Consider the following 54,889-nt stretch of genomic DNA (forward strand, 5'->3'; position numbering starts at 1 on the left):
TTCGTGGATGATCAACTACCGTGTTTATGTTTTGTGATAGTTGTTTATGAGTCCCTTGTTTGTACAATTTTATGTTCCCTTTTATTTGATTTTATTTTGTTACATGATTTACATCTTGTAGATTCTTCAAGGAGTATGTAAATTTATGACCTCAACTGTAAGCCTTCTGCAAACACTTCCCCAACCATTCCTTTGAGATGCTCTGCAGAACCTGTCATAAGACACTCCAGACTTTTGTGGAGCAAGTTGGACAACACTCTCAAACCATTTGTTCTAACTCATTCCAAAGCAGTTCAATCAGATTCAGGCTGTGTGACTATGCAGGCCATTCCATGACATTTGCTTCTGAGTTCATCCTCTCCAAATATGTCTTTTACATTTTGGAGGTGTAAGGTTTGAGGTGTGAGGTTTGAGAAAACACCATCCTTCTTCTGAACAAGAAAGTATGCTGAGCAAAACCCATTTTCATTCACTCCTCTATCCTATGTTAGGGGCTGACAATGAGCCTTTAGATAGTTGGGAGATAATGCTGAAAGTAGAACTTGTACCACTGTGTCGCTGTCCTCAGGACCCCACTGTGGGGGGGGCTTTGAAGGACCTGTTAGTGGTTAGGGGTGCTGTTTAGGACCCTGAGGCTGGAGACATTGACCTTGTCGGTTTTGGAAAGTAGAACCAGACCACATTGACCTGGTTCTGCAAGACCAGTCTATTTTGGCTATCCTACTTTCAAGGTCCTGAAATCAGCACTTTTTGTCTCTGCAAACTGCATCAATCACAAGCATAAACCAAACTGGTGGAGAGCTACCCCATGTCCTGGCCCAGGTGTCCCACTGCAAGGAGTGAGCAATGGCAGGCAACAAAAGAGTCAACCTGGCAACGAATATCAAGGGCAAATAGAAGGAAAGTATGAAGTATGTTTTTCACATTATTGGTATTCTAGGTGCTGAGTCTCCAAATGTTTGCAGTCACATGACTAAATGTAAATGCACAATTACCAAAAAATTGCAAGATGTCCCCAAAAACATTTTTAGTCAAATCTTACGGCCATGCAAGCGAAAGAAAGATCAATAGATTGTGAGATGGTTATATCAAATCCTTACGATTCCACAGCCACCCATGGCTGGGAGTTCTACAGAGCAAAATTTTCTGTTCTCTCTGGGTGGGAGGGATGGCATTACTCTGAAGAGTTACTCAGTTACACTGTCCTGTCACTTAGCATGAGCAAATGGGTGGGAATTGCCAGATGATCAAATTGGGGAGAAAATGGAGAAAAGATGTAGGTGAAAATTAACAAAAATAAGACAATTTTCTATTGTTTGTGATTAAAATGAAGTCATAAGAAACTGCAAAACTGCAGACTTCAATCATTCATGACCTAAGTGTTATTTAGCTCATCAAGGAGAGGTGGGAGTGGTGCACTTTGGCTTCTGTGTTATCAAAAAATTGGCTACTCATTCACGAAATAACTGTGAGATCTGAAAACAACAGACTGGAAATGATTATTATTGGTGTCCTGGAACAAAGAGCGGCTGCCATCCCTTATTTCACTGATTTTACTCACAGCTGTTTTGGCTCAGGAAACAGAGAAACACAGTACATAATGCTGCGTTTAGTCATGTATGTGCTAAAACTTGCTGAATGGTGGAACTAAATGGTGACTTTTAGGAACTTAAACGCCCTGATTAAAATGTTGTGGGTTCAAGCCCCAAGCTGCCACTGCTAGACCCTTAAGCAAGCCTCTTAACCCTATACTCTCCAGGGATGCTGTATCATGGCTGACCCCAGCTATATAATAACCTGGGATACAATATCTTAAGAATGAATTTTACTGTACTTGATTTATATGTGATAAATCAAGTTTTCTTCTTCTTCTTCTTCTTCTTCTTCTTCTTCTTCTTCTTCTTCTTTTTCTTCTTCTTCTAAAAGGACAGAAGAGTTTGGTCCTATTTGAAGGTTTCATCGCAGGGAGTTTTTCCTTGCCACTGTTTTCCCTGCTTGTACGTTGGGGATCTAAATATACAGTAGGATGTCCGTAAAGATGTTCTATGACAATGTCTCCCCAAAAATGTTTTTGGGGACATCTTGCAATTTTTTGGTAATTGTGCATTTACATTTAGTCATGTGACTGCAAACATTTGGAGACTCAGCACCTAGAATACCAATAATTGAATAAAATAATATTGAATTGAAGTTAAGAGGTTATGATCACTCATAAACCATAAGCTAATATGAATTTCCATTCAGATTCCATATTACTTGGGAAGGTGGAAGTATACACCAATCATCACTTGTTTATCCAGCCCATCCCTCAGATGATAGAATAGATAGAGATCTACGGAATTTGGATTCCAAGTCAACACCTTGAATTCTTTGTCATGTTCCTCAAACCATTCCTGAACCATTTTTGCAGTGTGACAGGGCGCATTATCCTGCTGAAAGAGGCCACTGCTATTAGGGAATACCGATGCCATGAAGGAGTGTACTTGGTCTGTAGCAATGTTTAGGTAGGTGGTACGTGTCAAAGTAACATCCACATGAATACCAGGACCGAAGGTTTCCCAACAGAACATTGCCCAGAGCATCACACTGCTTGCCTTCTTGCCATAGTTCATCCTGGTGCCATCTCCTCCTCAGTTACATGATGCACATGTACCTGGCCAGCCACATGATGTAAAAGAAGATGTGATTAATCAGGCCAGGTCACCTTCTTCCATTGCTCCATGGTCCAGTTCTGATGCTCACATACTCATTGTAGGTGGTTTTGGCAATGGACGGGGTCAGCATGGACACTCAGACCAGTCTGCGGCTACACAGCCTCATAGACATGTGCCACAAATGTTGCATAAGCAATGACAGGAAAGCAGAGTTGCAACTATAGGCAAAGGGATTCAAGAATGAGTTTCACAAATTTGCCAGTCTGTTATGGGTGAACAGTTTTGAAGATCATAACTTTTGTTTAGACAGGTCTCAAGATGATGTGATGTGAGGCAAATTTGGTGAAGATTGCACAAAATTTGGAGGAAGGGTAGCAAAAATGGCACTCTGATGCAAGCATTTTTGGCATGTTATTGTAACTTTTGACAATGATTTGTGTCAGTGTGCAAGGTCGTTGCTGAGATACAGCCTCACTTCCTGTTTGGCAGCTTCACCATCAGATTTGTTTTCACTTTAAGGGCTCTTTGGACTAGCAACATTTTTTAAAATAATTTTTGTCCAAGTTGGTCTGAAGATTTTGGTGTTGATCGGACAACATTTGTAGGAGAAGTAGCTGAACAAGCTGTTTTTAACAAAATCCAAGATGGCCAACAGGAAGTACACTTGAATTTCAGATGTTGGTGTGCATTCACTTCAGCATATTCCATGGAATTGTAGGAAAAATGAACTGTAAATTGAGCACAAATTCTTCAAATGAAAAAAATGAAAGATGTTACAGTTCTTGACTGCAAGGTGGTGTAGTCATGAAACGTCTTGGGTACATTCAGGATGTGGTCCTGAAGATACTTCTCAAGTTTCGTTGATGATATGTAGATGCATTGCTGAGATACACAATGCATCTACATATCATGCACAATAACAATAACACATAAAAATAGTGTGCCTAGGCACCTTCTGTGCTTGGTCTACTAAATGTGTAATTATGTAAGAAATAAGGGTTACTTGGCAATGGGAAAGAAGATAAAATGTGTGCACATGGATTTATTACAATATGATGCCGCACCGCTGTGTTTGATGTTTGTTTTCTGGCCATGGATGGCTGTGGTATGGTCAGGAGTTGAACTCACACTCCATAATTTTAAGAAATAAGACATAAACATTGTTTATTTATACAATGTGATGCCAGGCTTCTTGTGATTGTAGGATTTATATTTCTAAATGTACTTATTCCAACATATTGTACCTTTTTAAAATATATATATATATATATAAATGTCAGTACCAAACAATTAATGACCATTAGAATAATGTCGGCCCCAAAACAGCCATGGTATTACTCAGGGCACAATCATGGGAACATATATGGATTGTTTCTGTCAGATTGGAGTTAAAAGCAGAGGCACAAATCTGTCTTTTAGAATGGGCTTGTATTCATTAGCGTTCTTGGCACGGTCTACAGAAAGCAAAAAGATTTCTGAATCTAGCACACAAAATTGACTCATATTTGGAGAGGAATAATTTGGCATTCGGGAACAGCTTCTGTCTCACATATTCACATGTTCGTTGTATTATGTTTAAACAAAATAGCTGAATTAATTTAATTTTATCAATTTATTTACACTACTAATTACACCACATAGCAAATGCTAATTGCAGATGCACATTGTGCTGCTCCACTCTCTTATAAAAGCATGCCATTAATGTAACTGTGTCTGCCAAGCATCTCTGGAAAAGGGAAAGAGATTTTGAAAGGCCACCTGCTTGTTCTTGCTGCACTGGAAACTATCATCCCAAAGGCATGTAAAGTTTAACGCTGGGTCAGCCATGGATTTGGAGGCATTGCATAGATGCATTTAGCTCCAGAATCCACATATACACAAAGGTTTTTCTAAGTTATTTAAAGGGAACTTCCAGCCGGAAAGACATTAAACATGTTTATGTCGAAATATTTGTGGTATGTTTCGTGATTATGGTGCAAAATTATTCTTTGGTGCTGTATGTTGGTTACGCCGCACTGAAGTTACTGGGTGATACTGCGTGCGCCGTTACAATGGTGTTTAATAGGAGAAAATAAATCCCAAGCATAATGGATAATGGTATGGTTGTATACAAGAACGGCATTGTATTGTTTTAAGGCGGGCGAGACCAAGTCAACATTGAGTGCAAAAACATCAAATCCCTTTCAAGCCTTTATTTCACAACTATTTGGCTTCATTCGTGCACTAAGCCATTGATTAGGCTGTTTTCTAGAACAAAGAATTACTGCTGTCAACTTTTGTGCATGTGAAAAGTAAAAACACCATCATTACAGTTCTCAGTTTAGACCAAGACCATATTTAGCGAGAACAATGCCTAAATACAATGGCAATAAGTCAGACACAAGTCCACGTCAATATAGAAAACATCTTGTGATTGGACTCGAGTCCAAGAGCTCCACCTACAAACAAAATAGCAAGAGCATCTTTTCTTACTCACAATTTTCTAGTGATGTTCAACATCACATTAATAAGACGTGTCGTGGAGATAATTAGTCCAAACGTTGGATTTTCCAGAGTGCAACGCAGCTGTACGGCAGAGACTCGGCTCGGCTCGGAACGTTGAAGCTTTGGAAGTTTACATAAAGATGAAGCAAGAGCTAAGTCCCATTGGCACCACTGTCAGCAGGCAGTCAAATGGCATTGTGGGTAATACATGGGGAGCGTGTGTGCTGTTATAGGAAAATAATCATTGACCGGGTGTTGTGATGTACCAAATGCAGCAATTTTTCCAAAATGACCAATTTTTCTTTATTAGTCAAAGACACATCATAGTTTTAACTGTTTATATTTCCATTGAATGTTGTTGGACATCTCTGAAACAAATGCATTTTTTTCTCTCTCCCTTATAAATGAGACAAAAGATGGAGATTGGTGATGTTTCAGAGAAACTGTAAAGTCAAAGTCTCGTAGCGGAAAACTTACTGACTGTTACAAAGCGCTGACACTGGAGACTCCTTCCATAAATCTCCTTACAGAAAACTTCGCCATATCAATGATTGTACATATTGTTCTTTGTTAAAGAACAGCATTGAAAATCTACTTATTCCCTGAACGAGCTGTAACTATGGAAACTATAATGCACAGTATTACTGCAAGCGAATTAATATACACCTTAATAGCAATAGATTAATAAGCACATACACACACACGCAAAAGCACTCCAAATACAGTCAAGCCCTCTAGAAAATAAAATAAAACCGACTCCAGATGTACTCTTCTAAAAATCTGCTGTTTGGTGAATTTAAAGATAAAAAAGGCACTGCTCAAAATCTGCATTCGGTAACATCTAAGACGCCATCACTTCTCGCCTTGTAAATAGTTCTGATCTTTCTCATCCCAGCTGTTCAGACCACTCCAACATATTTCTGCCAAGAACAGAAAAAAAAATAAAAACAGTTGTGGCTTGTAAATATCACCAGAGATCATTTTTGCTCCAGGTGTTTAGATCTGTTGAAGTAATTTCCAAGAATCCAAATATATCTTTCCAGAATGCAGATGATGGAAGTTCTAAGCCTGGTCCTTAAGATCTGCTGATCTGGGGAAGCTCGAACATTTGTTGTCTTCAGAGGCCGAACCGCTCCAGCAAGCTGCGTGGCTTCTCTTTGCCAACTGGAGGTCCAATCTGGGGAGGACAATAAACATGATTTGTGGTACAAAATTGTCACATTTACGACATGTTAAAGGAGAAAAAAAAAAGATCAACCCTGAATGACTTGCATATTAACCAACGGCGTCCATTTTCACTTTCTTCATTTAAATATCTTTCCGTGACGTTGCTTTGTACTGTATATAGCTGCATTGGGAATGAGTCCAAAGTTTTCACCAACATCACTACTTCTATGCTGGATTTCTCAATAATATGGTGAGTTCACCAACCAACAAAATGTATTAATCTGTATTAATGTATTCATTTTTAATGTGTTTCAGGGTGGAGTTTTATACAATTTTCATGATACGGTATTAAACCTTTATTAATTTCTATATTAAACAGGAATTTTATGGTTTACACTACAAATACAATTATAAAACCATCAACTAACCATTAAAATTAATGCCATTATTGGTCCTTAATGGTATCCACTGGATATTAATTACTACCAATAGAAAGCAACAAATTACTAGTAGAAACCCACATGGATCATTATGGTTCCACTAAAACCAATACAATTTCCATTATAACCATTAAAACCATTACAAATTCTATGAGGGTTTCTATTGTTTTGGGGGTTTTTTCAAGCAAGGATGATAAGTGCTGCCTGGCCATTATTGAGCAACACTGTAACTGAAACTGTTCTTCCACATCATCGTAAACCATTAATAGAGTGTGTTCTGGATATTTGGACAAACAAACAAACAAAAAAGTTTACATTTTATTTATATAATTTATCGAATCATTTATGTAGTGCTGGTTCTGTATTGTTCCATAACATTTTGTTGCCACTTCTGACCAATGAATGAAAGAGTTTTACGAGAACTAAACACTCATTAGCTGCAGTGTTTTTTGTTCTTGTTGTTGTTGTTGTTGTTTGCCTTTTTTTAAATTCATTTATTTATTCGTAGTGAGAATCTAAACCGAAGCAAATAGCAAACAAACCAAACGCATCAATTTTGCTCTGATTCAGACATAACAAAGAGACAAAGTGTGAAGGTTTGTTCGTTATAGAAGTGCTCTTGTACACCAGGTATACATGTCTTGTTTTCATACTAAAGCTTGTTCTTACTTATAGTTTCAGGGGTGAATTTACAAAATAAACAACCACAAAATTAAGAAAACCAATCTTTTTTTTTCCTCATGTGCTTCTGTTCTGTTAATTGGGACTACAGATCAAAAATAAAGTTACTTCTTTAAATGAAAGAACTCTACATTAATAAAGTAATTGGGCAAATAAATTTCCAACTCATTTAGCCTCTTTATCATAAGCAGCTGTAAGCATTTGGAGATATTGAGACATGTTAGTGTGTTTGTGTGTTATCCAGACAGCTTGTTTCATGAAAGAGTAATATTTTATGGCTCGGCAGTACAAAAAAAAAAAAAACACCAAAAAACAGCGGTCTCTTTCCACTCCCTAGCGTGAATCCTAAAACAACAGGCCAAGTCTGAGGAATACGGGTGGTTACTTGAAAATACTTGGAACGCGTTTCTTTTGTATGTCCCGGGCAGACTAATATGATATTCTCATTTTTAAAAAACAGTGGTTCACATATCTCTACTCGTGTTGATTCCACACGACGGCCCTATTTTCAATGTTATCGCAAACTGACTTTTCTAGTCCACAGAAAAGTTGTTTATTTGTTGTAAGATGCTCATACAGAAATTAGTCATTTAAGTAAGGTGGGATGCCCTGTGTCGCAGGGAGGTGGAGTTACTGTTACCATCCACCATCCCAATATTTTCCAATAACAGCATGGCCTGAAGTGCTTTATTCTTCTGAAAATTATGTTTAGCTCCCATTATGCAAGTCCCTGTGAATGAGCTGTTACTATAGAAATGATAGCTTACACAAGCAAGTGCAATGCCATAAACCAAATAGGTCAAAGCTGTCCAGACAATGAATCAACACCTTTAGAGCAATCCAAATCCTGAATTCAACAGTGTTGTGGTAGAAATCATGTGGTACAGACATCATAAATTCCAAAGAATGAGCACCTGCTGCCTGGGTTGCCTGCATCGTCTGTCCCTGCTGCTTCCGTTTCAGGCTCTGTGTGAGCGTCTACCTTCACGGTCTCGCTACACACGTCGTGGACTTCACTTAACTCGTCGCAGATGCTGCTGTGAATCACAGATTGTGCAACTGATTTCAGAAATAGAGCAGAAACCAACCAACAGCCTAAACAGGGCAGGATTAGGTTAATAACAAAACTCCCATGGTCTTGGTGCCGTTACTTCTTGGTTTTCTCCAGCCCGCTGATTTGGAGGTCTCGAACCTCCAAGATTCGTCTAAGAGATTGGATTTCCTGCTGCTTGTCCTGTAGCTCCCTCTGCAGCCGATAGTTCGTCTCCTCCAGGGTCTCACAGTAGGCCTGTAACAGGTGAGAGCTGTAAAACCCCTACACAATACCTCGAAAATGTCAGGATAAAAGGATCTAACCTTGCTCTCTTCCAGACTATCGAAGGGACCAGGTGGGTCGTCCAAGCACAGAAACCCTCTCACTAAATCACTAGGGAAAAGAGAGAACATATATTGCATTTACATTTATTTGTTTGGCAAGCAAAGGAATCCCTTGAAGCCAAAGGATTCAGTCCTGACATCCAAAGACTCTCCGACTTCAAATTTTTCTCTCAACCTACAACCGAAACACACATTACACCAGTTTTACACAATCCTAACTTGCGCTGCTGACACTGGAGACTCCTTCCAGCAATGTTACATAAACATCTCCTTACAGAAAAGTTTCCCACATCAACACTTACTTGTCTTTTCTGTGTTAATTAACAAGAATTATTAGATTTAAATTGCGTGGAGGATCCACCCTGTAAGTCCCCGTGAATTCTATATTTGTTGCTACAGAAATGATAACGTATGAACATAAACGAAATGAATGTTATAAACATTAAAAATGTGATCAGTGTCACGTTAGCTGAGCTGCTGTCATAGAAAAGTAAGCAATACATTTTAACTTATCAGTGCTGTAGTATAAACAAGCCTTAAGTACCCAATGGAAGGTTTAAACTTACAAACATTATTAGCTAATTCCAGCTAGGTTGTCAAACAGTCAAAGTGTTAGGTACAAAATTTCGAGAACGATACCTTGAATTTAAGAATTGGTATATCCTAAAACTTCTCTACAAAAGCGCTGGTGAATGATCTGACTCACTGTGTATCAGATCCATGGCATTAAGTAAAATTTCGATCTAACAGTGCCCCCCGGAGGAACCACCTGGAAATCTTTATCAACAAAAACGGTGATACTGCATTTGGCATTTTGCATTGAGGTAAATCGCAGGTTTCCAAAGCATTTAGACCATCCCTCCAGGATTTTGATCACAGAAATGAACGCAAAATCAAGCAAACTCCGCAATATTTGGAGGAGCTTGCAATTTTTCTAAATTACCGACGATTTTCTGCAGATTCGGTCCAAGAAGCATCATGTGACATTCATTCAAAGCCCTCTTCGGTTCATGTGCATCGAACATGAGTACAGTGAAAAGGTCTCATTTACCAACAAACATCACTGCAAAAGAGCGTGCAAAACAATTTTGAGCGATTGCGATTTCGCCAATTCAAGTAGTTTTCTGCAAAAAAAAAGCCACAGCAAAATCAATCATTTTGGGCTGCATCAATCACAAAAAAACTCTGCGAAATCCTGTGCGGACTGTTTAGACCAGGGGTGTCCAATCTTATCTGAAACGGGCCAGTGTGGGTGCAGGTTTTCATTCTAACTAAGCAGAAGACACACCTGAGTCTACTGACAGCCAAGCTCAACTGATCAAACAGGTGGAATCTGGTGTGGCTCCGGCTTGATTGGAATGAAAACTTGCACCCACACCGGATAAGATTGGACGGCCCTGATTCAAAGACTGTTCTAAATATGTAATTACATGAATCTCATTGGTTTTAGGAGCTGGAGCTGTGTGTGTTCTTAAGTACCTGTTAGTCATGTCTTTTTGAGCGACCAGATTCTGGAGGAAAGCCTGCAAGCCCACTTGTCTCTCCTCCAGGAACTTCATGTCGTAGTTGTCTTTAAAGCGACGCTTGGGTGGCAGAGAGAGTCTAAATTTGGGAAATATCTCTTTGAGCTGACACACACACACACACACACACACACACACACGCACACAACAAAAAGAGAGGAACTATGTGAGATGGTGACAATGCCTGGATCGCTTTGCTGTCACCTGATTCGAGTCACTTCCTCCCAACCTTGTCATTGAGTCTGGAGAAATCTGTGTAGCGCCGAAAAACCACCCAGCTCTCGTCAGGCGCTCTCCTCACCAAGATCTTGTAGACCTGGAAAAAGCGAAAGAGATAGAATGTCATGGTCAGGATTTTAAGCCATTATTACAGTCATAAAGGACATTTTCCTATCCAACATCACATGTTGGTGACTACTAGACATGTCCATTATTTTCAGGATGGATTCAGCATGGCAAGAATTACTCACACCTGTTTAGTCATGCATACTCCCTCTTCCACATGCGCCGGTTCCCTTACAGTGTTAATACATGAGGAACAAAACACTTCAGGATGTTCTGTTATAAAAGTGTAAGCAACAATGCACATGTTCCCACCCTAACATTGATTATTTTTCTATAACAGCACATCTTAAGACAAGCATGGACAGTTTGTCACTGTCAAAGGGTAAAATTTTATCTGTCTTGTGTCCGAAAAAATTTGTCACAGCTTTATTGTACAATTTATCAAGCGCTGATACTGGAGACTCCTTCCAAATGGACGATTACACACATTTTGTAATCTATTTATGCGAAAGCCATAAAAGTCCCTGAGCACATGTGAAAATGAATCAAAACAGAAACTACTATGAATAGAAACTACTATCTGAGCAGCTGTCATAGAAAATGTATCATGACCTTCTGACCAGTCAGAATTGAGCGCTGTAGTGAAACAGATTTTTTTTTGCAAAATATATGTATATATATATATATATATATATATATATATATATATATATATATATATATATATATATATATATATATATATATATATGTCCAGTGTCAAAGGCTTACCGTAAACTTTGCCCTTTCTTCCATGACTTCATAACCCAGTAAGATCGGTACAGGTGGTCTGTAATGCCGCTTGTCTGTACTGGTTCTCATCCCATTCTCGTTCGTGGCATGATCTGAAAGACTACCCAGAGATGCGGGTCTCCTTAGCGAGTGTGTAGTGTGTCCAACCAGGGAGCTCTCCATAGGATGAACGCTTACCATTTGAAGGAAGAAATCTATAGAAACATGACACACATTCGGTCACATTGATTGGAAGATTCAGGATCTGTGTATATAAAGGATTGCACATAGAACGCTGTAAAGATAGAGGATAGAATGTTAATATAGGATGAAGAAAAGGGGGAAAAAAACATCCAAAGCTTTAAGGAATAACACCACAGCTGTTTAGCATGTTGAACTTACCAGCAGTCAAGGGTGATCAGCTGCAATCAACATTAAATGATTCCTTTAATCAGATTGAGGTTGGTCTGATGACTGTTCCAGCATCCTCTCCCACACTGGACTGGTTTCAGCAAGAGGCGGGGCATCAGTATGACAGCCAGACCTTTGAACCAATCACATTTCGGTAACAGCGACTGCAAGGGCGTGTAGCCACGTGGTCACTAATGCCGGAAGAAATGAAACGCCACTGACAGATTAAACAGGCTACTTGATGATTTTTTTTTTTAAAGCTAACATGTACTGTAATATTGATACGACACAACTGTCAAGTCTTTAATTGTAATTTTAGCACATATAAATATGACTGGCCCATATATATTAACAAATTATCAACATACATTGACGATATTATATATTTATACAAAAATGAAAACACTTTTCCATATCATTTGTGGAGAAATCATATTTGCACCTCATAATTTCACCTTTTTTGCCACAAATTATTGAATGTCCTAAACAATAGTGCTCTATTACTTTGATTATATGCGTTTTCATTCTTTGTTTTGTTTCATTTTAACGCCCGTTTTAATGTTAAATAAAATGCTGCAATTACTCCCCCTGCTGTTGAACCTTGGAATAACATGACCTTTAATATTAAATCGAAAACAACGTAAAAAAAAATAATAATAATCCACACACACCAATTATCCCAAAAATAGAAGAAAAAAAAAGTTTTCACTCTGAATGCTACACAGTAAAGACTGACTTTGATTGATACTGCAAAAACTCATTATATAGTTACTCTGCATATTGTCAAACGCAAAAAGTCAAACAATGAAAATGTAATATGCATTGATTGGAAATATTTATGTACTATTAAAAAATATACATCTGGATTTGAAAACATTAATTCTCAGAAAAGTCGAAGTTGTCATAATTATTAAATTAAGTGTCATAATTATCTAATAATTATTAAAAATTATTAAGTGTCATAATTATTTAATAATTATGACACTGCCTTTTGACAAATATGTTACTATTGTATACTATTTTTAAAAAATCTCAAGCTAATGTTTTAGACTCCCAGAATAAAATGGTAAATAAGACAAATTCTGGGTATAAGTTTTAAATGGTTGGTCATTACTCCTAGGCCATCTAGTTTCGGATTTCATCCTGTCCACATGGGGAATACCAAGAATGATTTTTTTTTTTTTTAATTTTCGTCAATAATTGCTACACATTCTTGGACATGTTTGTTGCATGTTTGGTGAATAGTTGCTTTATTTTGTTCAATTAAATGGTCATACTCCCCTTTCAACCACAGAGGCTAATATAATGCAAAATTTTAAATACAGTAGGCTAATTTACAATATTTGGAGTACAATAAATGCCGTGTGTAATATTCTTTGTATTTCTGGACATTTCCCATCCCCATGTACTAGAAAATATTAGGTACCATTATTTCTGAGGGTTTCCCAGAAGCCCATTATAAACTTATTACATCATGGGAATTCCCAGACCAGACCTACTTGGCCGTAGGACTGGATTTACTGATTTAACTGTTCAACATTATCACATGATGCGAGAGTTCATCAGGTTTTCTTGGTAAAAGCCTGTACAGTACATATTCAGAACTTCATTAATACCCGAAATAATATATAGCTTTGTATAATGTAATCCATTTGTGAATGGAAAATGTTATACTTTTGTATTATAATGTACACCGTTACAAGTCGATAACATGTTTTTGTTCTTTCTTTTATATAAATGATGCTGTTTATATACAATCAGTCTTCTAAACCAAAATAAACAAATGAAAGCTTTTTTTAAATCCTCGCTAGATTTGGCTGTTTCTTAAATAGACAATGCTTGTTAAACCCGGAAGTAACTCCAAGTAAATATTCCGCTCCCAGCACTACGATAGGCTGGTAGTAACCCCGCCTCCTCTTAACTGATTGGACAGTTAAGATGTCGTTTACATCACTGTGGCAACGAAAAAAAAGTGAAAGCGTACGTTAACGGTTAAACAAATAATGAAAAGTTTGTTGTAGAAACGTATATTAGCCTATTACAGTCCTAAATATTTATAAAGTTATGTACACAAATACACATAAAGGTCTAATAAAGCAAAATAAATAAATAAAAATAATTTTAAAAATATCGTTTCATAGAAACACTAGATATATTCACAAACAACATTTTGTTTCTTTCTTTTTTTTAAATATAAAATGATATTCCCATTCACAAAGATATACAACCTAAACAAACGCACAAATATTTAGTTGTATATTTTCTTTTTAAAAGGAAATCGAAACAGTATTTTAATTAAATTTGGTCCTTTTAACAACATTAACAGCAAGAAGAAGCACATCATCATCATCAACAACAACAACAACAATAAAAGCTATAATGATGTACTTTGTTTATTTTTATATATGTATATGATTTTATTCCCATTCATATGGATAATATATACAACAAATGCATATAATGGTTTTGTTATAATAATGGATACATTTCATATAATAATAATAATAATAATAATAATAATAATAATAATAATAATAATAATAATAATAATGCGTTTTAATTGAATTTTTAAAGGAAATGGAAACATTTGTTCTATTCCAATTAAATTTAAAAATGTGCGTTGTTTAAAAATAAAGCTATTTGTAGAATATACTGACTCTACTACTTTTTTAAAAAATATATATATTTATTTAATTAATCATAAGACAAATATAACAACAACAACAACAACAACAACAACAATAATAATAATAATAATAATAATAATAATAATAATAATAATAATAATAATAATTTTTGAACGATTCGGTGTTTTGAACGTATGAACTACTAGCCAATCATATGCAAGGGGGCGGAGTTTTCCGGAATATGGGTAGGGGTTAAAAAAAATAAGAATAACGCAGCAAGCCGTTCGAGACTGTGTGATATTTCGAACGCGTAAATGCGCACCTGCGAAAAATCCTCAAAGATCCGATTTTAGACGATCACACACACATTAGTGTGTGTGGACAGGAGTGTGATCAGGTAACTGTGTGTGTGTAGACGAGTTATTTTGTAGCTGATTGTGTAAAGATAGTGTTGCGGGGTTTTTATTCGGGGGAACAGGGAGGAGAGGGAGGACGACGAGGAGGAGGTGGAGGGTGAGGGTGGTGGTGGCGGCGAGGGCGGCGGCGGCGGAGGCGGCGGAGGAAGAAGAAGAAGAAAAAAAAGTAGAAGTGTTAGGCGGATTCGTCTGAAAGTGTCGGTGAAGTCCTAATCTGTGCTTCGGCTCTCTTCCCTCTCGGAGTGACTCAGTGTTTCTGCCGGAATGCCGTTATCTCTCTGAGCGTTCAGCATGGACCAGGCGGGCTGCGTGAATCTGTGCAGTCTGACCAGCACGCTGCCGGTGATCCCGTACCGCAAACTCACCGACCTGCACTACATCAGCAAAGGCGGCTTCGGCACCGTGTTCCGGGCGCAGCACAGCGACTGGCGCACCACCGTCGCCATTAAGTGCTTAAAGCTGGACTCCCCGGTCGGGGAAAGGTAGGAACTTCCACTTGTGTGTGATTGTTTTTAAATAACGAAAAACTTGTTTTGCTGAAATGTGTCACACTGTGAAGTTATAGTGCTGTCAAAAACATCAAACGTACGCCGACTTTACGATTCTAATCTGTACAACAGTTTCAATCTCTGCGATTTTATTCTTTTAATCTGTACGACTTTACTCTTTTAATCTGTACGATTTTAAGCTTTTAATCTGTACGACTTCAATCTGTACAACAGTTTCAATCTATACAATTTTACGATTTTAATCTATACGACTTTACGATTTTAATCTGCACGACATTACGATTTTAATCTGTATGACTACTATTTTAATCTGTACAATTTCACTGTTGTAATCTGTTTGAGAACTAGCTTTATAAGTATAACTTTACGATTTTAACCTGCACGACTTTACGATTTTAATCTGTATGACTTTACAATTGTAATCTATAGGATGACTATTTTAACCAGTACGAATTTAAGATTTCAATCTGTGCCAAATCTAATCAGTATCAAAGACATGCAACCACAGTTCACAGAAACTTATCATGTGAGCACTGCTATGAAAGTCTTCTAAAATCCACCAATAGGAGGACAGTGTAGGATGATGCTAACCTCATAAGATAGTTAGAAATATGTTAGTGGTGATGATTAAATGTAAACGAAATGCACAGCTATGGAAAAACATCCTTATTACTTCAAGCCGACATTGAAGAATGTTCCCAAAACATCCCATAAGAAGCATGCATAAGAAACTGCTTACAGAGATTTTAACTGCAAATGAATAATCTAATTAGTAATGCTTTGTAACATCGCGTTTGACTATTTGTAGCTTTAAACTGGCTCATACAAGGTTTAAAAGATCTGTGATCCAAATCATGTTCATTACAAATACGTTTTGCGTCATGTATGTGTTAAATGATGTATATTGGTGTCCAGTTCTGGCTAGTGAACGTTATCCTGTAGTGTTGTGATGTTTTCTTCCTTGAGTTCTTGGTCCTGATTGGTCAGAAGGTGTTGATTAATTAATTATATATAAAAGCATCTTTAACAGTTTGGACTGTAATTTAAATCCAAGTACAGGTTCTCAAGTTATTGTTTCCATAGCAACATCATGCTTGTATGGCCTAATAATATAGGAGATGATTACTGAGTAGTTTTGGAAGGAGTCTCTAGTGTCAGCACTTTTTTTAATGCTCAAAGGTACAACTGAAGGAAAACTGAAAGCCTTTTTGGAACATCTGAGATGCTGAGAGAGAGAGAGAGACAGACAGACAGACACCAGAAATGAAACTGAAATGCAGATCAGTGTTGTTGCTATTGTACAATCTGACTGACCAGTTTAGCTGTGACACAGGCAGCAGGGGAATCCCGAAGTCCTTTCATCACATTAAACTTCCTTGCAGAGAAAGGAATTGCTTACTGAAAGAGGCCGAGGTGCTTCACAAGGCCAGGTTCAACCACATCATCCAGATCTTCGGCGTGTGCAACGAGCCCGAGTTCTTCTGCATCATCACCGAATTCATGACCAATGGCTCTCTGGATGAGCTTCTGCATGAGGTACGGACTTCTGCATTGTGTGTGTGACACTGTAAGTTAAGAAGTTCTCGACTCCAGTTCCTGCTCTAACGCTCCTGGGTCCAGATAAAAAGCTGATGAGCTTGAAAGATGTGTGTTCGAGTATTTTAATTAACACAACATGTATACAGGCCTGGAGTGGATCATCCATCTATGTGTTAAAGGTTCTCATTAGTTATTATTCATTCAGTTCTCAGGGGAAAAACTGTTCTGTGTTTTCCCCTCTGCAATATCCTTTATCCTAGTCCATGATGAAGGGTTTGATATTCACATCATGAGCTGTATAACATTGAGCTTGTTAAACCAGAAAAATAATTATTTAGATATCAGTTGCCTAAAGCTGTATTCAAACTGGATTACTTTTTGGGAATATTCATCTGGTAATTATTACCAGAGTATTTCTGGGATGTTTTTTTTCTCTTTTTTTGATCTTTTTTATTGTCCCATTCAAATCCGTCATATCAGTAGCTCTTTACAGACTGTGTTTGCGTGCATCTGGAAAGACCACTTACCAGAAGTCGAATATGAGTGTTAACTCGATAATAGCAACAACTCCATTTTATTTACTGACCACAAAGACCTGTTTTTCTATTGGCTCACAAGATTTATGTTGTTTGCGAATTCACAGGTCAAAGTTCACCTCAATAAAAGTTGAAAGCAAAAGTTACTGCTTCCAGAAGCACACGTGAATTCACAGAGTAAATAGTTTTTTTCACCAGGCAAATTTTAGCTGAGAAAGCATATCATTTGTGTAAATATTGGCACCTCTGTGACTAAACGATTGTGTAGATGTGTTAACAGGCCACTTGATTTCTTAATGTGGATCTAAATGACCGCTCAAGCGAACGAAGGGCTTTGTAATGAGCTCTTGAGTTGGGGAAGTCGCAAATCACTGCCATCGCAGAGGCTGGATTATCACCTGCTTATGAAAAGTGCCTAGGCAAACCTTACTGTTGAACCCAAAATCAAGCCCTTTTAAAAAAAATCAATTAATTATTTAATAAATCCTAGTCTTTATTTGTGCTTAGAAGCTAGACTATGTCATGAGGATGGTATGATATGCAGTATTGTCGTAGTTGAGAACTTCAAGTCTCAGGCTTGTTGTAACAATGTTTATCTCAGTTTTAGCTCATTTTCATTCTCTGTTCTTTCTTTCTCTTTCTGTCTCTTGCTCAGAAAAACATGTATCCAGTGGTGGCTTGGCCTCTCAGGCTGCGCGTTCTGTATGAAATCGCTCTGGGTGTTAATTTTCTCCATAACATGACTCCACCGCTGCTCCATCATGACCTGAAAACGCAGAACATTCTTCTGGACGGCGAGTACCACGTGAAGGTTTGTAAGCTTTGTCTTAACCACAAGCCCGGAGCTCACCAGAAGTTTTACCATTTTCATCACAGCTTCCTCAATTTCACAATTTGCCAGCACAAAGGAACTGGTTTAATAATTGCTGTTTCAGTGGACCATTTCCCTCCTTTATTTATTGACTTGTGCTTGCTGTACTTGGCTGGAATGTGAGTCGATATTGGAGCGCTTTTGTGACTCATGAGTAAGCGTTCCCAAAAACCTCATCATTCCTTCCCAAACCTCTCGGTTCCAGAAAGGTCTTGGCCTGACTGAGGATAATTTCTAATGAATACTTGAAGAGGGAAAGCTATACCCAAAAAAAAAAACGACTACGTGTTTCTTTTTTTAATGAAGGACTTCTTTAAAACTCATTTTAACAGGATTTACTTTTTGGCCAATCTGAAGAACCTGGAACAACTCCTGTCCTATTGCAAGCCGTTAATATGAATAGGCTTTCTTGACTGCATAATCGTGAAGTTCTTCATCTTCCTTACAGATAGCTGACTTTGGTTTGTCAAAATGGCGCCAGCTCTCAATTAGCAAAGGTTCTGGATCGAAGCCGGCTGAGATGGGCGGCACCGTCATATATATGCCTCCTGAAGAGTACGAACCCAACAAGACTCGGAGAACGGATGTCAAACAGGACATGTACAGGTCTGTCTCGTACTGATTTTATGCTCTGGCACATTTATTTTGTTGGTGTGTGTGTGTGTGTGTGTATATAATTATAAATGTAACGTATTCAAATTGACTGGCACCCTGTCCAGGCTCCAGGTTCCTCGTAACCCTGAAGAAGGAGTAAGCGGATGGACGTATTCAAATTGTAGTGCTGTCGAATCCTCTATTCTAATTGGTCAGAAGGCATTTCAAGGCGTTGCGAAGTTTATACGTAGTAATGCACTCGTCTTAATATGTCGTTGTTTCTGTAACCACGACGGGACGTTTATTTAGCATTTTTTTGGAAAGTGTCTCTAGCGTCAGAGCATTGAAACAGTCTGAACTTTTTCCACCATGGGGAAAATCTTCAGGACAGTGGAGTTTACGCTTCACAGTTTCTCTGTAAATTTACAAACACTTTGTTTTATCATCTTAATGACACAGAAGGAGGAGAGGCTGGTGAGAGAACGATCGTAAGTGACCTAACTAAGGAAAATTATTAACTTTGGATTTGATACCACCCTATTTTGGTTTATTGGCGAAGGAAATATTTTTGATTAAGCATTTCCTCATATTCGCTCACTAACAGGAAATATTTTTCACCAGCACTTTGTCTTATTTGTTTATTTATTTTTTTGATTGGGGGAGAGGGAGAGAGAGAGAGAGAGAGAAACAAACGCTTGACATCACTCGTGTATTTATTTTATTTTATTTTTTGACTTTCTGCATTCCCATGTAAACCATGTAATGGTGGTTTGAATAAAAAAAAAAAAAACATCGTAAATTGTTCTGATTTCCCTCCCACTCATCTGTCACCTTGTATCCATTACTGCCTTTAGCCAGTGGGCGTGTCACATTCAGATCTCCGAAGTGAAGACATTCTCATGCTTCGTCACGTTTCCCAGAAATGTGAACCGTGAACAATGTCCCACTAACCATCACACCTGCGCAGACTTCCCCGTTGCTGAGGCCGCATCTTCCGGGAAACTGGTTAGAGTATGAGAATTCAGCTTCAGAACAGAATGAGTGTTACGTTCCTCAGTGATTTGTCCCAGATTAGTCAAAGGGGCCTGTTGAAATCGTTGGGCTTGGAACGAAGTGAGAGTTTTAATTCCTCTAAGGGGATTCCCGAGTGGCAGCTTCTCAGCCGGTTTACCCTGTTGTTCTCTGCTTCCTCTTTCAGTTATGCCATCATCATGTGGGAAGTGCTGTCTCGACGGATACCTTATGAAGGTAATAGAAGTGGAAGTCATGCGCGTGTGTGTGTGAGATTGAAACATGCAGGCTGACAGACAGGTTTTTACCAGATCGATCTCTCTCTCTCTCTCTCTCTCTCTATATATATATGTATGTATGTATGTATGTATGTATGTATGTATGTATGTTAGATAGATAGATAGAAAGAAAGAAAGAAAGAAAGAAAGAACCCACCCTGTCCGGGGTGTACCCCGCCTTGTGCTCGATAGGCTCCAGGTTTCCCTGTGACCCTGAAGGAAGGATAAGCGGTATAGAAGATGGATGTGTGTGTATAATACATACTCGCAGGCCACTTGGAACACATGTACACCTACTCATTCGCGCACTTGTTCGGTCAGTCAGCCATTTCACAGTGCATGTTAAAGTTCACATCAAACATCAGAATGGGCGGAGAGGGATGTGACCTCAGTGACTTTGACTGGAGCAGAAGGGCTGTCCAGAAACTGCTGATTTTCACACAAATAACGGTGTCTATCCACCGAGCTGCAGTTGTGCTGGCAGAAATGCCTCATTGATGAGAGAGATGATTAGGAGAATGGGCAGAAGGGTTCGAGTTAACAGGAAGGATACAGTAACCACTCTTTACAACCATGCTAAGCAGAATAGCATGTCAGAACCCACAGCATGCCACTTTCAGGTGGATGAGCTACAGTACAAAAGCAGAAAACCACGCTGGGATCCACAGGAAATCCGATGCTACCACTGAAGATTGGAAAAAAACTTGGCCTGGTCTTTTGTAACTGTTGTCTTTGCATGAACGAGCAGGGGTACGGGTGTTCTTATTAAAATGGTTTAATAGATAGCCCAAAGAGCAAAGACGTCATGCCTTATTTTAATTCTTGAAAAATCTTAAATTTGTGTTTTGTAGTATTTTGCTCATGAGAGCTCTTATCGAATACAAATCAGACAGCTTAAAGAAAGTAATATCTTATCGGCGTGAACTGTGTGACCGATTCAAGCTTGGCACAGCACTTTAATTCATAATTTTACTTCCTTCTCTGTTTCTCATGTTGTGTTTAATTAAAAAATTTTTTTTTGGGTCAGATGCTACAAACCCCATGCAGATAATGTTCAGCGTCCTGCGTGGCTCTCGGCCCGACACCGGACTGGACAGCCTTCCAGCAGACATCCCCGGCAGAGAGACACTCATCAACCTCATGACGTGCGGCTGGACCGCTAATCCCGACGAGCGCCCCTCTTTCCTCAGTGAGTGGTGAAACTTTCACCTTTTAACCTGTTTAATAGTATAACTAACCTCTCAGTTTGCTAGTCTATGAAGGTTTATCAACTCACCTGAGCACTAGACTTGTACTAAAGCAATTCGCCGATGGTTACGGTTTAATTTATTTTTACCAGAGGCCAAAAAAAAAGGAATTTCCGCCTGTTTTGGAGGTCCCCATGTTCAGCATTTAATTAATCTGTGATGTCAAACGCCGCTCATATAAAAGTTAGACACTCAGTCCTATAAGAATCTGCAGTTTCTCATAAGTATTTATTTATTTTTACCTAGCCTACCAGGTTTAAATGTTATAATTTCATTGTGGCAGTTGTATATGGTGTTTTACTATCAAAAAAAAAGCTGCGGGGGTCTCACACCCTTCCCTTTACCCAGAGTCATGACACTCTATACACAGAAACCCAACAGTGTCCTGACTCATCTTAAACCAGACTTGCAGTGATAAAATATATACATATGTATACATACATGTGATTGTATTTTTCTCATTTGTTTATACTGATTTTTGAAAATGCCCGATCAGTCGATTTCCATTGCGGGGGCTGAATGGAACGCCAGGGTACTGCGAGAAAGAGTTCAAGAACATCATACTTATTATATTTCTGTAGTTAAAGTTGATGTTTGTGGAATGTCCACGAAGTAAGTTAGTTCCTGTTTTCACTTGCATTATAACAACTATAGGCCTATGTTCCCTCAACAGCCTCTTTTTTTTTTTTTTTCTTTTTTTCCCCTTCTTTCTTTACGTTACCAAGAAACCGCAACACACAAACTTCTCTGTCCCTGTGTCTGAAAACTTAGTTAAAGCTTTACTTCGGGCGGTCCCAAAGCGCTGACATTGGAGACTCCTTCCATAAATGTATTTTGCCAGTGATCCATCACAAAGAGTTTAATTAATAGTTGTGTATTGATTGCTGTGGACTTGTTTTTACTCAGTTATTTAACTAACCTGACCCACATTTGACCTGTGCCTGATCTTTGCAGTGTTGTTTCTTAGAGTTGCGACCCGGGTCGCGCTCCATTTTGTAACGGCCACACAGAATTGTGTCTATTTTCGTGTTGCCTTCTCAAGACCCTACTCACTCCAAAGATCTGCTTCCCGTGCAGCGGCCTAGTTTTATAGTTCGTCTTTGGTTCCTCTTTTTTGCTCAGACGCACATTTTGTCAAGCACTTCCTGCCTGTCTTGCAGTGAACAAAGCGGTTATTTCTGGCATTGATTTTGTGTTTTTGGGTGCAACTGGTTCATGTACAGTATATAACTGAGCAATGTGACAAAAAATACCGCGTCACGATACTTGATCTGCATCATGGCGTATTGATTTGCTAACAAAATGGCAACAAAATTGTAGTTTGCATGTGGGGGGGCCCTAATTAACCTATTTATTAAGAATTAACCTAATATAATTTTTTTTCACTTCACAACATTTTACAGTTTAAAGATTCAGTACAAAACGTTCTCAAATCAGCTATTTCCGATCAGATTTTGTAATTGTTAAAAAAAAAAAAAAAAGACATTCCAGTATGTAGAATATCTGAGAAAGTGTACTGTTAACTTATTTATCATGATATTATTATATCATGTATAACATGATGCCTTGGTACTATATACTATGCCTTTTTGCCCGCCAGACTGTCTTATCGAACTGGAGCCCATGCTGCGGAGGTTTGACGAAATCGATGTCCTGGAGGCAGTACTGGAGGTCAAAAGGTCAAAAGTGAGTGTAAAAGAGGAACCTGAAATGGTTACATTTCAGTTTATTCTAAGCATTTTGAGCAGTATGTTTTTCATTTTCGCTTCAAATAACAGACGTGTTGCTATCTATGGTTTAGGCACGATGTGGCTGTGGCGAAATGGGAGATACTTCAAAATGGTCTTTTTCTGCTTTTTGAACTAAACCAGCAGTTACAACAATTGAGAATAAAATCGGCTTGTCGGAAAAGGCAGTTCACTGAAGGGGAAAGGACGTGGGACATGGTAGTGGTTACTTTTCCTACATGATGACTTTTCTAGGTGAACTTCTCAATAGAGCGATTAAAGGGGCATACATTTATTCTTTGGTCAGTAAAAGAAGAATAGGCAAGTCTGGTTTTACCAGGCTGTCATCCGCTGCAGAGCGAGGCAGTCATTTGTGTAGGGTCTAAAAGGTGTATCATTGTTATTAGAAGTGCTTTTTTTAAGTTTTGGCCAATGCCCAAGTGTTTCAAAAGAGGTGCTGTGGCACTCTTAGCTAGAGCGCTGATGTGCATGTAATTAATACATGAATACACCATAACGGTCAAGATCATTTAATCCACTGTAGCTACAAACAAATTCATGCCACAGTACATCCTCACACCACTTCATGTAAGATAATGTAAGCTACGATAATTTTCAAGCATTTCAAGCATGGGCACACACCCTTATGAAGCGACGCAACTTTAGCTAACCTAGCTTTACTCTCCGTGACCGGTAAACAACCCCATGATGGCAGATGCGCACAAATCATTCAATACTCACTGGCTAATGTTCTCTATGTTGAAATATGGCTATCATTAGATAGCTAAGCGAAGAACGTGCATGTAGCCTACAATCACAGAATGTGCCTGTAAGGATAGCCTGTTGGGATATTTTTTGTTACCAATACTGGCACATCTGGATTTGCTATAGTTTCACTTAAACACATTTGAAATTGCTTTTAGTTGGCTCTAAATATAAAACCCCATCTCTCTCTCTCTCTCTCTCTCTCTCTCTCTCTATCTCTCTCTCTCTCTCTCTCTCTCTCTCTCTCATCTCTGCTGTTTTCTTTTTGTAGTTCATGCGACCTATTAGCAGCCCTTCAACAACGACAACGACTACAGCGAATGTGAAAAGAACAGATAAGAGTCTGAAGGAACAGAACACTCCCTGGCCAGTCAGTGTCTTCATATCTTCTTCTCATACCTCTGCTCTGTGACCTGTGAAAACAGCCATTGTGTTGTCCCATGTAATATCCCACATAGAATTTTTATTAACGATTTTGTGATGGCTCTGTGACAGGATACCAGCTCTACATCAGGTTCAGGGTCTTGCTCCTCCCAGGACACGGATATCTCCCAACCAGGCTACCTTACCATCTCCAATCCCTCTCATGGTAATCCTTACACTTGAGTTTTGTGTTCGAATTGTTGCCATAACTACGATGCGTAAAACCCTGTGATGGTTCGAGATGCAATAGAAACAGTTGTGACTGACTTGATCTTCAATGATGTTCTTCCGTGATGTTTTTTAGACATTTTTAGTTAATGCTCTAAATTCTGTTCAGTTTAATGAGCGTTGCTTGGAAGATAAAGATGGCGGCACTGTTGATGAGTCATATGGGGAAGGGGGGAAGCAATTCCCACTTCTTTCATTTACATTGACCTGTTGGTGGGGGAGATTTCCATGTTGGAATTTTGGGAGCTTTCTGACTGCCTTGAATTCTCCAACCGAACCCAAGAGCAAGGCAATTGACCAATGTTTGCTAATATTGGATGGCAATGGCAATGAAATGGCAGTGTGTGTGTGAATTTTCAGACCTCTACCTTTTCACATCTATGTGTGAAAAACCCTGTCGTGAATATAGTATGTAACAATGCCTCCTTTTCTTCTTAGCTGGACCATTGTCATCGGTCATGTCCATACCACTGGATGCTCCAAAACCCTTATTGGATCAGGGCTCTCAGAACAACCTGAATCCTAATTATCAGACGGCCCAGTTCGTCTCGGACTACAGCATCCCCCTAAGACCACACCTGCCTCAAAATGAGAGCAACCTGCCTGTAAACATTCATCCACTCACCCTACAGGCACATCCACAAGGTATGTCGCATTGCTCTACAGCTAATTCCTAAACCAAAAATAAATCCTTTTTTGGTTCATATAATGGTTAACTTCTGTCCAGAAATCATTACCAGACAGAACAAACTTAATCTCTACCTATCTCCAGTCTAACAAAGAGATGCCAAACTTCCTTATCACTCACTTTCACATTGGCAAATAAAGTGAAGAAATGTAAGTTATTTCAAAAATTAAAACGGTCCCTATTTGTAACTGGTGCATAATCTGTAACATTCTCTAGATTTCCCCATGCCGTCGGACATCCAGGGCCCAGCAGCACGATGGATCAGCTCTCGACGGGAGGAGGTTGTGCGCCAGATGACGGAAGCATGTCTAAACCAGAGCCTGGATGCGTTGCTGGCCCGCGAATTGCTTATGCGTGAGGACTACGAGCTGGTGGCCAACCAGCAGACGCGCACCGCCAAAGTTCGCAAGCTTCTGGACACGTGCGAGCGCCACAACGAGGAGTTTTGCCGCGTGGTGGTACGCAAGCTGCAGGAAAACAAGCAGATGGGCCTGCAGCCGTATCCGGACCTTACTTCCCCGACGCCTCCACCGCCCTACAGCGCCGCCAGTGCTCCACCACTGTCCACCTCCAGCAATAACATCCGCAACATCTTCTGAGCTTTTCGCTTCCCTGAGAATTGGACACTTTTGGAATAGACCGCTGAGGGATTTTCCTGCATTGCTGCTTTTTTGTCATGGGGAAAAATTGTATTGGCCTTGCACCGGCGCGATTACGCTCTCCCCTGCTGCGGATGTAGAACTCGTTCATTTCATCCAGATTATACCCAAGCTCTTTCACTTTTTTTTTAGTTGGAGTAGATGGTTCAAGATATGTCATTTGATCAAATGTTTTGTTCCATCGCTGCTTTTGTGTGGTAGGTCCAGTGACTTTGTCCATGTCCTGGTTGAGCAATCCAGATTACACCACCGTATCTTCTCATTTTCAGGCTGAGCTGGTCACTTGGGTTTATCGGACACGAGATGTTCAATCCGTGAAAGTGAACCAGGATCAGACGGTGAAGTCGCCAGCACTGTTTTACCACGGCTTGATGGGAACTTGTCTTCCTGTTTTTATTTTTATGAAAACTATGAAGTTTTCTGGAAGTTCTACACCAGTTGGCTTTGTGATAACCGGATCTCACTTTTGGTATTACATGCTGCCGTCACAACGACGTTTTGGCATCTGTGAGAAAATTGGTGGTTTGTCCTAGGTGCATTTGCAGGGAAATGATTTTTAAGTGAAACATACATACAGACCTGAGGGCCAAAACAATGCTTAGAGATTTTTACTGCTGGATCATACAGCTCTGGATATAACTGACAACTGATTTCTCATCCTTATCGTTGGAGTCAACCAATAACCGAAGCCCCATGCAGTTACACTTTCTAACTTTCTCCTCCATACTGTGCCCAATTTATGATGCACTTTTAAAAAAAAAAAAAAAGAAAGAAAGAAAAGAAATGAAGCGTAGTTAATACATATGCTTGTTGTCCTTCGTTCTTAGCTACAAATACATCCTTGTGTATGCAGCCTCATTAGCCTGCTGAACTTCTTGAAGGTTGATTTATCCATCAACCTGAAATGGCATTCTGTTTTTCCCATGTTGTACAGTTATATTATGACGTAAAGCATGGGGTGGACAAATCATTATTTATTCACTAGCTACCAGGCAAGTGAGTTCTCCAATGTTATGCTTGCCTGGCTAAAAAGCTCAAGTACACCTTGCTGCAGAACCAGAAGTCCAGGAGGTGGACTGCACCTGATCCAACTCCTCCTACTTGGGTGTTTCAGGCTGGATAAATGTTTGTTACATGCTGTACAGCGTCTCGTGGGTTATGTTTAGGCTTCTAGGAGGAGGCGTTGGATTGTTTAGTTCTGCAGTAAGCAACTAATTATAACATAACAATTTAACGTGGCTAATTTTGCGCAACGTGTTTATTGCCCACCTTATTTGTCTTTTTCTGATTTGGTGGATGAGTGAACTAAGGCAAACCCTCATGACCATTATAATTAACAGGCAATTAGTGGTAGGAGATCTGACCAAAAAATACACACATACATACCGTTGAAATGTATCAAACTGAACAGACGAACAGCTAGCAATACAGTTTAAAAACCTTTTTAAAATATTTTTATTTGAAGTCAACAAAATACAAAAAATAATAATTAAAAAATCCGTATTGCCATCAAATCAGATACTTCATAATTTTATTATAAGTATTATTATTATTATTATTTAAAACATTTTTTAAAGATAATTTATCAGATATAACAAATAAATAAAATCACATTTTATATATTTTTTTAAATATAAAAAGATATCACGTTACCTGCGATATCTCAGAAAAGACTACTGTGATCTAATATATCGCAATACCGATATATCGTCATATCGCCCAGCCGTACAGTGAATGGAAAAACTGATCACTTGGAGTTGTAATTCACTTGTCCTGCACTAGTGATGTGTCCACCCTGTAAGCCAACAGCATCGCTACCATCTTCTTCTGAATTCCGCTTGACCTGTGGCTTGCCCGAATCATTATCGTAACGCTGAACCCTTCTAGAGGGAAGATTTATGCTACTGGATTTTGAGTGTTTTATTTTCAATACCCATCATGTCCGTTTGGTGTGACACTGTAGAATGTGTTTGTGTTTACAGCAGCGTTTTTCCTGCTTGGGTTTTTGTCTCCGTGAACTCCACCTGACCTGGCGGGATCTTTTCCCAACTGGTTTTGGCAATTTCGGGTTTCTAGAAAGTTCTTTTTTTTTTGCATCGGGTTGCTTCAAAATGGTCACTATCGACAATTTATTTTTATTGTTGCACTGCAGATGATGGGCTTGCTAAGTCGCTTAGCTTATTTTTGTTGGTTAGTTTACACTTGAAATGAACACTGGGTTTGGATTCCCATCTGCTTCGATGTGCCTGTAGGCAATGGTTCACATTACTATTTAAAGAAGAGTAAGTATTTGATTATTTGCATGGTATTAATAAGTGATGCACTAGACAGTATCATCAGTGTACTTGGGTATTATGTTCACATTAATATTTGCAGAGTATTGTGCCAATTCAGCATAGACGTTGATCATGACGTGGATCAAGGTGTCAAAATATCACAACGTTGTATTATTGTATCCTGTCTGTAGGGTGAATAAAATTTGTTTTGTTTTTTTAAACACAAAAGAGCTGTGCCAAACTGAACATTGCCTTAATGATATAGATGCTAGGCCTAAATGAAGAGGATTATTTTTTGTCATGACAGCATTATTCCTTTATTTTGTTGTATCTCTAAAAGTGCCATCTCTTGCCTTCTTTCTGTAAAACTAAATGCTGTCATGAAAAACCGTGTGCACATTACAAACGATGCCTCACAAATGTAGCAACATACAGGTGTCAGGAATGCGGTCTGTGTACAGTATGTGCTCTAGTATGAACATAATGAGAAACTTCCCGAGACTGTTCTGTGTTTTATTAAAATGTGTAGCTCTCCATTAAAGTTTCATCTGCTTTCTTTTGTCATTCAACTGGAAATACCAGCAAGCGCAAGCTTGCCTAAGGTTTCAGACTTTACCTATGCTGCGCTCACTCTTAATCAGTGTGAAAGCAACAGCACGCAGTGTCCTAGAGATATGACTGTATGATGGACCAAAAAGAGACAAAAATAATATAGAGTCCCTTCCAAAAGTATCGGAAGGGCAAGACGAATTCTTCTGCTTTGGGTTTGAGATCAAAAGATGAATACAAGACGATCGATCATTTATATCAGTTTCATTTCCTGATATTTATATCTAGAAGTGTTAAATAACTTGGAACATGGCACCCAATTTTTAGGCAACAAAAGTATAGGAACAGAATTGAAAGTAAGGAACACTTATTTGGTTGCATATCCGTTGCTTGCAATAACTGCATGAAACCCACTGACGCACAGGCTTGTACTGCAGCTTCTTTCAGTTTTTGATTGTTACAGGGGAGTTCTTCCTTCAGTCTCCTCTTCAAGAGGTGAAAAGCTGTTCAGTTTGGGTTAAGGTCTAGTGATTGACTTGGCCAGTATAAAATCTTGTGGCTCGTCTCTATATTTCTTTGTGAATTCCAATATGGCTTTCTGATTCTTACTGCTGATGAGTGATTTTGCATCTTGTGGTATGGCCTTCGTATTTCTGCTCTTGAAGTTTTCTTCAAATGGTAGATTATGCTACCCTCACCCCTGCCCTGTGAAGGTTGTTGGTGACGATTGTTTTTGGGTTTTTTCTTCACAGTGTTTTCCTCTCAATGTTTGTCATCAACTGCTGCTGTTTTTTCGTGGTTGACCTGATCAATGCCTGGTTGTTAGTATATTCCAAATAGTTGTATTGGCTATGCCCAAAGCTTGTGCAATGGCTGTTAGATTTCCCCTCTTGGCTTCAGAATGGCTCGCTTTTCTCCCATAGACAGCTTTCTGGTCTTCATGTTGGTTTATCCTTTTTAATAACAAAAGCCGTCTTCACAGGTGAAACCCAGAGCTTAAGCCAAGAGTAGACATTCAGAGCTATTAATTGTTTAAATACACCTGGGGAAACATGAAACCAGTATTTTATTTTGGATCACTTGAAAAATGGGTGGATACAATCCAAAGGTGCCATGTTCCCAGTTGTTTAACATGTCTAGATGTAAATATAGATATTTTATTGATCTCAAACCCGAATGTCTTCAGTGCAAAAAAAAAAAAAAGAAAAAAGAAAATAATCCCTGCCGCTCCAGTACTATTGGAGGGCAATGTACATAAATGTATAAAAGTTATAGCGAGAATTACTGTGTGGTACAAAATTTCCAAACAAAGTTTTATTTCATTGTAAGATTGGATGATTACTATCAACTTTTTTTTTTTTTTTTTTTTTTTTAAATCTAAACGGTCATACTTTTTATCCATTCATAGTTACTTTTAATGCCGTGGAATGTCCGCAAAACAAATTGATTCACTTACGTTTTAGCAGCTATAAACAGTCGTTCCCTCACCATCTGTTCATCTTCTATACCAATTTTCCTTCAGGATCGCGGGGAACTTGGAGCCTATCCCACGAGGTATGGGGCACAAGGCGGGGTACACCCCGAATAGGGTGTTCCCTCACCAGCCTCTCTTATTTCTTTCTCTTGAAGTTAGTAAGACAGAAACAAAGATTGTCATGTTACCGAGAAACCACAACACATAAATACTCCCCTGTCCTGAAAACTTTCCCATGGCAGAAAACCGACTCCTTCCATAAACCTCACAGTAACCTTCACTAATCAACAACTGCACAAGCTTCTAAATCCATTTACATGAAGTGTCCGCCAGCCAACTTCTTACTATAGAAATAAGAACATAATCATCATAATCATATCACGGTGTACTTCATGAAATAGTTATACCATTACAGATAATGACATCATATTCCCATGAATACTGGACTAACAATTTAGTCGTAAAAATAGCCCTTCGGAATATGGCAACATTATTTAACATGCCTCATAACCCACACCCCTTAACTGTAGTGTTTAGTAGCTGAGGGGTTATACAAATAAATCTAAATGTTCCGGTAAATATGTTCAATTTAAATTTAAGGTAAACACGGTAAACACTCTCTTCTAACTGCTATTGCTGGACTGAATGAGTTTAGATGAGTTTACAGAAAACGTATTGCATAATCTTAGCATATGATCCACAAGCTTAAAATTGAACCCATTTTGTAGTTACCTAATTATAACGTTCCAAACCCTTCCTATAATAGTGAAATGATCGTTTATAGTTGAGTGTGAGCCCCAACACTATTACAGGAAGACAGTCTCTCTCTCTCTCTCTCTCTCTCTCTCTCTCTCTCTCTCTCTCTCTCTCTCTCTCTCTCTCTCTCTCTCTCTCTCTCTCTCTCTCTCTCTCTCTCTCTCTCTCTCTCTCTCTCTCTCTCTCTCTCTCTCTCTCTCTCTCTCTCTCTCTCTCTCTCTCTCTATGTTTATCTCTCTGCCTCTGTTTGACTCTCCAAGCACAGGCATCCAAAAATAAACAGGGGAACTTAAGGAACTGAGTGTCCTCAGTGTATAAAAACACTTTGCTGTCTGTGATTGCAGCACCATACACGCTCTGGTGCTTAGCTGAGCCTCTGGATTGCTAAAGAAAAAAATCTGCTTTATTCATCTACACAGTTCTACTCTGCATTAGTTAACTCTTTCTACTGTCATTCACCATCGGAGAGTTAGAGGTATGGAAGCCATGGTGTCATTCTTTGACATGTTTTAGCGCAACTTTTCGAATTACTGTATGTTGCACAATCTGCTGGCTCACTTCATGGTTGCTTTCTATTAAAAGCTCATTCTAGCTTGTTTGTTTGCATCAAAATAATACAAGTAGCAACCGTTCTCAGAATTTTTGGTCAAAAGCACTGAATTTAAGCATGTTTTTTAAAAAAATTACAATAATAATAATAATAAAAAAATCTCACACATGTAGAGATTGTGTCTAAAACAATAAATAAATCAATTCATAAATTTTGATTCATAAATGTATTTATTTTATGAACATGCATTGCAGGATGAACCAGTTTTAGACCATATATTTTTAATAAACACACAATAGTTACATCTAATAATAATAATAATAATTATAATACTTTTTTAAAAGTTTCCAACAACTTTTTTTCCAAAAGAAATTGTAGTCTCGAAATCTAAAAGGATTTTTTTGTTTGTTTGTTTGTCACTTGAAACTCCACAGCAAACAAAAATATTGTTTTCAATCTAGAACCATCTTTGTCCTCTATAGAGAACCCTACATAAAACATACAAAATCTTGAATACTTAAATGCTTTTTTGTTGTTGTTGTTTAACAAATAGGCAAAAATATTAATCTAGAACCCTAAAACTGTTCTTTGGTTTGTACACAGCAAACAAATTAGGGAAAACCTTAACACTTCTATGTTGAATGATGTAACAAATAGGAGGAACATATTAATCTAGAACCCTAAAAAAGGGTCTTTCATTTGTCCTTTGGAACCCCAAACCAAACAAAAACCAACATTAAATTAATAACCCTCCTCAGCTTATGTGTGAACCCTTCAAGGTCTAATGTAGAAACCTACTATAAATTGAGGGGGGGGATTAAATCTAGAACCCTACCATAAAAGGGAAAATATTATCTCTAGAACCCTAAACATGCTCTTTGGAATGCGTTTCTGACAGATCCTTGAAACTTCTGTAGAACCTTAGTTTGTGTCTCTGTGGAAACCATGAAGATTATAAGGTAATAATGAGAACCCTACAACTCACCATACATTTTTTTTCCTTCATTTTGTAAAGGGATTTTTGTATCACTATGCAACATAGGGTTTCCTTTTCAGAAGGTTCCAAGTGGAACTGCTTTAGGTAACTAGGAACTAATTGAAGTACCTTCAAAGGAACCCTTTTCTCTAACAGTGAGGTAGGTTTCCTTTCAAAAAAGGTTCCCATGTTCATTTTTAGAAAGTTTCTTACCATTCAAAGAACCACGAGGAACTGGTTTTTTTTTGTTGTTGTTGTTTGTTTGTTTGTTTTGGGGTTTTTTACTTTGAAGATTTTGTGCAAAACAAATTTATAAACCAAAATTTACGGTCTGTACTCTTGTAAATATAGTCCTGATTTCATGTCCTCTCGTTGTTCAGCATGAAACAGAAACTCTTGGACTTTCGCCGAACAATTTGCCCCTCGTTTAGGGCAGACTCGGATCCAGAACTGAAAGCACCGTCGGGTCTGGATGGCCAGACAGAGAGAATGGTGATGAAGAGGGAGATCTCTCTGGTCAATGGCGTATGCCTCATCGTGGGAAACATGATCGGTTCAGGGATCTTTGTGTCACCCAAAGGTGTTCTCCTGCACAGCGGGTCTTATGGCCTGTCGCTGCTCATCTGGGCACTTGGGGGCTTGTTCTCTGTCTTCGGTGCCCTCTGCTATGCCGAGCTTGGCACCACCATTGGCAAATCAGGTGCCAGCTATGCCTACATCCTGGAGGCCTTTGGTGGATTCCTGGCCTTCATCCGCCTCTGGACATCAATACTGCTGGTCGAGCCGGCGAGCCAGGCTGTCATCTCTCTTACGTTTGCTAACTACCTGGTGGAGGCATTGTACCCGACATGCCATCCTCCGTACGATGCTGTGAGAGTCATAGCCGCCGCCTGCATCTGTGAGTCAAAGGTTCTTGTTTTTTCATGTTGTTGGGCATTTTGGTAAACAGTTTTTTCCACCTAATTATGAATATAAACCTGTTGAATTTAAGCTACATTGGCTAAAATAATTAAACTTTCAAGATTTACATTACTTTATTTCACTAAAATAATGCCACAAGATGCTATAGCTACTAGAAATGTTAATGATATCACACTGATCGCTGATGTTAGCTAGCTTTCAGCTTTTGATGCTCCAAGCAAACAAAAGATGAGCTTACGTAGAGGACATAAAGGTATTATAATTCTTGTCACTTTCAAGTTAAGTCAAATCCAGCATAGTACACATGGGTGTGTCATTGAGTCCATATATGGAAATGAAAGCAACTCTGTGTTTTGTCTTTTGTACTATGTACAAGAATATGGGAGTGTCTTTTAAGTAACATTTACGCATACTCTTGAATTTTCACTGATTTTGGTGTCCAGCTAGCTAACATAAGCTAACCTGAAAAAAATTTCTTACAGGATTTTCAGTCATTGTTCATTTGTAGTCATAAATGTTAATAATCTACATTGCTAACTTTAGCCGGCTATGTAGAAATTACTAGGTAGCGATAGCTAGGTAGTCCATCATGAGCTAATCTGACAGGATTTCCAAGAGGGTTTTTTAGTCATATTCACAGATTGTAATGACCTTAATGGATAACTTTAGGCAGCTAGGAAGCATTATCTAAACTAACAATATTTACTGCTAACATAAGCACACCAGCTAACCTCAAAGGATTTTAAGTCATATTAATCAATACTAATAAGCTGTCTAACATGAGCTAACCTCACAGGATTTTTAGACATACATGTTAATAATATTAAATGTTAGCCAGCTGGGTATTTACTGCTAACATAAACCAGCTAACATGGCATTAGTCCACTATCTAACATGAGGATTTCTGAGAGGACTTGTTAGTCATATTCATAGATTGTAATGATCTTAATCCAGATTATTAGCTAATGATGTAAATCTTTTCTGGATGACCAATCTGCTTCAGTCTCTTACTAACCTAACAGGATTAACATAAGAACTATAAGTGTTAATACACCTGTCTGCTAGCTCGAATCTGCTGTCTAGCATGAGCTTTTTCTGACAGGATTTCTGACAGGAACGTTTTAGTCTTATTCATTAATTGTAATATACCCATAATTGTTACAAATTATGAATACGAATGTTCTTATTCTAATTACCAGCCTTACAGACGTTTCAGAGCAGAAATGGGATTTGTCTGCAGTTTGGATGAAACTCTACTGTTCAGAAATTCTTTTCAAATAAAAAGCAGGTCCAGCAAGTTTTAATCTTGGTTCTGATGTGTCACTGTCAGGTGTAAGATTTTATCAGCATGGCATACAAGGAGTAAATGCTGTTAGCCACTGTTACATCCGTGTGATTAATCTTGCGGCAGACCATTTCATGCTTTTGGAGATCCCCTGCTCATCCCCTGGTCACTTCCTAACACTGACCATTATTGTGTACATCACTGTTCTTAAAAAAATCAAATAATTTAAACAGAGAGAGCAACAAACAGGCTTTTTAAACTGAACAGGATTGTAAAAAAAATCAAATTACCATTAGGTAGTTTATTTCTCAGGACTAGTCATTTGGCAAGAGCTGTTCCATTGTGTTTCTGGAAACCAGGCCAATCTATTATCTCAGTCTGAATCTTTTTTTGGGCCTCATGACTGTCTGCGTGTCCTTGACACAACTAGTTAGGAATTTAGGTGAAAGAGTAGCATGTGATGCACTCGTCCCAGGTCTAAGCAAAGTTCACGTGGCTATCTATCTTTCCTAAATGTGGACATTTTCCTTTTGAATGCGTCAACCGCATTTTCAGAGGCTTGGCCCTCACCAGTAACTACAGAGTTTCCGTTCTGATGTGTAAACACAGTCGAAAGCTCACATTCATCCAAACACATGACGTATGTCACTAATGCGAGCCAGGATTTGTTTTTCGGAGAAGTGGTTGCTGAGCAGCCACCCCCGCCACCCCCGCCACCCCTTCCCCGCCAATAAATGCACACACGCAGGAAAGAGAAGAAGAACTGGCATTATGCCAGTATGCTATTATTCCTGAACAAGTACCTCTGAGCAGAAACAGACAACACCCAAAATGATAACTGCAGAGTTGTGGTACTCGATAGAGATTAAATATTAATACTGAGATTACATATTGCGAGTGTTTTTATTATGTTTTCTTTCCACTAGTGAACCCGTGCTTTTTAGAAGGCATTTAGTTGGGTGTGGTTTGAGAAGAAATGGGCCGCTGCTTACATTATGAATGGGGAAAGCTGTATTGCTCAACATGGTGGTTGTATTACGTTCCATTCCTCAGTAAAAAGAGATAATCTTGTTGGTAGCCACAGTAGCCGGAGCAACCTGAGGGGCTGAGTTATTGCAGCCAATAACTACACATCCTTTACACCATTCTTGTCGGATCTTGTGAATCTGCTTCTGGTTTATTAAGTAGATAGGAGCCTGGTTGCCAAGATGGCCACCTAGTAAATGTAAAGGACATTAAGTGTGTGTGAAGATATCGTCAATGATGTCTCGTAAGTCAGCTGTCACATTTTGATTTCTACAAAGTAACCTGTAGAAACAGTTTGAGACAGACTTGGAAGACAGCACTCTGTCCAAACATTTGAATCGAATATGACTCTCCGAATCCCGCCTTTTGGGGTTTTTTTTAACTTTTTGAACATACACAAATTCTTACTTTGAAGGTGATTGATCAGGCAGGACGATGGCTGTACATAATAACACGTGTAGGGATTGGGTAGAGGGCTTGTTTGTAAATTCTGTCCTTCTGGCCTTCATGTAGTTATGTATTTTAATATAATATAAGATAAAAAGATCTTTATAGATCCTAATGGAAATTCTTCGGGGTTTTGTTTTGATTGTATTGTTGTTTTTTTTTGTTTTAAACAAAAAATTTGTGTGGTGCAAAGCTACAGCTGATCCAACATCCTGGTATGAATTTCCTTCCATCCATTTTCTGCACCGCTTAATCTACACAGGGTCATGGGGAGGCTGCAGACTTTCCCAGGGGACTCGGGGCACACCCTGGATGAGGTGCTAACCCATCACAGAGTACAAACGCGCACACATTCACACGCTACAGACCGTTTGGAAATGCCAATCAGCCTACAATGCATGTTTTTTGGACTGGAGGAGGAAACCAGAGCACCCAGAGGAAACCCCCGAAGCATGGGGGGAGAAATGCAAACTCGGTGCATGCAGGGCGGAGGCGGGAATCGAACCCCCAACCCCCGGAGATGCGAGGCAAATGTGCTCCTCTGCCATGAATTTTAAAAATAAAATCATAATAATAATAATAATAATTAAGGGAAAACTGAAGACCTACATCATGATTTTCCCCTTTTTTTCTTCTAGGTTCTTGCTTCACCTGTCCTCTTGACTTCTCTAAGATCTAAACTCAATCTTAAAAGACTCTTCCTTTCCGTCTCAGGTGTGCTGATCTTTATAAACTGTGCCTATGTGAAGTGGGGAACTCTGGTCCAGGATATCTTTACCTACACCAAGATCTTGTCCCTCATCCTCATCATTGCAATCGGTGTTATAAAAATAGTTCAAGGTATGTCATTTGGCTGAAATGCACCAATCACGTTTACACTTGGAACAATTTTGCCAGAGAGAAACTAATATACACAATTTTCCACTTACGCCAAATGTAGTCGATCAGCCAAGACGTGCTTGGTGTCCGATATTCATTTCCTTAGGTCTGAACTGAAGGCTGATATAAATTTTCATTATTTCTTATTTATCTCACCCAAATTTGAGCATGATATTTTCAAAAAATAAGGTTAGGGCGGCTGTATATTTTTGGATTTTGCGTTTCAAAACAGCTAGCTTCAGCTACCTTCCATCAAAATCAAACACTATACGCTTAAAATTTTTTCCACCTTAGTTTATTTGTTTTAAAACCTCTTGAAAAATATTTTACCTTTTGTTTTAAATGGTATCGGTTCAGGATACACCCTCATTTCATTTTTACATTTCAACTTGTTTTACATTTTGAAGTTAGTTAGTTAGTTAATTAAATTGTAAAATAGAGATATATTTTCATTTTTCTTGTGTTTATGAGCCATGGGGGTGCAAACGTTCACCTTTAAATCGGACACATTTGCTTTCAGTTTTAAAACAAACATAATTTACTATATATTCTATATTTCTGTTCAGTTTTGTGTTAATTATTTTTAGCATTTTTCCTCTTTTTTTTAGTAAAAATAATTTTTATGGTCATTTTAAGCTGAAAATGTTAAGAAAGTTCATCCACTCAAATTCTCTTTGAGAACACTCCTGCTTCTCCATCTAGCAGTATACACTTCTCATATTTATTAGGTCAGAATGTGCTGAGGTCCTAAGCAACATGGAATGGTTACCGTTTTGGTAAAAACATTGCGCAGAATTTCTTGAATATTAATGTTTCATTTCACAGGAGAGACACAGAACTTTGAGAATTCATTCAAGGGCTCCTCCATGGAGGCTGGGAGCATTGCACTCGCGCTCTACTCGGCTCTGTTCTCCTACTCCGGCTGGGACACGCTCAACTTTGTCACGGAGGAGATTGTGAATCCAGAGAGGTATTGATTTGATAGAGAATTTTTAATGAAATGTAAACCACTGATTACATTCTGTCATTAATTATGACACCAAAAGTCAATCATTTCATGTGAAAATAACATGTTCGATAGACAAATAGAAATTCATGGTCATGGAACTGATCACGCATAGAAGACTTGAGATTTCAGCAGTCACGTAGCAGCAGTTGAATTTTAGCCGTTCATTGACATTTGAAGTCAGAATTTCCTTATTTTCCATACAGGAATTTACCCCTAGCCATTGCCATCTCCATGCCGGTTGTTTCTATCATCTACCTGCTGACAAATGTGGCATACTACTTGGTGCTGGACATACCTTCCTTCATGGCCAGTGATGCAGTCGCAGTGGTGTGTGCCAGTACAAAACTCTATAATATATACTGTATATGCCTTTTGTGTCATCTCCACTGTAATATGCATCCCTGCAAATAACTCTGACATTGCCTTATTTAAACCAGTTCATGAGGATAGAGAACTTTTCACATTTCACTTTCAAGTTTTTATAATACTTTTCTTTTTGTAGATAAGTTGAATAGTAAAAATAGAGGTAAATGGGCTTTTTCCATCCAGAAACCAGGGGGGGTGTAAGCGTTTGCACTTGACTTGATACAATATTACATTCTCTGATTCCCTAATGATTTCTTTGTTAAAGCGTTCATTAATTCCGATACAAACTCTACTATTGTTGGACAACAAAAAAAAAGATACTGAATAGATGGATCAGATTTAGGAGATTACGTTCTGAATGCAGATCTCTAATTGACCATCTGAAACTCTTTTTTTTTTTTTTTTTCTTTTCCCCCCTCCTTCTACAGACTTTTGGGAACCAGGTACTGGGACCCATTAGCTGGGTCATTCCCATTGCCGTGGCTATGTCCTGTTATGGAGGACTGAATGCCTCTATTATTGCTGCCTCCAGGTGATTGTCTCTGATTGTGCTCATTTGTAATGTGACAATAATTACAGCTACATTCACAAGTACCTTTTGGCCTTTAATTAGAAAATAGTTGTAGATGTGCGTGCTGGTAACGATTATTTACACAGTGAAGACTCTGCATTTTGTTTCCAATTTCAATCAATCCTGCTTTGTGCATCCCAGAAATAACACCTTCAATTTGCATCTCAGTTTCTGAGTGTACTTCTTGTGGCAGGTTGTTCTTCGTGGGGGCGAGAGAGGGCCACCTCCCGATTAGCCTGGCTCTGATTCATTCTGACCGCTACACTCCTGTTCCTGCACTCCTCTTCAATGTAAGACTCGCTCTACACTTTTCTCTGGTTTTACACTGTACGAGTCGTAAAGGTGTTGCAGCATCAGGAGAATTTTTGTCCTGGACAGCATGATTGTTGTACAAGCTCCAACTCCAACTCCAGGATGTCTACTTAGAAACCAAAGCCACAGATTGGACTCCATAATTTTCAGTTTTCTGACTGTCCCAAAACCTGTACTAAACATTGGGTGCCAAATATGTTATGTACAAGTAATGGTGTACTTTACACCATTTAAAAAAAAAATAAAAAAAAATATTTACATACTATTTTGTGTAGGAGTACATGGTACAGAGGAGTTGAAGCTATCCACTGTCTACTAGTTTTCTGAAATATAAATAATTCACTGCAATCATCATATTATTTCTCTCATATCTAAGCAACATTATAACCAAGATACTCCAAAAACATATAGTAAGCACAAAGCCATTTCCTGACTGGTCCATGTGAGGTTAAAATGCTGCAGCAGCTTGAATGTATAAGCCTGACATGGTAAAAAAAATAATAATAATCTGGAGCCCATAAACCACTAAGATTAGATTATAATATATATCAAATGTGTTAAAGATTTTCTGATGAGTTTATCATAACAATATATATGCACAGCACAGATTATGTCCTGCTAATGTCTCATAGTATATGCTAAAGAGGCAATCTTCGTTTATTTTTTTCCCATATGATCCCCATTTTTGGCATGTTAAAGGGTAATGGTCGAAGGGTAAGGTATAGGGCTGAGGCATGTCTGTCAAACTAACTGCTTTAAAGAGGATTTTGTTCAGTGAAAAGACTTGTCACTGCCTGTTCCTCATTGCATAGCTGTTTTGTCACCACAAGGGTGTACAATTTCTGGTCATTTGTAACATGTGGAGCTGCATAACGCCATTTTGGTTTTCCATTTGCTCCCATACATATCAACCCTAAACCTTGTAAATTGAGGTCCTTGTGGACCATCCAACCTAGAGAAACCATTTAATTTAAATATCACCATTTAATTTAAATATCCATCCTTTTGGATTCCTTATTTTTCATGTGGTGGGGCAAATTTGGCATAAAAATTTCATAAAGTCAACTTTTAAAGATTCCGATTTCTAACTGGTGTGTGTTTATGTTTACAGGGTGTGATGGGACTGATCTTTTTATGCGTGGAAGATGTATTCCTGCTAATCAATTACTTCAGCTTCAGCTACTGGCTGTATGTTGGATTATCTGTGGCGGGACTCATCTACCTTCGCTTCACACAGCCAGACAGACACAGACCAGTGAAGGTAACTAATCAGTTGTCTGACTAATGTGTCGGATTTGTCATTTTTTGTTTAAATTTATACCTCTGTCTTTTCTGGCTTCTCTCTTCCAGCTGACATTGCTCATTCCCTTCATCTATTGCTTGTGCAGTCTTTTCTTGGTCATCGTGCCCCTCTATAGTGACACAATCAATTCCCTCATAGGAGTAGCCATTGCATTGTCTGGTGTACCTGTGTACTGCTTCTGCATCTACCTGCCTGAGGAGAAGAGGCCGAAATGGTTCAGTCAGCTCAGTGGTAAGAATCCTGATTCTGTTTATTGTAGATTTGCAGCATTAGTCTGAGAAAAGTATTTGTTTAATTTTAGCATCATAATATGTAAGACGATGATGATGACGAAATCATATGATGGTGATTTAACATTTATGCTTACGTTTATTCGTTCGACTAATAGTTTTAAACTCAAGCACAATGCAGTGTAATTGAGAAAGACAGAGAGTGTCTGTGATCCTTCACAGAGTGAATGAGTGTATAAGTAGTTCTTGAACAGTTTAATGATGAAAAATGCCAGACTCTCTGTTGACCGCTAAAGGTCTGATTTGTAATAGCATTAGGAGCTGGATGATTTCAGTTCTCAGAGTTGTTCACCAACTTGATGACATTTTGCCTCAGTGCCTCCGAAGTAAGCATCTTAAAAGGTAACACTTTGTTAACCACAAAGTTACCTGCAAGGAAATGGTTTGAGATGACCTTCGAAGGTAACAATCATTGCAACGTTGCCAAGATTTTTGCTATATTTGGTCAATTTCCCTGGTAAAGTCCCACAACCAGATTTGCCCAGACTGCTTGCTACCTGAGGCAATGCACAAAATTATGGAATATGCTTGCTGGGCAATGATATATACTTGTGTGCTGCCTTTAAAAATTGGCCAGATTAAAATATATACTGGACTTCTGAATAGTCCATAGCATTGCCACCTTGTTCTCAAGCAACACTGCCTCTTTAAAATTGATGCTTGGTGAAGGTTAATATTTCCTCCACTCCATTCAGTGAAGTCTGGCTAGCTCAGTCAGTAGAGCATAAAACTCTTTTGCATGTATTTTCTCATTTGTAAGTCGTTTTGGATAAAAGCATCTGCTAAATGAATAAATGTAAATGTAAGTCTTCTCAGACCATCTAGATGGAAGTGCTTTCAGTTGAATACTGGCAGTAAGTTTGAGCTTTAAAAAAAAAAACATAACACAAGCAGTGCCAACCATGTTGCAGTTCTCAGTACTCCTGCAACTGTCTATGTGCTCCTGATAGTTTGTTGACCCTGTCTCGTCTTTCTTCCTGCTCTCACGCCATCATCTTCCGTGCCAGCCACCATCACAAAATACACCCAGATCATGTGCTACTGCTGTCTAACTGACCTCGATGTTGAGCCAGAGAAGTTGGCTGAGAACAAGACTCAGTGATCTACAAAAGAACAGCACACAGAGCAAGTTCTCTACTTAAAGACGGCATCGATTTTTGAATGACGTGAACATTGGCAAAATGGTGAACTTAAAAGACGACGGTGTCCAGTGAGAAGCTGTAAAATTTGTACGTATCAATCGTTTGTTTTCATTTATTTGCATACATGCATACACCACATCTTCTTTCAATTTGTACTGTATGTTTGAAGTAATGTACCGAGAATGACATGAAGAGAAAATGCAATGTCTAACTTTATTCTTTAAGATTGTAATGAAGTTATGGTGCACTTTTGATAAATGTTCCTCCAAAATATGTGCTTAGTGTCTCTCATTACTCATGTTTAGTCATCATTTAATGTAACTGTTACTTTTTTTCTTTTTCTTTTTAAATTTAGCACTTGATCATGGAATATGTGGCTGTGAAAAAATTCTGGAGTCCTAAAATTCTGTTAAAAAAAAAACAACAAAACCCAATCTTTATTAATTTTATTATGACTAAAGTCTAAGTCATCCAGGAAGTGTGTAAACCAGAGACCAGTCAGCAGTTTTGAGGGATGCAGGCAAGTTTGAACTGCTCCGCATAAATGAGGAACTTGCAAAAAAAAACTTGCAAAAAAGCAGCAGCCTGAGAACCAAACGAGCCAAAATGTTTAGGCACACAGTGACTCAGCACAAGCTCTTGGGTAACACTAAGATGACACTAAAGACCTCATGTTAAGGCAGGAAACATGCATTGTAAGAATACTCCCAAATGAGGATTGTGAAAACGCTGACCTATCCTCATAAAATCTATTATACTTCTCGAGATATATATTTTAAACATACACTCACTGAGCACTTTATTAGGAACTCTATAGTAATAAGGGTAGGGCCTCCAGTTGCTCTTTAAATAGCCTCAATTCTTTGTGGCATCGATTCCATAAGATGTTGGAAACATTCTGGTCCATGTTGACCTGATTGTATCACGCAATTCCTGCAGAGTTTCTAGGCACACTTTCATGCTGCCAGTTTCCCGTTCTACCACATCCCGAAATGTGTTCTATTGGATTCAGATACGGTGAGTGGGAAGGTCACTGAAGAAGAGTGAACTCCTTGTCATGTTCATGAAAACGGTTTGAGATGACTTGTTTGATTGCTTTGCTTTATACTCAAATAGACTGTGGCATTCAAGAGATGATTGATTGGTATTAATTGGCCCAAAGTGCACCAAGAAAACATTCTCCACACCTTTACACCACCTCCACCAGCCTAGACTGTTGACGCAAGGCAGGTTGGGTCCATGGATTCATGCTGTTAGTGCCAAATTCTTACCCTACCATCTGTGTGTCTCAGCAGAAATTGAGATACATCAGACCGGGCTACGTTTTTTCCCATCTTCAACTGTACAATTTGATGAGCCTGTGCACACTGCAGCCTCAGATTTGGATGATTAGATAATTGCATGAATGCCTAGGTGAACAGGTATACCTAATAAAGTGCCCACTGAGTGTACATGTCTTTATCCACCGGCAGCTCATCTATAGGGACAGGTGTGGTAGAGCACAACGAGACATGGAGACAACTCCATACATGGTAAATTCCATTGTAATGCTAACTACATCTGCGTGATCAGTGATATTTATTTATTTATTTATTTATTTATTTATTTATTTATTTTTATTTTATTTTATTTTGCTATTTGACAGACATAAGCCAAGACCATAGACTTTCTCGCCTTTATAGATGTTGACCTAGTGGTCAAAATGGGACAAGTGTTAATGGAGTCCCAGTGGGGAGGGAATCTTGCTGCCCCATACTCACTCTATGAAGTAGGGGAAGTGAACAGGACAGTTGATCTACATTACCATGTTTGTCTCTGACAGTGGTGATGGGAAACACACCTGGTGTATCAAACACAGTTGAATTTCTTTTGTTTGTTTGTTTTTTTTTAATCCATTTGTATGTAAGTTATCATACATGTTAATTAAATGTCTACAAATCAATGATTGAACATTTTTTTCTCGGTTAAATAACATGGTTTTTAATCTAATAATAATTAGACTCAGATTCTATGGAATATAAGTGTGGTAAAGTATTAGAACCAGCACATTTATATAAACCTGTGATTTGAAGCTGCTGCTTATATCTACAAATGTTTACTGTTTACCAACCAGAAACCAGAATTCAACATTGCTGTGGTATAATTGCAGTTCATTTATGATCCATGGCAGGTCAGATTTTAAAGACGTGCTATTAATATGCCTCCAGTAAATCTACCTATTGAGGGTATATTCCTGCCTTGTATTCCTGGAATAGGCTCCATATCTGCCACAACACTGACCAGGATGAAGCCATCCATGAATGATACAGTAAGCGTACACCGCCTCCTGCTGGAAGAGAGTGAAGGAGAAAGCATACCCCGAAAAGGAACAGACACAGAAATGGCTCATCTTTTCTCTTCATAACCTCAGGGAAATCGAATCAATAAACAAAACACCACCACCACCACAACTGATTAGAAGTTATTCACTTCTTAACTTCTTAACATCTTCCACTACATTCTCTCAACCTTAACCTATTGGAACAGGTTCATGCCATTTCTAGAGATTATTTCAATGCTTCAGATATCAGGTGGTCTAGTCACAAGTCAAATAATATCTTACTTAATACAAGGGGATGAGTACAATTATTCGCAATTAAAGAAAGATTTTGTATACATGGACAGACGCTAGCTTCCTCTAATAGTGACTTGAATGAACAGCACCAGAATTTGTTTGAGAGCATAACTGAACAAACAGTATCGTGGAGATCAAGAAGTTGAGCTTCCACCAAACATAGTGGAATCAGATCAGAGAACTTTTTTCCATATCTTTGCTGAATCTCAAACATGCCTTTAGGCAAATTCCAAGCATGTGCTGATCTAACTCACCACTCTTCCAGAGGTCCCAGATTTGAACAGTGTCCTGGTTATGTTTTTAAATTCTGGGTGCCTTCCAAATTCTGTGGCCATCCTGGAACAGGTGTATTTATATTGAGATCATATGACACTCCATTGTGTGAGTTCTGATGGAAGCTGGTTGCATCAGAAATCATTTAATTTGGTTAAAAAACAACGAGGGATGAATACTTATTCTGAATTTCTAGAAGAAGTTGCAGACTTTGTGTCAAATCTAGTTGTTTCAGTGGAGAAAAAAAACACAAAAGTTGGAGACTTTAACTCTTTCAAAGTATTCCTTGGCTGCTTGGTTACTTATCTGACTTATACTATCTTTACCCAGTCACTGATTTTTGGTGAATGGTTCCCCCTAGACACTTCACATTTTGTCTTTCATTTTTCTACCCCTGTATACTGTAAAGGTTTATAATCACACTGTCTGGTGCCAACCAAGTAGGTGGGTTACTTTTTGAATACTCTTTGAAGTTTCTTCCTCATGCCAGCTCAGGGAGTTTTTCCTTTCCAAAGTTGCCTCTGGCTACAACAGCTTCAAAATCTACATCCAAAGGATCAACATACTGTATGAGTCATGACTCAGGCTAGTATATAAAAGCCACACCTTGTGAACCCACTGTTTATTCTCGCTTGTTCTAGTCTTAAACTTTTCATTCTTTCACTTCACAAATTCTCCACTTAGACAGACCAGAATTTTTGCAAAACTACACACTCCCGCAGTAAATAGTATATTACCATAGGACATTGCGTCGCGACTCTTATACCTCCAATATATTACAAACTGCAGTGGCAAATTGGTCAATTTTGTAAGAAAATTAGCACGGAAAAGATGTTTTTAAAAAAAAAAAACAGACAAGAAGTTTGTCATTCAGTAGGGTTTATTAATTCATTCATTTGTTAACATTGTTGCTTCATTCATTGTTGAAAAATCATATTATAATTATTAACTACCAATCAGTTACCTTTAATTCTCTCCCATAATTTGTCATTATTTGAACTTAATTTAACTTAAACTTTATTGTCATAATTTGAACTTTTGATTACAGTCTCAAATAAATGCAAAAGCAATCATTTGGGAAAAGTTAAATCAATTACAATAACAGAAATGCTCTCAAAGAATTAAAAAGAGGATCAAGGGCCTTGAAAATATCCTGAACATCCTTCTGATGCAGCACTTCATAGCGTTGTAATGCTTGTTACTCTGGCTGTTACGTTGTAGTATGATGGAAGATACGCTATATACTACATTTTGAAAAAAAGAGAGAGAAAGTGAGAGAAATAAAATTCAGTCAGAAATTAGAAATTAGGGGGAACATCTTAGTAAATGATCTAAAGGCAACTTTTAAAAATTTCCTGCATCATGCAAGACAATGATTATGTTCCAGTAATGTTTTTAACATGTGCTTGTCTACTCCTCATGGTTTTAACCCTTCCACATATTTTGTTAGCGCAAGTTCAGAATATTGTATAATTCAGGAGCCAAACTTGCGCAGATGGCTCAAATGGTAAATATGATCTAGGTTAACAATACAATATTTACTTAAAATCTTAAAAACAAATGATAAAAACTAAATAAAGCAAAAAAAATGCTAGCAAAGTCATAAAAAGAGGATCGAGGGCTTTGAAATCCAGTTTTCAACCTAAAATTTAGTTACTCATGACTTTGGTATTCAAAACAACAGAACATTTGGAAAAATTTCAAAGCTTCCTACCTGCTGCAAAAGCTGGTTGGCTAGAGTTATATTCAGCTGCAGAGTAGATTTGAGCACAGCTCGCAGCCCGATACGCACAGGGTTCACTGCTGGAAATACAATTCACTTTAAATGTCTGTGGATGGTTTCATTTTATTTATTTATTTGAGAAGTCATATGTAAGTATTGTCACTCTGCTTTATTAGCTACTTTGATAGTGATGGTGAAGCATATATTCATTTCAAACTGTTAGTAGCTCAGTAAGATCAAGGATAAAATGATTTGCCAATGTGTACTGCATGTGGTAGAGTTAAGATTATTAATTACTGATTTTCAACATATTTCAAGTGGAATTTTAGTAAATAACAATTTCATTGAAGTATACACGTTTAGTACAAGCAAAGTAATGTACACTGTACAGAAGTACACTAAAGCCCAGATTTACTACAGGGTTACATGTGTAAAAACATGTGCAAACTTGATAACATGCTAACTATCATGCTCTATACAGAATTGCACCTTTCACATGAGCAAAATTTTGCATGTTTGATTTAATGAATGTGCTTTTTCTACCTAAAAGTTTGGGGAAACAGAGCTGTGTCAATACAAACAGATTTATTTCATATCGAGAACGGTGAATGTGTGCAAATAAATACATCTAGAGCGCATGTATTAAACTTGCAAATGTCTGTATTATATAGTTCACATGCACTCATTATTCGGGATGGTGGCAAAACTAGGCTCAAGTACATATTTAGTTTACTCTTGATATATTCTACTAGCTATCCTACTATAAGTTTCTGAGTATATATTATTACTTGTTAGTTTTTTATGTGAGATTTTATGTTGATTCCATTCCTATTCAACAGTGCTGTAGTATAAATGCCAATATGATGTATTTCATTCACCTTCTTCCTCATCATTTCTGGAATTTCTTTAAACTTGGGCACAGTGTGTTACTGGGTAAGACCATTTAACCAATTTTATGCTGTTGAAAATGTTCTATTTAAATGTTGATTTGATTGAACAGGGTATGCCTTAATAGGGCCTGGTTACATCTAATCCAGCTGAACCCCATTATGAATACAGTTTCATAGACTTGTGGAATTTGTAACTACGGGTTCAAATACATTTTCACACAGGCCCAGTTGGTATTGGATAACTTTTTTACTTTTAATAAATAACATTATCATTTAAAAACTATATTTCGTGTTTACTCAGGTTCCCTTTGTTTTATCTTAGATCGTAGTTGTTTTATTTTCTGAAACAATTTAGCATGAGTTATACACACAAAAAAATAGAAGAAATCAGGATGGGGAAAATACTTTTTCACAGCACTGTATTCCTAATGCACTTTATAGTACACCAAAGCTCCCAATAGATTCCGAAGGAATTGCAAATTATTGGTAGCTATGAAAGATTAAAGATGAAATGGTTACCGTAAGACACCGTACTAGGAGTGTTCCCTGAGGTGGTGATTGAGGGTAAGGGGTATATAGCTGTGAAAAGTGCAACACATTATTTAATAACATATACTCCACTCAAGTTTGTTTCATTCAGAGTGAATCAGGGAACTGGCTAAAATGTGTGATTTACTCAAAAGTTATTACAGTACACCAAACTACCCTATATTTTCAAATTATTAGTAGCTCTGGAACATAAATTATAAAATGGTTACTTGAAGTTGTTGCAGTATCAGGAGTGGTCGTGTTTATCATTGTGAGTGTTGTGCTCTCAGCTGTTGGATGCAAGCATTTTAAAAACAGACACACAAAAAAAACCACAAAACTGTTATTTAAAAAAAAAAAATCCAATAAAACGCATTATTTACATAATAAATACAGAACATGAACTTCAGTTACGTTTCATGTAATTTAGACAGAATTTCATTCTTAAGTCTTAATTAGTATGCATATATTTATATGTAGAATTTCAACATATTTAAGTTCCAATTTATGCCTCGACATAAACAAATTAGCATGCACTATTTGGAATCTTAGTAAATAATGTAATAAATACATAAATCATAGTATATTATGTACTAGTACTTTAAGCAAAACTAGTTGCTGAGCAGGGGTGGAAAATAGTTCTGTAATTGTACTTCATTACCATAGTTGAGTATTATTTATATGTATTTATGCATTTTCCACTGTTAATGTGATATAGCAACCAATAAAATTAAAATGAAAACAAATTGAAAACCTGAAAACGGTTTTAGGGGGAAAAAGTTACATTAACCTGGTTCCACACCCCTTAATTAATACTTTTTTAAAGCACCTTTTGCTTATAATACAGCACTCTTTTTTGAGTGAGTTATTATTAGTAGCTCTGGAAGATAAAAGATAAAATAGTTACTTGTATTAGTTGTTGTCATAGTAAGTGTTGTAGCATTAACAAGGGGAAGAGCTGTGGTTGTGGGTGCTGTTGTCTGAGCAAGCATGTGTGTGTGGATGTGTGTGGATGCAAGCATTTTAAAACAGATGCAAAAAACAGACATTAATGTGATTTTTTTTCATAAAAAACAAATTATATTCAAAAATACATGTCAGTTAAATTTTACCTTACAGTAACCTAGTTGCAAACTGTGCACAACCATTGACTAATAATTTTGCTTGTAATACAGCGCTCAGTCTTTTTGGTTAAGAGTCTACTAACTTAGCACATCTTGACAATGTGTATAACATTTGCCAATTTTATTCCACTTTTCATTGCAAAAATGCTCCAGATCTGTCAAACTGTGGGAGGAGTTCCTTTGCAGAGCCCTATTCAAGTCATTCCACAGATTTTCTTTTTATTATAGGATTTAGATATGGGCTCTGACTGGGCCATTCCAAAATATTGATCTTCTTCATTAGAAGCCATTCTTTTGTTGACTTGGATTTGTGATTTGGGCCGTTATCATGCTGGAAAGTGACATTTTTCTTCATATTCAGCTGATTAACCAAGGCCTGCACGTTTTGTGCCAAAATAGATTGGTATTTGGATCTAATCATGATTTCCTCTTTGTTGACTAGAGCCCAGCTTCCATCTAAAGAGAAGCAGTCCTATAGCATGATACTGCCACCACCATGCTTCACCATGGCTATGGTGTTCTTTGGGTGATGAGCTTTCTTGTTTTGCACCAAACATATTTTTAGAGTTATGCCCAATAGATTATACCTCGGTCTCATTAGACCAAAGGAGTCCAATCTTATGCGCAAATGCCCGTTGTAGGTGCAGGTTTTCATTCCAATGAAGCAGAAGCCACACCTGTTCCCACCAGTTTAATTAGTTGATCTTCGCTTTCAATAGTCTATCAGGTGTGGCTTCTGTTTGTCTGGAATGCAAACCTGCCCCCACACAGGCCCTTTCTGGAGAAGATTGGACACCCTGGAATGATTTAAGTGGGCTTGGTAAAGTGCTTCTGCCCAGCCACCCTACCCAATAGCCCAGAAGGTGGGGAATACCACCTGGCAGATTCCCTGATAAGTTTTCTTCTTGTCCTTTCGTCTATTGTGGAATGATATCCTATTCTTGGTGAATTCATTGTGGCGGCCCATTTTCTCCACTTCTTGACGATGGCCTTCACTGTGTTCTTTGGTAAATCTAATGTTTTGGATATTCATTTGTACTCTTCTCCTGATCGATACCGTTCAACAATGAGAGCTTTTTACAATCTATGGCTTCAGTGGTTGGATGCAACCAAGATGATGTCAAGAAAATCCTACAGAAACAGCTGATCTATACTTGTGGTTAATCAGAATCACTTCATGGATGACAGGTGTATGATAATTATTTTTGAACATGAGTTTGAATGTGAATTGTGATCAGAATGAAACTTCACATGCCCCATTGTAAAACAGTGTGCACATTTATACAACCAGGTTATTGTTAAAATAATAATAATAATAATAAATTCTTTGGGGTTTTTTTTATTCCAAAAATTGTTCATTAAATCCCAATAAAGGTGGAAAAAGATCTGCCTTGATTTATCTTAGTTTCATTTTTTTACAACACAAAATCCTACAATTTTAACATAGATGTGTAGAGAGTAGTTTAGTTCCTTTCAGTCATAACCTTACTTATAAATAGATGTCCTGTATCAGTGAAGCAGAGAACTGGCTAGAATTTGTGACTGTGTTTTGTATTTACTCAAAAGTCAATTTCAATTACTTTTACAAGTTTCCAGGTAAAGTAATAAGTATAGTGTCTATCTGTAACATCTTCAGAGTTAAAGTATTCTTCAATTTTCTTCTTCTGAAAACATTAAATAATTTTATTATATTAGGAATCTATTGTTTTTTATTTCAGTTTAGGTTGCATCAGGTATAGTTCTAGGGCAATGATAGTAGCCCAATATAAACTAGTAAACAGGTAAGCAGTAAACTCTGATTTTATATTCCTAATGCATTTACACTACACCAAAGTACTCTAATTTCAGATTATTAGTAGCTCTGGAAGTTAAAAGATAAAATGGTTACTTGTTGTTGTTGTTGTTGTTGTATGTGTTGTATCATTAACAACGGGAAGAGCTGTGGTTGTGAGTGCTGTTGGCTGAGCTGTGGATGCCATCATTTTAAAAATAGACAAAAATAAACAGACATTCATGGGGTTTTTTAAAAATACAATAAAACACATTATTTACAAAAACACATTTCAGTTACATTTGATTTAATTTCATTCTAATTTCATGCATTTACACTACACCAAAGTACTCTAATTTAATAGTAGCTCTGGAAGATAAAAGATAAAATGGTTACTTGTAGTAGTTGTTGTTGCTGTATTAGATGATGCTATATCTGCTGTATCATTACCAAAAAGAATAAACACGTTTGTGGTTGTTGGTTCTGTCTGAGCTGTGGATGCAAGCAGATGCAAAAAAACAGACATTAATGTGATTTTTTAAATAAAAAAGAAATTATATTTCAAAATACATTTCAGTTAAATTTTATTTCATTTAGACCTAATTTCAATCTTAATTAAACCTAAGAAAATGTCCTGAATCATCACACATCAACTTAAAACACAAAAAATACTTGAGTACCCTAATAGTTAGTAAATGTGTAGATTATTCACGTTAAAAATAAGTAGAAATGTAGAAATTGGGGGGAGGTGGGGTAGAAACCTTCTTGCAAAAGTGTGTACACTCATTAACTACAAATACAAATTATTAATCATTTCATTTTGAACTAAACCTCCTGAAACAGTAATAAGTACAATACTGCACAACTCTTGATTTCCATCAAATGAGCATTCAGTACTTTGTTAATGTAGTGGAAGACAATAATAACAGGGAACCATACACTACATTAATTCTGTGTTCAAACAGCGATACAGAACTTATTTGCACAGGTCAATATTAAAATTCACCAATACATGAAAAAGATTTACATATTTTCATAACTTTTCTATGCTTGCCGGCAATTTTAGACCATCACAGAATCAAATTCAGTTAAAGCCATGCTATATATATTTTTTTTTCTTAACTGTTGTTTTAGATATTCAGTAGCATCCGATAAACTAAGTAAGACAAATTTATTTAATCTTTGTTTAACTCACCGGTTACTCCATTTGTAAACAGAACCGCTCCAACAAAAAGGATTGAGAGCAACATGTTTCTTGCTGATGCAGTTATTCCTGACTAAGGTAGGTGTGTGTGTGTGTGCAGTCTTTCTGTCAATACCTGTTCCTTGTCAGGAAGCATTCTTATGAGGCTTGTACTCAGATGTCTTACCTGGTGACGTACATTTCCAGTTACAGTAAACTCCTCCCATGGTTAAAGTATTATGCCACACATGGAGACTTTTCTTTAAAAGCTGAAAGGATATGAACGGGTTATATAATAATTTAATGACAATACAGACCATCCAATGTATCAATATATAGAAATTCATGAATATAAACACTTTATACAACAGTTTATATTAATGTAATAAATTATAATATGTTGGTTCTATAGTAACTGCTCATTCAAGGGTACTTCTATGCCAGGGTTTACTTTTTTCTATGAAGAAATGTTTAAAAAAAAAAATAAAATAAAATAAAAATTAGGGAACGAGTCTCCAGTGTCAGTGCTTAGGAAACCTTAAGTAACTTTTAAGTTTTCTATCTAATGGCAGAGGGAAGAGAGGCTGATGAGGGAATGTTTATAACTTCTTTAAAAGTGTTTCGTGGATGTTCCACAAGATTAAATGTAACTAGAAATGGATAAAAAGGATGATGTGTCATTCTTTAATGAAGAAATTGCTGTGCTATAAAAGGGATGGGGTACATCAGGAGGTGCTTTTATATGAAAATATTCAGCTTTGACGTAATGAAATCTCAAGATTCTAAAGTCACCGTGGTGAGCAGTAAACACTTAATTGTAGACAAAATGAAACCAACATTCTTAGGATTCCAGAAAGGCATGCATAATGATAATGATAGCAATGGTTATATGCAATTTATCTGCATCTAAAGTTTTTTGGAATTTTTTTTTTTTTTACAGAACATTGATTCAGCATGTCCCATAAGCCTATACAGTTGTAGTAGTATACAGGTGCATCTCAAAAAATTAATAGAAAATTTAGGGGTTTTTTCCATTATTTAATTCAAAAAGTGGAACTTTCATATATTCTAGATTCATTACACATAAAGTGGAATATTTCAAGCCACAATTTTTTTATTTTTTTTAATCTCGATGATCACGGCTTACAGTTCACAGAAATCAAAAATCCAGTATCTCAAAATATTAGAATAAAGAATTTATAATACAGTAATGTAGACATGAGAAGAGTTCTAATCAGATAATTAACTCAAAATACCTGCAAAGGTTTCCTGAGCCTTTAATCTCTCAGTCTGGGTCAGAACACACAACCACAGTCATGGGGTTGCATTTCATTTGGAAATAAAGGTCCCAGAGTCTGGAGGAAGAGTGGAGAGACACAGAATCGAAGTAGCTTGTAGTTCGGTGTGAAGTTTCCACAGTCAGTGATGATCTGAGGTGCCATGTCATCTGCTGGTGTTGGTCCATGGTGTTTTCTCAAGTCGAGAGTCTATGCAGTGTCTAACAGGAGATTTTAGAGCACTTCATACTCCAATCTGCTGATAAGCTTTATGGAGATGATGATTTACTTTTCCAGCAGGATTCAGCACCTGCCCACAGTGCCAAAACCACTAGTAACTGGTTTGCTGACCATGGTATTACCGTGCATGATTGGCCAGCCAACTCGCCTGACCTGAACCACATAGACAATCTATGAGAGACACCAGACCCAATAATACAGACGAGCTTGTAAGGCTGTTGACAAGATGTCTGAACTCAGAGACAACTACTCTCTGAGAAAAAAGAACTGCTACAAGAACAAACACTCAACCTCTCTCACAAAATTAGCATCTCCATTGAATTAACATATCATGCTGAGTAGAGACTAAGGAATCGTCATTACACTGTTGCCTCCTTCCTCTCCTCACACCCGTCTCTCTCTCTCTCTGTCAAGATCACCCTAAACACACCCAAGTCTATATACATTACATAACATGTTTTAATGCGAATAAGATGTCACCTATACATCTTTACTGTATTATACAAAAGGTCTCAGTGCAACTGGAAAATATGGTCTTATTCCCTCAACAGCAGTTTAAATAAAATGTTACATGCCATTAAAGGCATACCTTCCCAAGGTACCTTACTCAAATTACCTCCTGTATGTAAATAAGGTACATCCTTCCACAGACATCAAATTATCATCACAAACAACACCTGTGTAGTTTTTCTCTACCAGGTATGAAAGTGTTGTCTCTCTTATGTTGTATTATTATGTTTTGGATTTGATTGGAATGTAATGTTGAATCTAATTCTTTCTAATTATTATCACTAATAGTAGTGTTGGATTTGGACGTTTGCAGCATTGTAGTCATTGTTACAGCAAATCTGCGACCAGGTTAGTACAGGCTAACAATTTGGCATTAAGTTAAGAGTGTACACACTCAATAGGAAATATCCGTTTAGGACAACATAAAGTTGATCGACCAAGTCTAAATTAGATGAAGTCTAAACCTCTGATTACTGTAATATTTTTCTAGCTAATGTGTACATAGGAAACTATGGCATGATTATATAAAGCTAATTCTACTCAGATATTATTGGTCTGTCTTTGAAGTTTTAGTGGTCATGACCTCTGGCTAGAAATAACTTTATTGTAATTAAGTATGACCAACTAAGGGAACTAAGAGACCAGGCTAATGACTTGGCTCTAGTTAAGTGTACTTTGAGTGTACAGGCTCGATATGAAATACCCGTTTAGGA

At 37.8% G+C, this 54,889-nt stretch overlaps 4 protein-coding genes across 11 annotated transcripts; 2 read left to right on the forward strand and 2 right to left on the reverse strand.

Moving 5' to 3' along the window:
- Window positions 1–4,826: 4,826 nt before the first annotated feature.
- On the reverse strand, window positions 4,827–12,002 carry LOC108267690 (sorting nexin-16). 2 transcript variants are annotated; one of them, XM_017472018.3, is made up of 8 exons: window positions 11,785–12,002; window positions 11,383–11,597; window positions 10,556–10,642; window positions 10,283–10,431; window positions 8,783–8,852; window positions 8,578–8,714; window positions 8,341–8,460; window positions 4,827–6,315 (listed from the first exon to the last, which is right to left on the reverse strand). In XM_017472018.3, the coding sequence occupies exons 2-8, from the start codon at window positions 11,581–11,583 to the stop codon at window positions 6,201–6,203; spliced, it is 879 nt and encodes a 292-aa protein (XP_017327507.1). In that variant the 5' UTR covers window positions 11,584–11,597; window positions 11,785–12,002; the 3' UTR covers window positions 4,827–6,200. The 2 variants fall into 2 exon arrangements, with proteins under 2 accessions (XP_017327507.1, XP_017327506.1); XM_017472017.3 differs by having other exon boundaries at window positions 8,341–8,463; window positions 11,785–11,996.
- A 2,665-nt stretch (window positions 12,003–14,667) lies between these two features.
- On the forward strand, window positions 14,668–28,723 carry LOC108267689 (receptor-interacting serine-threonine kinase 2). Its single transcript, XM_017472016.3, has 11 exons — window positions 14,668–15,318; window positions 16,728–16,881; window positions 18,076–18,231; window positions 18,740–18,897; window positions 20,084–20,133; window positions 21,202–21,363; window positions 23,022–23,107; window positions 24,185–24,283; window positions 24,409–24,502; window positions 25,003–25,209; window positions 25,469–28,723. The coding sequence occupies exons 1-11, from the start codon at window positions 15,128–15,130 to the stop codon at window positions 25,849–25,851; spliced, it is 1,740 nt and encodes a 579-aa protein (XP_017327505.1). The 5' UTR covers window positions 14,668–15,127; the 3' UTR covers window positions 25,852–28,723.
- A 2,511-nt stretch (window positions 28,724–31,234) lies between these two features.
- On the forward strand, window positions 31,235–42,316 carry LOC108267691 (Y+L amino acid transporter 2). Of its 2 annotated transcripts, XM_017472021.3 has the most exons (10): window positions 31,243–31,441; window positions 32,873–33,390; window positions 36,886–37,011; window positions 37,876–38,020; window positions 38,263–38,386; window positions 38,854–38,957; window positions 39,190–39,286; window positions 40,420–40,569; window positions 40,659–40,842; window positions 41,909–42,316. In XM_017472021.3, exons 2-10 carry the CDS (start codon window positions 32,874–32,876, stop codon window positions 42,001–42,003), a joined length of 1,542 nt encoding a protein of 513 aa, XP_017327510.1. In that variant the 5' UTR covers window positions 31,243–31,441; window position 32,873; the 3' UTR covers window positions 42,004–42,316. The 2 variants fall into 2 exon arrangements, with proteins under 2 accessions (XP_017327511.1, XP_017327510.1); XM_017472022.3 differs by lacking the exon at window positions 41,909–42,316 and having other exon boundaries at window positions 31,235–31,441; window positions 40,750–40,842.
- Window positions 42,317–45,792: 3,476 nt separating this feature from the next.
- Window positions 45,793–53,420, reverse strand: LOC108267692 (integumentary mucin C.1). 6 transcript variants are annotated; one of them, XR_008396771.1, is made up of 9 exons: window positions 53,406–53,420; window positions 52,162–52,418; window positions 51,679–51,756; window positions 51,363–51,458; window positions 51,084–51,161; window positions 48,302–48,361; window positions 48,063–48,122; window positions 46,645–46,733; window positions 45,793–46,174 (listed from the first exon to the last, which is right to left on the reverse strand). XR_008396771.1 is itself a non-coding variant. In XM_053681884.1 (7 exons), exons 1-7 carry the CDS (start codon window positions 52,214–52,216, stop codon window positions 46,109–46,111), a joined length of 501 nt encoding a protein of 166 aa, XP_053537859.1. In that variant the 5' UTR covers window positions 52,217–52,317; the 3' UTR covers window positions 45,793–46,108. The 6 variants fall into 6 exon arrangements, 5 of the variants coding, with proteins under 5 accessions (XP_053537859.1, XP_017327516.1, XP_053537862.1 ...); XM_053681884.1 differs by lacking the exons at window positions 51,679–51,756; window positions 53,406–53,420 and having other exon boundaries at window positions 46,645–46,730; window positions 52,162–52,317; XM_017472027.2 differs by lacking the exons at window positions 51,679–51,756; window positions 53,406–53,420 and having other exon boundaries at window positions 52,162–52,316.
- Between the last annotated feature and the right edge of the window lie 1,469 nt (window positions 53,421–54,889).

This window comes from Ictalurus punctatus, chromosome 7 (genome assembly GCF_001660625.3).
Source record: "Ictalurus punctatus breed USDA103 chromosome 7, Coco_2.0, whole genome shotgun sequence".
Classification (NCBI taxonomy): domain Eukaryota; kingdom Metazoa; phylum Chordata; class Actinopteri; order Siluriformes; family Ictaluridae; genus Ictalurus; species Ictalurus punctatus.

Coding starts and splice junctions, on each gene's coding strand:
- LOC108267692 (XM_017472027.2), bottom strand. CDS start 52,216: ATGTTGCTCTCAATCCTTTTTGTTGGAGCGGTTCTGTTTACAAATGGA. Junction 51,162..51,362: donor AGCAACAACAACTACTACAA/GTAACCATTTTA, acceptor TGGCATCCACAG/CTCAGCCAACAGCACTCACA. Junction 48,123..48,301: donor TGATACTGCAACAACTTCAA/GTAACCATTTTA, acceptor CACTTTTCACAG/CTATATACCCCTTACCCTCA.
- LOC108267691 (XM_017472021.3), top strand. CDS start 32,874: ATGAAACAGAAACTCTTGGACTTTCGCCGAACAATTTGCCCCTCGTTT. Junction 38,387..38,853: donor CCAGTGATGCAGTCGCAGTG/GTGTGTGCCAGT, acceptor CTCCTTCTACAG/ACTTTTGGGAACCAGGTACT. Junction 38,958..39,189: donor TCTATTATTGCTGCCTCCAG/GTGATTGTCTCT, acceptor TTCTTGTGGCAG/GTTGTTCTTCGTGGGGGCGA.
- LOC108267690 (XM_017472017.3), bottom strand. CDS start 11,583: ATGGTAAGCGTTCATCCTATGGAGAGCTCCCTGGTTGGACACACTACA. Junction 10,643..11,382: donor AAGAAAGGGCAAAGTTTACG/GTAAGCCTTTGA, acceptor CGCTTTTTCCAG/GTCTACAAGATCTTGGTGAG. Junction 6,316..8,340: donor GCAGGCAACCCAGGCAGCAG/GTGCTCATTCTT, acceptor TGTCCTCCCCAG/ATTGGACCTCCAGTTGGCAA.
- LOC108267689 (XM_017472016.3), top strand. CDS start 15,128: ATGGACCAGGCGGGCTGCGTGAATCTGTGCAGTCTGACCAGCACGCTG. Junction 18,898..20,083: donor GTCAAACAGGACATGTACAG/GTCTGTCTCGTA, acceptor TTCCTCTTTCAG/TTATGCCATCATCATGTGGG. Junction 25,210..25,468: donor CCTACAGGCACATCCACAAG/GTATGTCGCATT, acceptor AACATTCTCTAG/ATTTCCCCATGCCGTCGGAC.